At 40.4% G+C, this 72089-nt stretch overlaps 3 protein-coding genes across 11 annotated transcripts in view; all 3 read left to right on the forward strand.

Annotated features, from left to right (window-relative positions):
* The first annotated feature begins 5166 nt into the window (after positions 1-5166).
* LOC104610166 (two-component response regulator ORR21-like) lies at positions 5167-20363 on the forward strand. The gene is made up of 7 exons (XM_010276760.3): positions 5167-5373; positions 5609-6068; positions 14272-14424; positions 14784-15185; positions 15489-15565; positions 17566-18786; positions 19891-20363. Exons 2-6 carry the CDS (start codon positions 5885-5887, stop codon positions 18784-18786), a joined length of 2037 nt encoding a protein of 678 aa, XP_010275062.1. The 5' UTR covers positions 5167-5373; positions 5609-5884; the 3' UTR covers positions 19891-20363.
* A 9937-nt stretch (positions 20364-30300) lies between these two features.
* Positions 30301-51391, forward strand: LOC104610282 (sec14 cytosolic factor-like). Of its 3 annotated transcripts, XR_016084148.1 has the most exons (7): positions 30301-30517; positions 30605-30860; positions 32052-32088; positions 48821-48938; positions 49947-50057; positions 50791-50877; positions 51014-51252. XR_016084148.1 is itself a non-coding variant. In XM_010276867.3 (6 exons), exons 1-6 carry the CDS (start codon positions 30446-30448, stop codon positions 51155-51157), a joined length of 738 nt encoding a protein of 245 aa, XP_010275169.1. In that variant the 5' UTR covers positions 30301-30445; the 3' UTR covers positions 51158-51391. The 3 variants fall into 3 exon arrangements, 2 of the variants coding, with proteins under 2 accessions (XP_010275169.1, XP_010275237.1); XM_010276867.3 differs by lacking the exon at positions 50791-50877 and having other exon boundaries at positions 51014-51391; XM_010276935.3 differs by lacking the exons at positions 49947-50057; positions 50791-50877 and having other exon boundaries at positions 51014-51391.
* Positions 51392-70058: 18667 nt separating this feature from the next.
* LOC104610409 (putative RNA-dependent RNA polymerase 1) overlaps positions 70059-72089 on the forward strand; it is a 19228-nt gene continuing 17197 nt past the window's right edge. For 3 of the 7 annotated variants that reach the window (XM_088901179.1, XM_010277281.3, XM_010277341.3), the window contains exon 1: positions 70060-70237. The gene's annotated coding sequence lies outside the window, so the exon portion shown is untranslated. Of the gene's footprint in view, positions 70279-72089 lie in introns of all 7 variants that reach the window. The other 4 variants (XM_010277198.3, XM_010277122.3, XM_010277408.3 and 1 more) reach the window with 3 other exon arrangements.

The following is a 72089-nucleotide window of genomic DNA, read 5'->3' on the forward strand; positions in this document are numbered from 1 at the left end:
TGTAATTTGATAAAGGGCAGAGACCCGAGTTCAGCTTTAGTCGGGGCAAAGCCCATTCTTTATTGCCTTGCATTGAGAGTATTTCCGTACTTGTGTGTTTTATTTCATAGAGAGATATTCCCAATGTAAGGTTGCAAAAAGCTGTTAGAATGGTGTGGGCACAGATTTGTCCTGATAGAAGCTGATCTCTAGAGACTGGGGCTTCCGTCCACAGGGGATGTCCGGTGGCCTTCTCAATCACCATACACCGAAGAACTCAGACATCAACAGAGAATCCTTGTTCATCCCCACGAGTGACTTCAGGTGCCATGAAAACTGGTGTCCCAGTAATGGATGCCCGGTTTACAAAAGAGGGATGAAGGGTAATTTTGGGTTTTAAAAAATTATACATCATGTAATGTCACGTTTGTATGAATTTTAACAGAACATTAAGAGACACTAACAACAAGGGTAAAGTTAGTCAATTGTCAGAAACAACATGGACGGTTTAAGACAATAATTAAACAGTAAGAATACAGTTTATCAATTAGCTAAACAATAAGAATAATTTAAGAAATTTGCCCTATCCAAAACTCCACAGCCTGACCTCATATTCAATTTGATTATCTTGGATCCGGTCCTTCCGAATTCGAATGAATCATATACAATTTCAAATTGGATTTGGATGGGACTTGTAGAACTCAATTGAAAAATGAATTGGATTCAATGTACCTCTTGATCCAATAAAAATCAGACTCCGACATAATTATATATTAATATATTATATAATATAATATATTAACGCCTTTGTTCATTTTTATTGAACTTTTAAGTATTGTTGTGAATAAAAAATATAAATCCTTGTTTGGAATAAAAATTTAATCCTTTTGTAGCTTTGTATATTTAATACATAATTAGGCTTTAGAACAAGACAATTTTTGTATTGGGTTTGCAATAAATCCATCAAAGCCGGATGAAATTTGAAATCCAAAAAATCCGATCGAAGTCAAACTCAAATGCATTGTTCATACATTCAGATGTCATTATTTTCTTATTGGATTGAACCCGGATTTAACTGGATCCAATCCTAATTCGATTCAATTACAAACCTACAAACATGCAAAGAAATAAAAATAATAATGTTGACAACATCCTAATTAAACACTACATTACCACCAAAAGTAAAAATGATAATAATACTGAGGTCCCGTTTGGTTCATAGGAATGGGGTCTGGAATTAGAATTAGAATGGACTATTCTAATTCTAACTGTTCAATTGGATAGAATGGGAATTCCATTCTCATTCGTCCTGGAATGGCATTCCTCGTTTGAGGAAATGGTCAGTTCCTGTCTCTCCATTGAGAATGAAATCTCATTCGTACTGATTCTAATTTTCATTCTCATCCTTGTCTGAACCAAACAAACTATAAAAATAAACCATTCCGATTCTAATTCTAAAGGATTTCAATTCAAATTCTGACTGCAAACCAACCAGGCCTTAAAGACCTATCAACAACACACAATGTTGAAACAAAAAGAAAACTAACAAAATAATCAATCAAGCCAAATCAATTCCATGACATATAATAACATTCGAGGAGGCCAAACTAAAACACGAGTACATCAACCTAAAAACATTAGGCCAATTCCGTGACACAACCCCGAATTAAACCCATCACCAGTACAAATCTATGTGAACAACATTTTTGAAAAAAAGAAAAAAAAAAGAACAGATGGGATCATGGGAACAAAAAAAGAAAAAAAAAACAATAATAAAAGAGATAAACCTTCATCGAAGAATTGATAAAGCACACAAGCCACTGATCTCCGTCGCCAAATACGGTGCATCAATATTAACTAAAATTTTAAAAATAAAAGAAGCTTATTCCTCCATCAGCAAACAAAGGATCCAATTAATCCATGATCACCGAGTATACACCTGAAACGATTCTCAAACATGAGTTTTGGTAAACCAAAACATAGGAAAAAAGAAGAAAATCGCATGAAAAAAACTGGTTTTAAAGAAGAAAATTAGACACATAAAGTTGTTACAAAGTAAAAAAATGTAAAATACACCATTAAAGAAACAAATAGGACACAGAAAGTTCTGATAATCCTGTATAATTGTCGAATGGGGAATCCGATCCTTCATTGCCAAAGTGACTAAACTACCGCCAAAAGAACACCGCAACTCAGAGACAACATGCCTGAAACCAACAAACCAACTCTTCCCATACCATGTCTTTTCTGCATCATAGATTTTCCTTACAGATAAAAAAACTATATTATTGGAGAAACCTTGGTTGTTTTTCATACCTTGAGTGTATTTGGTTGAATACAAAAGCGATGGTTGTCCTTCTGCAAAAAACCCAAAGCAGTGGTTATAATTTTAGAGATTTTTAGACTGCACTCCACCCCAGAATTCAGATTTGAACTGCAGATCTACAACAGAATTCAAATCTGCGCCCCACCCGGTTTCGCCCCACAAATGCCCGACACACTCAATGTGCGCCACCTGTCCCTTCACACGGTTCCGCTAGTAGCGCATGTAGGGATAATGGGATGTCCGTTAGCCCCTTCCATTGCCCCCCAAAAGTCTCAAACCATTTCATTCGAAAGACTAGGGTATCTCAAAGTTCCCTTCTCACTTGTCAGAGTTCCCTTCTCCTTCTCCGGCACCAACGACCTACAACGACAACCGACGATACTCTTCAGTTCACCTTTTCACACATTTTTTATTTTTTTTTCTGATAGTTTTGTTTTCCAGAAATCAGAGAAACCGGCGGCAGAGTTCTCTTCTCCTTCTCCGGTTATCCACAGGTTATACCTCATTCATTGGCAATTTTTTGAGTGATATCAATCCTTCAGACCATGTTGCCAAGTGGAAATTCAAGGTCATTTGGGGTTAATTTGGCTCATTCCATGAAAGAAGCAAGCACCGTTTCGATCTCCCAGGGATGGACACAAGACTAGGCTTGAACATCAGACCCGAAAGAGAGTGTTTAGGCCTCAAGGAAATCCTGATTTTATGTCCATTTCCTCCAAAGGATGCTTGCACCCATGGAATGACCAACCAAAAGTAAACTCTTTGGGATCCTTCTCAAGAGCCCCATGGAGAGAGAGAGAGAGAGAGACCTGAAAGTCATTGTTGACCAGCATTCCAACGATGCAGAAAAACATTGGAGAAGATGGATGTTACAATCTGAATCTCCATTACCAGAGAATAGGTTAGGCCCTACTTCAATTTCTTGTACATGAGTTCAATCAGAGGAGACGTCAATCCATTAATCAGAGCTGCGCTGACTGTCATAGCGAAACCCACGTAATACTGTGTATTGGATTCAATAGCAGGGCGGTCAGAGCTTGCATGGAGGGCAAGAACTATTGCACCCATAGTCAACAAAACAACTGAGTTTATGGAGTAAAACATGAACTTTTGCCCAACCTGGAGAAATGCAAACACTATTGTGAAGATCAACTAAGTGGAACCTATCAAACCATCGGTTGAGATGGGTAGATGGGACAAACCAAAGCCATATAAGTAGTTGGTGAAGCTATTGACAAGGCCGAGAATTGTGTAGGCAGCAAATAGATAGGTATTCATGAATAAGAGCTTGGCATCTTTATTGCTTTTAACTCTGTCGTGAATTTCTTTGATTTCTAGAAAACGAAAAATATTAGAAAAAAAAATGTGTGAAAAGGTGAGCTAGAGAGTATCGCCAGTTGTCGTTGTAGGTTGCCGGTGCTGGAGAAGGAGAAGGGAACTTTGAGATACCCTAGTCTTTCGAATGAAATGGTTTGAGACTTTTGTGGGGTAACGGAAGGGCCTAACGGACTACTAGCAGAATCGTGTGAAGGGACAGGTGTCACACATAGAGTGTGTGGGGCATTTGTGGGGCGAAACCGGGTGGGGCGCAGATTTGAACTCCCCACAACAATTCAAAATTTATAAATACCTCCACTTATAACACCCATACCCGCCCATGAATTGGCATTAATTCCGAGCCGGCACCTACCCCCAACTATACGATGGAGCTAGGATTTCAAAGGTGGACTGAATGGTAAAAACCCCTATATTTTACTATAGAGCCTTCCTGGGTCTATTAGCTTGAGACGTTTTTGGATTTGTTAGCATTAATTGTTGCACAGTTGCTCTACTCCTTTAGGCAGCATTGGTTAAAGTGCAATTTTATTTGTATTAGTACAAATGCATAGGAGTGCAAATGAAAAGAATGGAAATTTTGGTTTAATTTTAAATAATAAATAATATATTATATATTATAAATGTATATATATATATTTATATAATGCATATTTATTAATTTATAATGTATAAAAAATATAATATATATAATACACATAAATATACATAAAATATATATAAAATATATGTATACTAGTCGGTTTTGTTAACCGTCAATTTTCTATTTTAATTAACCAAAATCTAACCGACCAATTTGGTTAATCAAAATTCCAGTTTGATTTCGGTCATTTTTTTCTGATCGATTTCAGTTTTTTTTTTGGTTTTTCTTGCTCGACTCTAACCAAAATACTCTTTTCCCTCATAATTTCCACCCCCATTCCTCTAGCCATTTTTTCTCTTTATATGAAAGTGTAGGGAGTTTCGTTACTCAATTCCACCATATTGGTTTATCAAAAGGATAATAAATCATCAACAAACATCGTATGGATGATACTAATGAAAGCATTATGAATTTTAATGCCTTCTGTAACACCCTCCAAATGAAACTTATCGAGAATGCGAGATAAAAGACAACCTAAGAGTCTATTTTGTTCATAATTGGGATCAAAATTGGAATCGACTTTGGAATAGTCTATTTCTGTAGTTTTATTTGATTCAAGCATGAATTGAAATAAACTGAAATGAAATTTCATTTTCAAGGAAGGAGAGCAAATGAATAATGACTATTTCCTCAAATGGAACAATGTTGGAATGGGAAGGAAATTCAATTTCCACCGAACCAAATAGTTAGAATAAACTCTTATTCCTATAAACTATAACAGACTGTAAGTTTTTAAGTTTTTTAAAGAGATTCTGAGTTCTCTTCGCTTTAAATGACTAAAATTGAAACCGGATAAATCTTAATTAAAATAATTTTATTATTTAATCATGTTATTCATTAAAAAACAAAATAATAAGTTATTCAGTTCAGCCACTCCAGCCCTTATCAAACCTCCATTTCCAGAAAATTCATGAAAATCGAACCCAAAATGTAAATGGTTTTGCTTCTCCACGTGGTATTTTGACAGAGTTCCATAAGATTCCCAAGAACATTCCATACAAAGCTCCCAGATTTCAAGCCGAGCCAAGGCCATTCATTGGCCGGCCGCGGCTCCATTTGTGGAAGAACGCACGCGAAAGGAGAAAGCACTGTAGGCCACTGAAGCTCACACCTCTCTGCATTATAATAATTAGAAAAATATTATATAAATATGTGCAGTGTTAATGGCGCTTTCTCTTCTCGACCTATCTTCTTTCTTTCTCTTCTTTTTCTGCTTATTTCTTAATTAATTAAACTTTTTTTTATTATTTTCTTCTTCTCTTCTTATCTCGTTCGCCATTTCCGGATCGAGGGTCTGAAAATAAGCGGAAATCCATTTGAAACAGGTGGAAGTGGAACAGTGGTTTTGTTGCAGATCTGGTGGAGTTGGACCAGAGAAGAGCCTGATTAGATTAGAGGAGTGTTTTTGAGCGAATCTTTTGAGGTGGGGTGTTGATAATCTGTTTGGAAATGGAGATTATGCTGATCCCGCGGTTTGGGTATCGAGTTCGAAGGAAAGATCCACCGTGGCCGAGGATCTGGTGGGTTTGAGCTTGGTGTGGTGAAGAAGTGGGAGGTTTTTGTAGGTTGGGAGGAGTTGCTTGGTTTTGTGGAGTTTGGTCATGGCTACTGTACAGAAATTGTCTGTATCGAGTGGAAGCACGAACGGGGGCAGTTATGGGTCGTTCAAGACTGATGCTGTTGTGTCGGATCAGTTTCCGGCCGGGCTGAGAGTTCTTGTGGTTGATGATGATACGACTTGCTTGAAGATTTTGGAGCAGATGCTTCGAAAATGCTTGTACCATGGTGAGTTCATCTTGTGTCTCTTTATCTATCTCTATATTTCTGTCAGTTAGTGGAGTTCGTGATTAAAATCAATTATTTGTTTATTTATTTCTTTGCTTGTTCTTAGTTATTTGGACAATAAATGTTGAAATTTAAGTTTTAGAACTGAAGAGCTGAGGATTGGTAGCGTTTGAATTCCAATTATGGAAAAAAACTAAGAACTTCAGATGGTAGTTACTAAAGTATAGGTTGTGAGTTGCTCTTCGTAGTTGCTTATCTGCTGTTTGCCTGGTTTTCACTTTTCAGTTGGTGCAAGTTAATCAGAAAACTGTGTACGGGTTTCCTTCTACGTCTCATGCTGGATGTTAGGGGATTTGACAGTTGAGCATATTTGTCAAGGCGTGGCAATTCTGAGCGACAGTGGGGCACCTAGTCGACTGCTAGGCACGAAGAATTTAAAAAAATGAAAAAAAAACTAAAATTTACTTAATTCCCTAGTTTTGTCTACCATTCAGCATGAATATTAACCCGAAAGAATAGCAATTCTGGAGACCTTACCAACTAACCAGTTGGCACCTTGCGGCAATTATCTTTGTTAAGATTTAATAACATTATAAGTCCTCTCAAAACATGGCAAATCATTGTATCTAGGACAATATTATTACAAATACATTAATAATACATTAAAAAACAATACTTATACAATGAACATTTAATAGAGCAATTTCATATCAAACAAGACTCATAAAAAAAATTCATATAAAAAAAGCAACTAAAGAAGGCTATAATTTTATATGAGGGAGGGAGGGACCTCTTATACTTTTGTTCTCTGTTTCCTTTTTTCTTCTTACTCTTAGATCTTTTAAATTTGAACAGTAGAACTTTAAAACAACATATACATGATATATATAGTATATTAGTATATAATAGAATTTACTAGGCTATTAACATATTAGTAATGTATAGAAATATGAATGATATTATAATAAGGTACCCATCTTGTCATTTTTGTCACCTAAGTGAGGGTTTTAAGTACAACTATGCAGTTGGTTCGGTTTTAAATACAACATTCATGTAGGCAATGTGTCCTGTGATTTCTTCTGGGCCTACGGTAATTCTGCAGTCTCATCGTACAATATGTTTTTTCTTTGTTATGCCTCTTTCTGAAGTTTCTGAGCCATAGAAGGTGGCCCAACAACTGAAGAGGATCCCATGACAGGTTTTTGAGTCCAGATTTGCTGATCACAACACATTGCTGGCCACATCCATCCAGCTGCACATTGGGAATACCGATGATATAAAGTACAAGAGATGTTCCCAATGTGCGGCTGGGTGAACATGGTCAGCAGATCTGAACTCCAGGTTTTTCTGTAGTTCCTTGAGGATGCTTACTGAATAGAGTTGAAATCATACCCATTAGCTGCACTTTCAACTGGTTGTATGGAAATTCTTATAAGCATTCAATATGGTTAGGTGATATTAACTTCTGTGCCCTCAGTTTGCTTCTCATGGAGGTTTCATTGATTTAAGTCAAAGCCACTTGACTATTTGGGATGTTAATTTGATTGGTCAATTTGGCCCCTGGGGTGGCAGTTGGAATTTCTGCACTTCAACTTGTTCACTTGTTGGGCTATAACTTTAGGGGATTCCTTTTATTTTGTTTTGTTTTGTTTTCAGTGGGGAGTAGTGGACAGTGGAACTAACATGGAAGATTTCTCATGACCCCTTTACTGCGTTGAATACTTGGTAGTTGGTATTTGTAATCCCAGTTAAGTTATTTGGTTGATTCAGCACAAATGAAGTTCAAAAAATCTGTAATAAAGATGAAGGATAATGGAGAAAAAAAGCTGAAACCAAGAGGAGAAGAAGAGCAACCAAAATTTTGGGGTTCTAATAAGTCCTCACTATCTTTTATATTGAGAATAAAAAGCTCAGAAATTACAACTCTACCCTTAATGAGGTGGCAGGAATTAAAAACAATAAAAATAGTGGCCCATGAGCCCAATAACAAATACACTAACATGCCACAAATAAAACATAAAAAGAATAGCACAACAGGCTTGATAAATAAAGGAAATGCATATCTGGCCCGTCAACTGAGTTGATGTCTTTATGGAGGCAAATTCCTTGCATTTGGAAGTTGTGACATTTTAGCTTTCACCTTAGAACAAAAGTTTTTTTTTTGGTTATTTTTGTTGGATAAGTAAGAAAGATATTGTATTAATTTCAAAAGAAAAGTATAGAATCCATCTTTTGGGAAACGGAAAAAAGTTCTCCTTAATCATTCTTTAATGCATTTCATTTTATCATAATTCTTGATTGCCTCCCAAGGATAACCAGATTTCCTTGATTCTTATGATGGGTTCCATGTTTATGAGTTTACATATGAATAACATAGGAAATTACATTGGCTAGAAGAAAGCATGACGTGTGATACTAACATCTTACATCTGAATTGTGGGTCAGCTTTCACGAAACTGAGTTAAGGATAGTCTTAGGTCTTTTATTTCATTTCTGGTATCAGTTATTGAAACATCTTGATTTTTCAGCATTAGGGAATAGCGAGTTTATTTGATGCTATATCAACTTATCAAATGAAAATCAAGCAAGTTAGATATGATTGCTATTGGATAGGCTTATGGCTAAAATATGATCATTTTAGTGGTCCTTGACTGAAATCATTATTCTTTTTTGATATTTTAGTTTCCTTAATTCAATTCTAATTTGTTTAGATTCATTTCTAGTTGGTTTTTTAAGTCCTTCAGTTGTTTGAGATTTTAGAATGGTTTTATATTGTTATGGAATTGTTATAATGAGGTTGTCTTCATCATAGGAATATCATGTTTTCTCTTTAGATTTCAAATTTTCTACATACAAGGGATTGGGACCAACATTAAATCAGATCCTTCTATGGGATTGGCCAATGTTATTATGTGGCCTCAACTGTATAGTTATTTGACAAATCATTTTGATGGTGAGTGATATTCTATTAGAGCTTGAGTGCATATAATCCAATTGCTGACTTTTGGTGTAGGTTTTCCCTGAGATGAACCTATTAAATGGTGAGTCTATTTCTCTAATCCATGGTAAACATAACAATTGAAGGGAGGGCACTTTATAGCTGTTGCAATCAGGGCACACTTGTAGCAAATCTTTTTTTTTTTTTGGGGGGGGGGAATAGGTAATGGGCACCTTTATAAATTGTTACAAAGAGTGTGTGGTGTTTACAGGAATAAGAGCCAAGCATCTCAAAAGTCCCTAGGTAGCCATATCTACCTTCCCCATTACACCCTTTCTTTTTATTTATAGTTTTATACATACAAACTAAATAACAGATTCCCCTTGGCCATCCCCAATACAGTAGTGTACTATTAATCCTTTGTTTGGCTAAAGCATCAGCCAAACAGTTTGCCTCTCTTGGTGACCATTAAAAGTGTGCTCCCAGTTTATACACCAGCTTCCTTACTAAGATGTGTCTGAACTGTTATGGACTGTGGTTGTTTTTTAGCAGATAGCCTACAATTACATGTGAATCACCTTGTCAGGATATCTTTGAAACTTAGGGGCTTTTCCAGCTTTAAACCTTGGTGCAATGCCAATAGTTCTGCCTTTGGTGTGTTTCTTTGAGCTCTATACCCCGAAAGCAATGCTAAAATCATTCTGTTATAATCCCTAAACACCCCTCAAATGCATGATTTTCCTGGATTCCCTACATTATTCCGAGTAGATTTTGAAACCTTCATTTTATTCCAATTTTGTTTTCAAAATAGGGGCTAATTCCCGAGTGCACAATGATAAATGCCTGACAAGACCCCCTTTCAGCTGGTGTTATGCATCTTCATTCTTCTTAATGCAAAAGATATTTATTAAAAAAAAAAGAAAGATGGGATCCTCCTTGCTCTTCTGCTCCCCCTCCTCCTTTTTTCTCATGCCACTCCTCTTAAGGAGGTTTATGCCTCTTACGTTTTGAACTACGCCTCATGCAACCGAGTAGTGGAATGCCTCGCGTCATGCCTCCACATTTTAAAACATTGGTCTCCTCCGATTGGATGGACCACTAACTTTCTTTCCAACCAAACCCTTGGACTTTTGGAGACTGACTGGAATCGCCTTGTACATGGTCTTATGTTGGGGTAAACTAATGGCGATCCAATTGACCATAATGTATGGATAAAGGGTGTAAGTGGGCTGGTAGAGAGGCTACCGGGGATTGTAAAGTCCTGGCACGTTTTGCATAGTTATATGTAGTTCAGAACCACCGGTTTCAAAGAACGAGTGCAAAGTAGAGAGACCATGGTCAACAATGATTCCAACACAAGAACAACCTTTGGAGTGATCTTTAAATGCAAAGTTTAAGCCTGGATGGGAAAGTAAAGGGTGATATTAATAGTTCTCCCCTTCCACAACGACATGACCACTTCATCTATGATTGTTCTTTTGAAACAATTTGTAATACCCTTGTGGGGTTGAGAAAGTTGGCCATCCTTGATTAACTCATCCTAGTTTTGGATCAAAAGCTTCACAAGCTCAAGGATGACATTGGCAGTTCTCCCCTTCCATAATGAAGCAACCCCTTCATCCTTGATTGTTCTTTTGAAATATTTGGTAATACTTGATGAGGGGTAATTTGGCTGACCAATCACAAGGAGACATGTGGTGAGCCTGAACCATTTGACGATACCTCGACACCACATGAGACAGGTTGGGTGAAGCCGAGACGACCCAAACCGACCAGCCTAGCTTACATCCTGACTTGAGAAAGGCTAGCAGGTCGCTCCTCGATAGGGTGGTGCATATCACTTCGGGGGGGATAAGCCAATGACCTTGGAGGTTGGCATGGTCCCTCCAACCTGGGCAGACTTGAGTAATAAATAGACTTCTGGGGTACCGATCCTCTGACCTATGTGGCAGGACGTCCTTATTCGGAATGGCACGGTTATCGGTGCCGAGTCAAGTGGTGGCACGATGCCTACCTGATATGCATGTCCCTAGTTCCCACACGATTTGGAGAGTTTGAATGTGGATCACCGCCAACGTGGAAGGAGCGCACTCTGAAGATAACGGACCGATAAGGCCGATCGTTTTCGGATATCTCAGACACGGAACACAGACCTCGACACCTATAAAAGGACCTCACTATTCCTTTAGAAGGTATAGGCAATCTATGCAACTTACTCTTTGTTCTGTCAAGCTCTTTACTCTCAACACCCTCATTGCTAACTTAAGCATTGGAGTGCCTAGCATGGGTTTAGCACCCCGGGTACTCTGATCCTGTGTCTTTTTGCAGTTCAATGGATCGACCTTATCAGCCCGTCCGTTCGAGCTGTCCTCCAATAGGGAGATCGGCAAATTCCTGCAACATCAATACCCTTGTAGGGTTTAGAGAGTGGCCAGCCTTGATCATCTCATCTTGGTTCTTGATCAAAGGCTTCGCATGCTCAATGAGAGCAACAGTTGTTTTGGATACGGCAAAAAATTTCACTCAAAAGGAAATCAATGGCAAAGTTAGTAAATCCTTTCTCTTTGAGGGCTTGGAAGAAGGTAAGCAGATGAGGTAAGTCAGGTAACAATGGATGGGTCATGCCACCATCATTGCTGCTGCTGCATAGATGCACCAACAATTATAGAAATCCTACATTTCTATAATTCCCATCTCATATGCATAGCACCTTGATTCAAGGCATTGCATTTGTAGAGTAGTGCTGATTCAAGAGATGGCATACGACTGGTTGCTCTGGGCAATACAAACAATGAGAAAAAACCAAAAAAAAGGGAGATTTTGGCCTCTGTTTGTAATCCCGCCTGCACTGGGTTGGGTGATGGGCTACCCCCTGTTGTGTAGCCCTTCAGAAGATATCAAAAAATGATTGAACAACAAAGAAAGATAATAACGGAGATTCGGAGAGTTAGTAAATTAATATTCAACTATGAAATAAATTACCTACTATGAATGAATGGTAGGTCCTAATGGAGTCAGTGCCACTGGGTTTCTCTAGGAGTTGGCACCTTCTTAAGTTTGGAGTCAACACCATAAATACCTTTGGGATCCAGTTATAGAAAGAATGGAGAATAAGCTCTCATCTTGGAAGGCTAAATACCTTTCATTTGGGGGGAGAGTTACTCTTTTGAAAAGCACACTTGCCAATCTTCCCACATATTTCTTGTCCCTCTTTCCAATCCCAACTAAGGTGGCCAAGAAGCTGGAAACTTTGCAGAAGAAATTTCTTTGGAAGGGCTGGGAAGAAGAAAAAAAATCGTCTTGTTAGGTGGGATCAAATCTGTCTCCTTATGGAGGAAGGTGGTTTGGGGTTAAGGAAAATTAAGGTCTTCAACTCGGCTCTCCTTAGTAAATGGTTGTGGGGATTTGCTCAAGAAAGAAGTGCTTGGTGGAGGACTCTTATTGCAGTTAAATTTGGGGTGACTAGGGGCAGTTGGGGTTCTCTGGATCCTTTCCCAAACTGGGGCTGCTCCATTTGGAAAGGTGTAATGGAAAATTTCCCCTCGTTTGTGGAAGGTCTAAGCCTTAAAGTTGGAAGAGGTGATAGAATCTGTTTCTTGAAAGACCCCTGGTGCATGGAGAACCCTCTGGCTGATACTTTCTCTCTGATATCAATGTGCTGCAAATCAAGATGCCCTGATTGCTGATTGTTATTCCACCTTAGATAATGTGGTGACTTGGATTCCCCAGTTCAGAAAGAATCTGTTTGATTGGGAGCTGGAAGAGGTTGTGGATCTTCTGGCAACTCTTCAAAGTCAGAGCGTTGACATCAATTTGGAAGATGAGTGGATTTGGAAGTGGAGTAAGGATGGATGCTTCTCAGTCAAATAACTGGCTCTTAAGCTAAGCAGTTCAGGTGTTGTGAATTTTCCAAATATGCAGATTTGGAATTCTTGCAGTCCTTCTAAAGTTAACCTAGTATGGACTATGGCCCTCAACAAATGTCTGTCCAAAGTTAACCTGGAGAGGAGAGGAATTCAGCTCCCAGATGTGTCCTGTGGTCTGTGTGGACTGCAGCCAGAATCTTCTGATCATCTGTGCCTGCATTGTCCTGTTGCAGCCCAGGTGTGGGCTCACTTCATCAATGTTGTGGGGATCAACTAGGTCATGCCGAACTCTGTCAAAGACCTATTATGCTGTTGGAAAGTCAGTGGTTTGAAGGAAAGAGGAAAAGTGGTTTGGAAGGCAATCCCTGCAGCTGTTCTTTGGTCCATTTGGACTGAGAGAAATAGCAGAGTTTTCTGCAACAAAAAGAAGAATCCAGAAGAGATTGTGCAGAGTGCAGTCAGAAAATTAGCTTCCTTGATTGCTGTTACTCCAGCTTTCAATCATTTGAATGTATTTCAGTATCTGAGAACACAGTTGTTCTGGTGTCTTGTTGAGTGCTGGCCAGTCCTTTTTGGGTTGACTCCTGTTGTATCTTCTTTCATTTATTAATAAATTTACCTTACCTTTTCAAAAGGAGAAAAACACCATAAATATTAGTAGAGAAAACTCTTTCATTCATTCATTTATTCATTCTTTTTTTATCAGTATTCATTCATTTATTCATTCATTAAATGTGTTTATGTAGAGGATACGAAATAATTTCTTTTGAGATTTACAATATATTTATTTCCCTACTCATATATTCTTTTAAACCAATTCATGAGGATCCTCCATTAGTAAAATATCATACACGTATGCTGCACTATACCTATTCATTAACCTCTTGTATGAACCTATTAAGTTCATTGGGTCTTACAAACTAGGAGCAGGACTAAACCCTGTATATTGTAGGCTCTTTATATGTTACAAAGCCCTCATGGGCTGGCAATATGGCTCAAGTGTGGCTGGTGGACACATGCTCTCATACTTCTCTTGCTACTTAGTGATTTACTTTATCACCAAGGAAAAAAAATAATAATACATCTCAAGTGTGGATGATGGTGAAAGGCACTTGGTTGCCCTCAGGCTGCCTGACCCTGTGTTTTCTTCTAGTTCGATATTAAGCAATTTTGCAAATATTTGTTCTTTATATTTTAAATTTCTATGTAAGTGTTACTTTTTTCAAGCTTGTTTTAGTTCACTGCACTAATATTTTTGGGTGTTTCCCTTATCCTTCCTTTTACCTTCCTTTTTTGACTTTGTATTGAAAGTATCCATTGCTATATTTCTTTATCTTATTGATGTTCTGAAAATTCTACAACTAGAAAATAACAACTTACACAATTTTTACTTTTTCAGTTACAACATGCTGCCAGGCTACAGTTGCTTTAAATCTTCTCCGGGAAAAAAAGGGTTGTTTTGATGTGGTAATAAGTGATGTTCATATGCCTGATATGGATGGATATAAGCTTCTTGAACATGTTGGGCTGGAAATGGATCTGCCTGTTATCAGTGAGTAATCTTTGGTTTCTTCTTAATGCTTTAGTAGGTGCATTTTGATAAGCTTTTGCTTTAAAGCTAAAAGTATCTTTTCTCTTCATACTTCCAAAAGTAGATACTTGTTCTGTTTGTAGGCTTTCTTTGTCTCTTCCTTGCTTAGGTCACTTTACTACTTTCGAAAACCCAAAAAGTAAGATATTTGTATGTATTAGCAAACATGCTTTATGATTTCTTTTTGGTTCTCAGAGTCAAAACTGAGATTGCTTCTGAAGTTTTTTTTTTGGATCAATGCTTCTGAAGGTTTATCCAGATAGGCCTTTAGATTTATTGGTTTCCTGTTTCCTGAGCTAACTTGATATTCTCTTCTTTAGTGATGTCTGCTGATGGAAGAACAAGTGCAGTGATGAGGGGGATCAAACATGGCGCTTGTGATTATTTGATTAAGCCTGTACGTGTAGAAGAGCTAAAGAATATTTGGCAGCATGTTGTTCGGAAAAGGTGGAATGAAAATAAAGAACATGAACAATCAGGTAGCATGGAAGATAATGATCGCCATAAACGGGGATCAGATGATGCTGAATATACTTCCTCTGTTAATGAAGGAACAGATGGTAATTCAAAATCTCAGAAAAAAAGGAAGGATACTAAAGAAGATGAAGATGATGGAGAAATGGAAAATGAAGATCCATCAACATCAAAAAAACCACGTGTAGTGTGGTCAGTGGAGCTCCATCAACAGTTTGTTAGTGCTGTCAACCAGCTTGGAATTGACAGTATGGCTGCTATCTCCTTGCATTTTGTTTTCATTCACATGTATTTTCCTCCTTAAAGAAGTAAATTTTGTTATCAACAACAAAAGTCAAAATTTTATTGCATTATAGAGAGAAATATAACCAAAAGGCACACTGCCACTGTAATGCCCCACAAAATGAAAGGTTCATGTTGTTGACGAAATACTAACTCTCTTGATCTAATTTATTTTTGCTTCTGATTGTAACCATTTCTTGAACATGGTAGATTTAAATTTCTTTTTCTTCTTGATTGTTAGTGATGCAATTTTCCTGCTTTCATTGCAGAGGCTGTTCCAAAGAGAATACTTGAACTAATGAATGTTCCGGGTCTAACCAGAGAAAATGTTGCCAGCCATTTGCAGGTTTGGTCTTAACCTACTTATGGATTTTTCTTGTTGCATGTGTTGACAAACAAATTTTCTTTCTTTCCCTTTTTCTCTGACAAGTTAATCAATCAGTGGAGATCTTGTTAGAGCAGATAGATTCTTCAAAAATATCACATTTCTTTCCTCCCATTACCCCCAACATGGAGCAAAAGGAACCATGACCCAAAGAATATGGAGTTCTGAACCAAGTTTATAAAATAAAAGCAGAGATACTACAATGATACGATGTCCTTTGAAATGGACGTGCCGTACTTCACAACTCCTTTTTTTTGTTCAATTTCACAACTCTTTATATTGAATTTTATATACTTGAGGGAGAAAGGGACTGTTTTGGAATGATATACAGGGTGCTACAAAAAAAAATGCTTGTATTCATATTGAGACTTCAGGAGTCATATTTGTAGTCCCATAATGTGATCCATATATAATCTTACACACTTGCATTTGGATTCATGAACTGGAGTCATACAAGCCTTATCCTAACTATTAAGTCCTCAGGTATTTATTTAATCTTGGTTTTCAAGGCAATGCCCATGTGGAGCCCCTAAATGATGCCTAGCAAATAAGGTGTTTTTTGTGGGATTGCCTTTACCTTGGTATTCTTGTATGGAAGCTGTAGAAATTTTAGGTTTTAGTATTTCTAAACTGTATCATAGTTTATAAATAAGGTAAAAGGGTGTAAAATGGCATCAGAAGGACCAATAGTCATTTTATAGAGCCATGAAATGGGTTTAGGGGAGGGAAACTACAACAGTGTTGAGAAAGTATTATGTTCACTGTAGTAGGACTGTAGGGTTTGAACTAGTACCTCATCATGTATTTTTCACAAGAGGCCTCTACTTCTTCTAATTTCCTTGACCAAAACAAAACGTTGATTCTCTTTATAGAAGATCAAGGGTCTTTTCTCTTTCATCTGTTGTTTATCTATAATCCTTCATAATCACGACACTACATCTTTCTATCTGTATCCAGAGCAAAATCTCTTCCCCTTTCATTTCCTTTTCTTTGTACTTAACACACTCAGACATTTGATGTTCTCTCTCTCTCTCTCTCTGTCACATTCAACATATTAAGTTCTCTATCCCTTCATTGGTTTGTTTTATTTTATTTTTTGATTTAATTTTCACATAATCTTTCTGTATCTGCCTCTTGTATTAACAGAATAACATTTCATCCCCTAGTTATTTTTCATAGGCCATGTGATGTTGTTTAAGCCCTACTTTTAATGTTTGATTCTTTTATGTTTTTTGATTGGTAACTGTTAAGTTATATTATTTCAGTTGTTAAACATGGGGAGGAAGATTTTATGTATTGGCCCAGGTAAGAAGAGTTTCACCTTGTCGGTTAGGATTAATTTTTTGCTGCCCTTGGGATGGGTATTCAGTAGGAGATAAGGAAGGCTGTACCGCCCTACCAGTATGATGATTATTCACTTAGGAGGTACATTTTATAGAGAGGAGAATTATTGCCTCCATGCATGAGACTAGAAACTGAAACTGGGATAGGAATAAAGGTATTCATTGACTTTCTAACTTATTTGGTGGTGAATAGAGGTGGCTTGGTATTAAACTTTATGTAGGTAGGGTATCGAAGAAACAAAATGATTGGGAAGTTGTTTGTTTACTTTTTACTTTCACAATTGTAGATCCTCTAATATTTATTTACCAATTGCAGTTCCTCTTACAAGATACTACTTGTTGCTAAGTCTTCATAAGTATTAGATATAAATGAATCCCAAGTAAAATATGATAGGAGATCTAGCTGTGCAAGAAGTATTTATTCAATCTGCCAAATTCTTATAACCCTCATAGTATTGTTTCTCTGTATCAAAATATTTAGTGATGGGACTATGATCCCATTGCCCCTTCTACATGGAGAGTACTGAAGGGAAATATTTCTCTTTTCTTTATCATCTATAAATATCCATTAATGTTTTGATGATAAAAATACCTTAAAGCTGTTCTTTTAATCTGCAGAAATTTAGACTATATTTGAAGAGACTAAGTGGAGTAGCTCAACAACAGGGTGGGATTCCTAGTTCATTTTGTGGGCCTGTAGAATCCAATGCAAAAATGGGTTCACTAGGTAGGCTTGATATTCAAGCATTGGCTGCTTCTGGCCAAATTCCTCCACAAACATTAGCTGCTTTGCATGCTGAACTTTTAGGTCGACCGACAAGTAACTTGGTGTTGCCAGCAATTGACCAACCAGTTCTTCTACAAGCATCACTGCATGTATCCAAGTGCCTTCCTGTTGAGCGTGGTGTATCATTTGGTCAACCTTTAATAAAATGTCCATCTAACATATCCAAACCATTTCCTCAGTCCAACATATCTATTGAGGATATTCCTTCAGGCCTAGGAACATGGCCAGCTAATAGCCTTGCAGGAACAGTGGGCCCAGCAAGAAATCTTGGGGGCTTGAATACCCATAACAGTAGCATGTTAATGCAAATGTTACAGCAACAGCAACAGCAACAGCAACAGCAACAGCAACAGCATCCGCATCAACAACAACATCAGAAACAACAACAGTGTATTCTACCAGAAACTAGCCACACGATTAATGTGCAGCCTTCCTGTGTTGTTGTACCATCTCAATCGTCAACCAATTTTCCAGCAGGAAATACTACTGTTTCCCTCAATCGAAATTCCAGCTTCAGTACTGGTACTGTCATTGATTACAGCCTGCATTCGGGGCAAACAAATAATGGCTCCTCGAGTATCGGACAGGTCCCAGATGGGGACTTGAAAAACATTGGTGTGCTTAATGGGTATGCTGTTCCAAGTTCCATTTCCCCAACAGTCTCATCTTGCTCAATCCAGCCTGACAATAGTAGTTGGCATGTTCAGAATTCAGCAATAAATTTTAGTGTTGCCAATCGATTGCCCGAGCTTGTTTCCAATTCTTGTGAGATTCAAGGTTCTTATGTTACAAGGCCTGCTGCATTACCAGATCAAGGGCCTGGCAGGAATCTTGGATTTGTTGGTAAAGGAACTTCCATTCCTAGCCGGTTTGCAGTAGATGATCTTGAACCACCAATGTGCAACATGAACCAAGTGAAGACATTTGGTGATAGTAATGGTGGCATAGTGAAGCAAGAGGCCGATTTAGACTATATGGAGAATGCTAAAGTGGGTGCCCCTGTATTTCAACAATATTCTTCAAATGATCTCATGAGTGTTCTCTCCAAATAGGTAATAGAAACTTCTCGTTCATAGAAATGAGGATGTTCATTCCCTTCTTGTTATTTTGCATTTCATTCCTAATATCTAATGAGACAAGGAAATATGCAGCATTGTTTTTATGGTGTTTGAACTTTTGTGATGTTTCATGATTTCACCTGGAATCAAATTCCATAGATGCGATAATTTTTCTTCTCTTTTCTTTAAGAGCTGGGGTTAGATACTGGAACTGACCAGAATTTGATGGTTATGTAGGATGTCAAACAATTTAAAAACAGTAATGATCTTAAACTTCCATCAGATCAATTCCTATTGATAGTCAAAATGAAGCCAAGATTGAAATCAGTTTATGGGAACTAAAATGTTTTCGGAGTTAAATGGCAGTAATTTTTGTGGTGTGGATCATGTTGTGTGCTGTGGGTAGCCTACCCAAACTAGTATGCTTCTTGTTTGACTTTCCAGATAAGCACAAGACAAAGTGGAGATGCCTTGAAACTATTTGCTCTGTTCAGAAAAGAAAATTAATTGTTGTATCAATGTAGGCTTTTACGTCAATCTTGTAAACAAAAGACAAATATCAGTTCTGACTTTCTTTCACTTTGCTAGATTTAATTTTGTCACTGCTGATCAAGAAAAGGTACTTTATTGCTTTCATCACCTGAGCCTTTTATTATGACAGTATGCTGTTCAAGTCAATCAAAAGAATTAATTGTATTTTCACTTTTCTTAATGAAACATGACTGTGGTAGATCTTTTTAATCATGGACTTTAATCAAAATATGATTGATCAATATGATAAAAAAAATCAGATTCACACATGTTGGAATTTCCATGTGAATAGTATGGTGTGACTGAAATTTGCCTAATATCATAATATTGTCTTATCTATTTATTCAGTTATTTACATAAATTATCATATTTACTACTACTCTCTCAAAAAGTAAATGCTGTCATAATACATAATCTCACGAAACACATCTCATATGATGTTTGCATTGTTTGAAAAAACTCAATTATTTGGTGATTCGTAATAGTATAATTCCCATGACATCTAAGTTTGTAAACAGGCATTTTTCTGTATTTCTGCTGGATCTCTCATAGTCTTACTACTTGCAGTAAACTGAACTTACAATACATGGTGATCATGTGGAACGTGGATTGGTGGAGAGATTTAAACAATTGGATTCTGGTAAAAGATTCCATATAATGTTTATAATTCTTGCCATAGATTCCTTGGGTTAACATCCTGTTTCCCTGAAGAAAACTGCTGTCTGCTCCAATATACATGGAGGTAAGGACTCCTAGGATTTCTCTGTATTTGGGCTCTGATTAATGAAAGTGAAAGAGAGAAATTTTATTGTACAATAGTTGCTTACAGTGTTTGGAGCATGTTTTATATGCAGTCATGAAGTGTTATTCCCTCTAACTAGTTATTAGGGAAATAATTTGTGTTCAATGTCTCCCTTTTAACTATGTATCAGGGAAACAAGTTGTGTCCAGAGTCTGAATCTGGTTTGAGTTGGCATCTTTTCCTAAACTTAGTGGCATTTCTCCTATTTTTAATGGGAAAGAAAATGAAGATTTTGCAATTAACTGTAACATAATACCTGTTACTTTCTTTCATGAAGGTGGAAACTTGAAAGATTAGTATCCATGTTTAGGGCCATTTTACTAGTTGAAGGCTTGCCTGAAGTGCACTGAATGGTTGCCATGAGATGATATGGGCAATTAAACAATTTACCAATAGTGTATATGCCACACACATTAGCTGATGTCTGCTACCTTTGTTTGTTTTGAGCATCTAATGTTTTAGGAATGCAGAATTTTAGACCATTCTAAAGAACCAGCAAGAACTGATCTGTTGAAGGTTAGAAGAACTAGGGGCAGACCAAAAAGGATATGGGTTGTAGTGACAAATGATCTAAGGGCCCATAGTTTAGGAAATAACACTAAATAGTACTCAGTGGCAAAACAGGATTGATGTAGCTGACCTCATATAGTTGGGACAAGGCTTAGATGGTGATGATGAGATTTTCAGTCCATCAAAGGTTGTTAATTTGTGATCATCTGTGGTAGATGTGAGAAATAGAAATAACTAAACTATGAATGTATGCTCTGCACTTGCGGTGGTTCATTGGCTGCATATGGCATTTGGCTAGAGCAAAGCAAAGTCAGTCATTGCTGCGGCTAACCATTGTTCTGGAATCATCTAACCAGGCTAAACCTTTGTTCAAGAGGATTCTGGAGATGGGTTACCAAATTGAGGACTTATATGTTATGTATGAGAGACTCTTAAATTTGCAGCATCACAAAAAATACAATCTCACTGCATAAAGAACTTAATTGCTAAGCTTTGAATGTGTGCATTGGATAGAAAGAGGTTGCTGTGATATCTATAGATTATGTTGGCAAGCATCAATAGCATGGAAGGATATCTAGATAGGATAAGTGTGTTGACCACCACAGATGTAAACTGTTGTGTTTGGCTATCTATATGATTCAATTAGTGCAGGAGATCAAGATATATCATGGTGGAACCAATCTTTCCTTCAGCTAGCATCTTCTTGACAGCTACTTTCTGCCTGAAGTCAGAGTATGTTAGTTGGAGATTCAAATAACCAGAAAGGTAGAATCTGCTTAATGCTTATCATGCTTGGCTGTTCTAGGTTGTAGTATGAAGATAAAATTCATCAAAACAACAGTGTCCTTCAAGGTGGTGGTAACAAACAAAGTTCTGTAACCCGCCTTAAAGACGCTTTGTTGTACTAGCATTGGTTTTGCGCTCGGCATACGGCATAGCCCTTCAAAAGTCAAGTTGTTGATTTCTGTGGTGGCCATCTAACCTGAAGTCCTTAACTTTTCCAAGAGGTTTAAGATTTCAGGCCCGTTTGATAAGGGCTTAAGTGATAACTGAATGACTTATTGCGTTGTCTTTTAGTTGATAAAATAATTAAACATAAAATATTGGGGGGTTGGCTCAACCCAATTTCAATTTCAGCCATCAAAGAGCTCTTAAACTAAACTCTTCAAAATCTTGTTCACTAAAAGACAAAGCAATTAGTCATTCAGATCAATCACTTTAGCTGCAAGCTGACGGGTTTCCAATTCCAAAAATTGTGCTAACTGCTAAGGTGCCAAGAGGAGGAAAAAACACAGTTCACATCTGCTTGACCACGGTCGCAGCAATCAAACCAAAATCAGATTTGTCGGGTATTCATTCAAATTTAGTGGTTTCTAATTGGTTAAAGTTATTCAGGCAATATTACCTTTCTGATTTCATAGATAAGATATTGCCTTGTATAGAAGGTTTTCCGATGATATCATGATTCATGCATTCATTTCAGTATCTGTTATGCTTCCCCTTGTTCCATGTAAAAAAAAAAAAGGTGAAAAGCAAACTAACAAGGTGTTGCTGGGCAAGAGGTAAGAGCTTTTAGCAATGGCAACAGTGCAACATGATTGGTTTTGTTTTGAAAAACAAAATTCTGCATGTTTGGCGAATACCCCCTAATTGGTGGTTTAGTGGGTCGGACTCTAATAGATTCTGCTAAAATAAAGTAGTGGTTTTAGACTTTTAGTGTTTGGGCAATTATGGGGGCTATTTTGAAATCAAACGAATTCCCTTCTACATGATTTGGACGGTTTGGCTTATCGCCATGCCCCATGTTTGAGAACCCACGTTTCTCCTACATCATCATCACCCTAAAGCTTTCAGAGTTTCAGTCAATTAATCTCAAAACGGACCCCTTTGCTTATCAGCTTTTTTTTTTTAATTATTAATATACTTGGCTTACTAGCAATTGGTAGATCATCTTCCTCGGGTTGGGTCCACAGGGAGTGCGGATCTGCTCCTCACGGAGCATGCTTCACACCAACCTCACAGCACGTATCATCTGTGTATTTAATTCATGGAGAGATGATTAGGATGCACGGCTGAAAAGTGTTATGAGGTCAGTGTGAGGCATGCTGAGGAGCAGATCCAATCTCGTCCACATGATGCATTGAGCAGTCTGAAATCCCTGGATAATCATCATCACCATCAACGTCTAAGATTTTATCGTACGAATTTTATTTCAACATTCCGTTCTATGTATGAAAAGACAATTCAGGATCTATGAGCTTTGAGAGTTAAGAAAAAGTTTTGTTTGTGCTGGCAACAAATATAATGCAACTCTCCTTTATCCCAGCCTGGGACTGGCAGCGCAAGGCAAGTTCACAATGGTATGGCCTAGGATGCATTCCATGTTTTTATCCTTGGCACTTAATGCATTAGAGACTAAGGCTGTGTTTGAAATTGGTGTAAATCAAGAACTGATGTAAAAGTTTGTGCTGGTTTGATTTTGTTAGTATTTGGAAGAGTGTAATTATTATCGATGTAAACTCTACATCGGTTCAGTTTTGCTTGCGTTTGGATGGAGTGGAGTTTTATGTCGTGAATTAGTGTAAAACCTCATCAAATGTAAAGTTTTACTTTGATTAGAATTAGTGTAAAACCTCATCAAATGTAAAGTTTTACTTCGATTACTGATGTAAATACTACATGATAAAATCTATGTAAATTTTACACTGATCACATTACATTTTTCAAAAGTGCAATAGTCATTGAATCACGGTTCAGTATAAAATGTCATCGCTATACTTTTACACCGATGACGTTTTACACCAATTCCAAACACAGCCTAAGGTTGTGTTTGATTGTGGTGTAAATGTAAATCGGTGTAAAACTCCACTATCGATTCATATTTACATACGTTTGTTTCAAGTGTAAAAGCGGACCGATGTAAAACTCCACACCTGGTCTATTTTTTCAGACGTTTGTTTGGGATGTAAAGTTTACATTAAAAATTGATGTAAAACACTTTTTTCAATTGACTTTTTCATCATAAATTAATGTAAATAATACATCAATTTTGTCGATGTATCATTTACATCAATTCTCACATAAAAAATTTCGCAATGGTGCATTCAATTTTTAAACCGATGGACTGGACTTTTGCATGGAGAATTTTCCACTGCAATCAAATGCGGCTTAATGTTCAAAGCATTTGAAATGCAAAGAGTATTGAAAAGGCAATTGTAAATATGGTGAATTGTAAAGGCAATTGTATATGCTATGGTTTGGTGACACATGAATATGGTGAAAAAATTAAAATATGAAATGCATTGACTCCACTAGTTTGAGCCTCAGATTATTATAAATAAGATTCATAAACTTAGTTTATGCGAGCATGAACTATCAGAACACACTTGGGAAATGTAGAAAAATGATAGAACTAATATTCAGGAAAGTCCTATAATTCTTATTAATATTTATCAAAATATAAAATTTAATTGTTAGCTTTATTTTTTCAAGTTTTTTTTTATAAGCATGCTTTAAGAAAAGAAAATGTCTAAAGGTTCAAATTTAAAGAGCGACAACTAGCTGAAGCATGGTGTAGTGGTGGGCTTGTTGTCTTGCAACCTAAAATTTGGTTTAAATCATTCTAGTTGCAAATTTTATACCGCAAAAAATATGGCTTGATTATAAGTCAACGAGAGAGAATAATGGTTTAAATATAGGAGCTAATGATGTGCGAGAGAATTAGAAGAGTTAATGACGTGATTTGAATGGAGGGAATTTAACGAGAGAGAGAAAATGGATTGTAACAGTAGGTATCAAGTATGTATTAGCTGATAGGACTGGTACGGTCAGTGTATCAATTGATGTTTTGGATACGGATGGAATGGAGTTTCGGCCATTCCACCAATTTTGTGTGCCATTAAATTGTAAAATCAGTATGTATCGGCCCATATTGACCGCTATATATCAATGCTTTAAACTTTGAATGGAGTCTAAGGTTGTCTTTGGTATCATTGCCACTAGGGGTGGATATGAACTGAGCCGAGCCAAATATTTGGCTATTCGAGCTCGATTTGTTGAAATAGTCTTAGGCTCAAAAGCTTGATTTGAGCTAGAGACTTGAGTTCGAGTTCGGTTCAGTTCAAAGCTTGTAAGTTCGAATTCAGCTCAGCATGAGCTCAATTACAAGCCAAGTTTTTTCTAAAAAATAAAAATATATTTATTATTTTATATACAATAAAACAAGAATTATAAAAACTATTTATTATTATTATATATATATATATAAATTGTTTTTATATTACATACAAAAAAATAAGAATGATAAAAATTAATATACATAAAAATAAAAATAGTATTATATATAATAAAAATTTTTTATTTATATATTTATATGTATATGTATGTATGTATATAATAAAAATTATTTATTTATTATATTAGGCTTGTGAACCTCACAAACTGAGCTTCATTGGGCTCGAGCTCAGCTCGATTAACAAACAAGCCTATGTATCAAGCTTGAGATTGGCTAGAAGCTCGGTTTAAACTGAGCCGAGTCGAGCTCGAATAACTCGTGAAAAGCTCGGCTCGTGGGCACCCCTAATTGCCACTTCTACTTGCAAGGTTTTTAGGTTGGCCAGTGCAATTTTAGAAGAATATATACCACAAATTTTAGGAGAATATAACATTTGGTACCATTGTTACTTTAGGAAACATTAAATTTGTAAATGACGGCACTCGATTCAACTCGATGCCTTTATTTTTATTTTTTTAATGAAAGTGGTTATCTGATGTGAAGTAATGTGACAAGACCATTTCTCAAAAATTTGTATTGATCAACCTAAAATGTTACAAGTTGAACGGGCAATGGTACTAAACACAACTTAATTAATTATATTACTTTTATCATAGCCCTTTCAGAACTCTTAACATACATCAAATTCACTCAATATTTTAATAGTACTAAGTGGTTGATACTTGGTAAGCTCCCTACTAACTTAGTTGTAGCAGAGATTTGGTATCACTTCTGCCTTCACTGGGGTTGGGGGGCTATGGATTTACAGCAAAGACTTGGTAAGATGGCTCTTGTATCAACCACTTTTTTTTAATGCCATCATATCTATGCTAGAAAATTTAAATAAATCATAATAAAGTATATCAATAGTATCTTAACTTTTCTACCAATATACATATTTATCCAAAACATATCACAATCTTAAAATTGTCTTTCTAATATTCTTTGCATTTTTTTTTTTTTTACTTTGAACCTTGACACTCTCCAATGCAAGTTCGACTTCCATTAGGGCAACACCCATTCGAGCAGCCTTTACAGTCTTGCATTGGGAATATCTCTACATTCATTGCTTTATTTCATGGGGAAATATTCCTGGTACAAGGGTGCAAGAGGCTGTTGGGATGGTGTGAGCATGGGCTTGCTTTGATGAAAGCCAATCTCCCCCAATGCACAAAAAATTCGCTAATGGTGAGAAGCGATGAAAACATAGTTCTCAAACAAGTGAGAAACTTTTATCGAGGGAGGCAAGTTGAGCGTCGTCTTCTTCTCAGCCGCCATCCAACCTGTACTCACCGGTGTCATCTCCGATGACCTTTTCTAAAGGTAAGCTCATATTTGGGTTCTTCTCAAGACTTTCATTCGTTTCTGTACTATTTTTACCTATTTTCATTGAATGAGCTTCCCACAAAATTTTCCCAACACCTAGAGCCATCTGTGGTCATCTAAATTCGAAAAAACATTTGATCTACCATTCTCAGTGCTTATTTTAATGCTGAAGCTCTAGATCTAGCTTCTAGTATCTGCCTTTTTCCAGATCTGGGGTTCTTTCTAGATTTGCTCTATTTGTTTCAGGCTTGCCATTAGATCTGGTGGTGTTTGTTATTAAAGCCTTCTCCGTTTTGGCTCTCTATTTTTGTCAGAAGTACCTGGCAGATTAAAATGGTTTATGAAGCTTACATTGAGAATGTTTGAATCATGGTTTTTAAAACCAAACCGGTGACCGAATCAGTCAAGGGTCCGGTTACTGGTTTGAACAGTCCTACCGTTTGACCCGAATGGTTGACCCATTCTGACAAAAAAAAAGAAAAGAAAAAGAAAAGCGGTCAAAACTGTTCAAATGGTTAACTGGCCGATTCAGCGGTTTGCTGACCAAAATCAACAGTTTTGGGGGGGGGGGGAACGGAACCGATCAAGTGACCGGTTTCCGGTTTTTCCGGTCTGGCTGTCCAGTCCGGTACAGTTTTGAAAACCATGGTTTGAGTTTTCAAGAGAATTACGGTCTTCAAATTGCACGTAATGTGTACTTGTTTCTCTATCGTGTTGTTTGTATATGGGATGAATTACTGTTAATATTGCCATGCCATTTATTACCTCTATTTTCTTGTTAACTCAACCCAGTCCTCTTAATTTGCTTAGCCGATAGTAGTAATTCTTGTTTCTTTTTAATATTGTTTTGTTCTTTTTTACAATTGTTGCGATACACTTTTTCCATTGCGAAGAGTGATTGAATATGGTAGTCTCAGTCAGCGATTTGGATGCTTCGGTGGAAGTTTTGGTTCATCTTTTGGGTTATATTATTCTGGTTTTCTTCGCATGTAACTTTTATGTATGAGCATTAATCTTGCTTTTTCCCCTTGCTGAATTAGTTGTTCCCATTGTTCTTTTGGATTGTATTTATTTTTCTTTCTGAACTAGGATTTGGACATTTAGACGTGGCTCCCCTTTTGAAGTATGGAAAGACCTCGGGTTGTAGGCTCAGATTGTGGTGGTTGAGTTCTAGTTGATTTCGACCTTTCATACAAATAATAAAGAAAATAAAGAGTGACCTGATGATATAGGAAAATGGAGTGCAATAAAGATGAGGCCACCAGGGCAAAAGAAATTGGTGAGAGGAAGTTTACAGCAAAGGACATTGCTGGTGCGAAAAGAATTGCTTTGAAGGCCCAAAATTTGTATCCAGGCCCAAAACTCTTGATGTTTATATCTCTGCAGAGAACAAGATAAGCGGGGAGGCAGATTGGTATGGGATACTTGGTGTTGATCCTTAGCTGATGATGAACAGTACAGGAAACTGACTCTCATGCTTCACCCTGACAAGAACAAATCTGTCGGGGCAGATGGGGCTTTTAAGCTTATTTCAGAGGCCTGGAGTTCGTTATCTGACAAAGCTAAGACAGCAGCATATGACCAAAAGAGGAATTCCAACAGAAAGTTCCACCTGCACCACCTGGTGCAAATGGTTTTTATAATTTCACCAACAATCCAACCTCAAATGCAAAGCCTCCAAAGAGTGGCAATCGGGTAGGTACTGCATCTGCTCCTGCTTCATCCCATCCATCAAAACCTAATACATTTTGGACTGCATGTCATCGTTGTAAGATGCAATACGAGTATCTCAGGGTTTATCTGAATCACAATCTCCTTTGCCCCGATTGTCATCCCAAAAACAAGTAAGATAACTGGTCTCAGCAACCAAACACAATTGACAGAATTGAAAAAATAAAATTTCCCTTCTCATCCCAACCCATCCCATTTCATCTCATCCTTTCTCGGCAACCAAACTCACCATAACTGAACAAGGCAAAAGATAAGGTTTGAAGATATTAACTTTGATTAGTAAAGCAAATGAGAGAAGCCAGCTGAGCCCTTTCATTATGTCGGCTTGTGTTGAATGAATCCTGTGAGGCAAGCCTGAGACCTATTTTGGTGGTTTGAGTGAGTCCGGATCTACTCTTCACAACGGGGCGCCTCACACCATCCTCACATCGGCTGATTGCGCCACGTGTCCCGCGTTCGTGTGAAAGCAAAACACGAGCGGAGGGTTGCATTTGGCGCCCAAAACATTCGTACCCTTCTTCGTCTCTCCCTTTTCTAAACCTTCGATCTTCAAATAGTACTTGATCCCTGTCTGCTTTCATAATCTCTAAGAACACTGATAGACATTGTCCCTGATTCCTTCTTCTTCTTTTTTTGCTCTGACTTCTATTAAATTCCTTCACATCTTATATTTCAATTCTTCTTCGAACCTTTCTTCCAAACCCAACAACTACCGTCAAAAACAACACAAACCCACAAACAACAACGCCTACAACAGATAGAGAGATAAAGCAATACCGATAACTGAGAGAAATAGCTCGATAATACAGAGATAAAGAAATACCGAAGAGAAGGACACTGTATTGGGTTAAGTGGGTTGTCTGAAATCTCAATTCTTATATGAATGTGTGTTTTGGTGTCGCCACATAGAAGTGCAGCAGGATAGGCGCCGCGTGTTGCGTCCTTGAAAGGTGATGGGTAATAAAGTGTCTACTTCTTTATATCAGGACTAAAGTCCTCCCTCCCTTCTCCACTGGTTGTAATCATATTTACCGCGGTCATCTGCGAGATGAGAATCTGGAAATAGTCCGTCAATGGGAGTACTCTGTAGTTTAAAAAGAGAAAAACAAAAAACCCCCATCATGAGAGAGATTTCTCAACAGCCTTTTATTCTTAGGATTTTGGGAGAGATTGATTTGATTCGTCGGAATCACTACCTTGGTGTCTACTCTCGCCGGTGAGACTAATTCCTGCCGGAGAGATGAGAGGTTTGGGTCCTGACCTGAAGAAAAAAGGTTTCGTGAAGAGAAAATAACAGGGGTGAGAGATTTGGACAGGTAAAAAAGAAAACAAAAAACAGAATCGCAGGAGTCTCGTCTCATTGGTGACCGCCGGAGATGTGATTGCAACCGATGGAGGGAGGGAGGGCTTTCAGTCTTTACCTGAACAGAGCAGATGCGGGGGTGAATGTGATTACTACAGTTAATGACGCATGCTCCCCCTCCGCTCGTGTTTTGCTCCCACACGAACCCGGAGATGCGTGGCGCAACCAGCTCTTGTGAGGAGCAGATCCGGATTCCGTTTGAGTCGTTATCAGCTACTCGTCGGATGTTATTATACATGTAATAATTTTCTTCTCTTTTATTGAAAGTTTTTTCTGGTCTGTTGAGCACAAGGCTATCAAGAAAATTATTACTTGAATTTTGAAGAATGAGTTTTGAGTAAAAAATAATTCATTTTTTAAGCTATTCTTATGAGCATTTTTGAGCCCCCCAAAAAAGAATTAAATCTAACAACTCTCATACTTAAAAAATGATTCTTAAAATAAAAAAAATTCATCATCGGAATTAATTATTTGAAAGAATTAATTGTTTGTGCGTTATTCTCCAGGCCTACTGGTCCAGCGATATTAAAACGAGTGAACCACCCAAAGAAGCAACGATAGGTCCAATGCAGATTTTTAATTTTCACAGTAAAACTATAAATATTCAAAATATCAAAAATTTTCACTCGTAAATTAGTATCAATTTCGAGCTGGCACCCATCCTACTTAAAAATTCTAATTTTGGGCTGAAAGAAGCATACTGCGAAATTACAGCCCCTATAGTCTTCTAGCACCCTCCTAAAACTGTATATTATTCATAGATTTGATATCAATCTACGGTCAAAATTCATCTTCTGAGATGGGCTAAACAGTCCTCCCAAAAACATAATGGAAAGGGAAATGCTAGCCATACAGTAATGTCCTTGACGTACCTGCTACCGACTCCTAACCACGGCCACGATAACAAACTTCTATGGCTAACAGTCATCTTTCCCCATTTAGAAGAAGAAAAACTTCTTTTCAAACCAGTCGCTGTTAAATCACTCTTTATTTCTGTTGTACCTTCTATTTTCTGCCTTGAACAGTCAAAAGGAGCCCTCATCCCCTCTCTCTCTCTCTCTCCCCCTCTTTCTCTGGTCCCGTTCCGAGTTGATTCATAACCTTCTCTCTAATCCAGATGGAGAAGCATCAAGAAACTGCAGTCTCCCAGATGAGGAAATCAGTGGAGAAGCTTGGATCATCAACCCAGGTCTCTTACCTCCACCTCTCTCATCTCTGCTTCTTCTACAAGCAGTAAAGTCACACCTTCTGATCATTTTCAATTATTTCTTCACAGAACTATGGAGCTCCAACACTCTTGAGGTTCTTGATTGCAAGGAGAATGGACCCAGAAAAAGCAGCCAAGATGTTCGTCCAGTGGCAGAATTGGAGAGCCGAATTCGTTCCTCTGGGCTTCATCCCTGAATCTGAAATACCAGATGAGTTGAATGCTCGAAAGATTTATTTGCAGGGTCTCTCTAAAGATGGACACCCGGTCTTGATCATCAAAGCAAGCAAGCATTTACCTTCCAAAGATCATCTCCAGCTCAAGAGTGAGTATTAACCAGTTAATTCCCTCGTCGTCGTCCTCTTAATTTAATTTATTCTGTGTTGTTTTTAGTTTTTACATGAGTTTTGATCCAGACCGTCCACCAGCAGGTGACTTGTTGGACGGTTTGGATTGGGTCACATAGCATTCCATGGTGGGACCAAGTAGTTTTTTTTTTGGGTTTTTAGCAGATAAAGGCAATTTTTTGTAATTTTATAAAATATCAAAAAAGGGCATTCGAACTGTTCATCGTCTGGCTCTTTCTCTGCCTGTATTCATGCCCGTCATTTCAACGGGTAAACGGCAGCCCGCGCTGGCTTCATCGTCTTCCTCTTCTTCTGCCTGTATTCATGCCAGTCATGAGGGATACCGTCTCAAACATTGCCGATTCAGCCATGGCCGGGGTGGACAAGACCAAAGAGCAGGTTCGTTTGTTCCTTTTTCTATCTACGCCGTCTGATCGATAGGAAAGCAAGATGATCGGTATCGGCGATAATCAGCACCAGCTGGGTGATAGTAACAGAGGAGGCAGTGGTAGAAGCGCAGGCAACACCGGTCTGGCGTCTTGAGACGACAACAGAGGAGGTAGTAGTAGAAATGCAGGCAACACCAGTCTGGCGTCTGGAGACGACGGTATAGATGCTGGGTTTGCAGGGAATGAAGCCAATACGGACTGTCGTTTACCCGTTGAAATGGCTAGAAAGAGGAGGACGATGGACAGTACGAATGCCCTTTTTTTCTCCAAAAGTTATCTTATTTTAGTTACTTTATAAAATTATTACTTTTTATTGATATGCAAGGCAAAAAGTTGCCCTTCTATTAGAAACCTTTTTTTTTTTTTAATTTTTTTCCTTTCTTCCCTGATTTCATGCACGCTCACATGTCTACTCTTTCATGGCCATTAGATTTTTAGACTTCTTTAATAATCCTCACACAGGGGAGCCGGGGTCTGCTCCTCACATATGGGCACCTCACAGACACATCCCATCGTACGGTGGAATGTGTCTGTGAGGTCGTTGTGAGGCGCTATATGTGAGGAGGAGATCCGCTCTCTAATAAATGACCCGACTTTTTTAATAAAAGCGATTTGCTAGAGAAAACAGAATACTCGTAAAGGAAACTACTTTGGCAGCTTTGCCATAGAAGAAGCTAGTAATCAAATATTACACTAATTATATTCTCTACTATCGTGCAGGATTCGTGGTACACTTGCTTGACAAAACTATTGCAAGGTATGAAACATTGAAACTATATCTACTAGATACAAACTTGTAAAAGGTTTAGTTTTTTTGCGGTGGAAATTTCTTTTGCATTGGTATAAGTGCAATGGAGTGTAAATTGTAGTTTACTTTTGCTTCAGATTTGACTTCCTTTTCGTTTGTGAGTAGTAAAATGGTGCAGTCCTATCAGAGAATGGAGGTGGGAGGAGGGTTGGTTATTTGTTTGGGAGTGAGGTAGGATGCAAGATGATGCATTCCCATTGAGATGGATCATGGGAGGAAGGTGGTGCAATTTTTGCATCAGTTTTTGAGATGCAAAATTTGTACTACTAATGAGTACAAATGAAGCAAAAGGTATAAATTTTGTTTCAGATAGGAGAGAAAAAACATAGGCTCAGTTTGGAAGTAGTAGTACAAATACAAATATGTACATTGTACAGTGCAAATACATACAAAATACAAGGTTTTTCACTGTACATATTTGTATTTGTATTCTTTCCAAATCGAGCCATAATTACAAACAAATAGATGCAAAACTGAACCTGGTGCAAAATTTTTATCAAGTTCTGATTTGCACTGTGAATAGAGCCTAAACACCTATTACATATGCAATTGTTTCCAAATGTAGGTTTGCTACTAACTCACTAGACAAGTAGACCAAACACAGATTATGTGGAAATATATAATCAACATTGGGCCAATATATATGCTGATTATGTTGGAATATGAAGTTTGTGATTGTGCCACGTTTCCTTCTGGGATGGTTTTAATTTTTCCCTTCTATTGTTTCAAGTTTCTAACTAGAGTTATTGTTCATAGAAAATATAGATGAGATACATAAATCTTGTATTGTTGTGTCATAGGATATATGGATGAGATATAGAAACCTAATACCTTTGCTTCTTAATTATGTTTTAGTTAAATTTCAAGGAAATTAGGAGCTACCATTCTAGCCAATTGAGAAGTTATTAGCATATCAGTAGAATTGGAGAGTTGTGGATCAATAGTTCATTGGACTAGCAGGGCTATCAATGTTTCATGTTGTACTAACAGACCTGAAATAATCGACCCTATTACACAAGCAGTGGCAGAGCCAACAATTTTATCTTGGAGGGGCAAGTTATATATTTTTCTGGTTTATGGTAATAAAAAAATTATGTTAAGTATATCTGTTGGTTATAGGCTTTGTGGCAACTCCCAAATCCCATAAGTACCACTTAATTCTCAATGTAATTGACTTATTTTTCCTATGATAGGGCTTGGAGAGAAATAGGGTAGGAGGTTTTGGTTCTATTATGGGGTTTTTATAAAAGAAAAATAAACAATGTCTTTTTTTTTTATAATTTTGAGAGTTAAGTGGAGGGCCATTAGAGAGTTAGAGAACACTCCTTTAACATTTTAATGGGACCTTTTTGTTTTGTTTTATTTGTTTTATTGTTTTTTTTTTTTTTGGGGGGGGGGGGTGGCGGCTAGCTAGGACCCACTTTATTATTGTATTACCATACAAAGGTCTGGTTTTAAGAAAATGTTTGGGGGGACCAAGGATCCCCAACTTTATACTTGGTTTCACCCTTGTACACAAGGTCTAGGCCAAAACATGGGAGTTAGTAGATCTACCAAAGGGGAAGAGTATGGTATGGTGTAAAAAGGTATATATAGTAAAACATTAGGTTATGGGTCAATCTTTGTATATAACTCCCTTGTATCCTTCATTTCTTTCCAATGTGGGACTCTCTCTTTATATGCTCACATGTGCATCCCAACAATCTCCCCTCACATGTGAGCCTCTTCCACAGTAGGTACTCCATACTTTCCCTTGAAAGAGGTCATTACCATATCACCAAGTTTGACACACATCAACTAAGAACCCTTTGCTCACAACCATAGGGAGCCTTCACTTAGCTGCTAGGTGCCAAAGGTAGAGTCATCCATGGGTGGGTCAAGCCATGGGAATCACCAACTGCTCAACTATGGAAGCATGTCCACCATGGGCGGAGTCACCATGGTGAGATCAACCGCTCCTGCCAATTACTTGACGATGGAGAACAAGGCAAAGCCATGGCAGTCATCGTGTGCATCTGTCAATACTTGCATCCAACTGAACCTTCGGCTTTGACCACTTGTTGCACTAAGGGGAGTAGACAAAATTGGAGAGCTCATGTACATGTACATAGGAGGTAGGACTTACACACAAGAGTTGGACACCACCTTTAACCCAAAAGATTAAGCTATTTGGTTGTAGGCCAATCCTTGTATACAAGTCCCTTGTATCTTTCTTTCATTTCCAATGTGGGACTCTTTTTATACAATCACACGTGCATCCCAACACCTCATATGAAAGTTGTTATGAGAATTCTCAGATACTTGAAGACCTGTTTAGAAAAAGGTCTATTTTTAAGAAGCATGGTAAGCTTGAAATTGAGGCATACTTAGATATAGATTGGGAAGATTTTATGGGAGACAGGAAATCTATGAGCAGTTATTGTACTTTTGTTGGCGGGAATCTTGTCACTTAGAAAAGTAAGAAAAAGTTAGTTGTGGCTAGGCCAAGTGTTGACTGTTGAGATAGAATACAGAGCCATGGCTCATGGATTGGTTGAGTTATTATGGCTTTATATTTAACTAAGGAGTTGGGAATGGAGTTTACAAGCTCTCTTAGGTTGTACTATGATAACCTAGATGCTATTAACATAGCAAAGAATCTAGTACATATCAAAACCAAACATATTAAGATAAAACGACACTTTGTGAGGGAAAGAATAGTTTCTACTGATTTTTTTTGTGTCTTGCACACCCTCAAGAAGACAGCTGGTTGATGTATATACAAAAGGGATATCTAAGGCTAAATTTCTTGAGTTGTTAGGCAAGTTGGGCTGATTGACATCTATGCTCAGCTTGAGAGGAAGTGATGTAATGGGATGGGTTGTCTATGTGTTTATCTTTTTATTTTTCTTTTCTTTATTGGGTGTGTGAGCTTAAGTTATTGGGCCTTATTTTCTTTTGTCTTGCTGCCTCCTAATGAGAGGCAGATTTGTCTTTTATCTCATCATTATGATTTAATATAAATACTTAGGAGGGGTTGGACAGGGATAGAGAGTGCATAACTCCCAAGTTTCATGTTTTAATTGTAAAGGTATCCTAACTACAAGTCTCATAAAGATGAGAAAAAAGGCCAAGAAGACACTCAAAGCTGTCATTTCTCATTGGTAACTGATGAGGGCAGATTTGGCTCTCCATTGACATCATGACACATGGCATCTCTGTAAAGAGACTGGGCTGAATGGGCCCTAGTATCTTTTCTTGTAGTATGTTTTATTTATTTGTTAGATAATGGGCCTATCTTAATGGGCTTGTTATTTCTTTTGCTAGTTCTCTTTATGTTACTGCCTACCTAGCTGCCCACTTAAGGGTATACTTGTAATTATGTTAAGATTGAAGTTTAGTAAAAGGATTAGAGAAGGGAGGGAAGAGATATTCGAACTCTTCTTCTTCTTCCTCCTCTTTTCTCCATCTTCCTTCTCTTGTACTGCTGTTCTCTTCTTTTCTTCCTCTTTTCTCTCTAATTTTTCCCAAGTTTACATCGGATTTAGAGGACTGATTTACATCTTGGAATTAGAGCAGGTTTTGTTTCTTCCTTCTTTTCTTCTTTCTCTTTTCCCATACACCCTTCGATTAAGAGAGTGTATGGAGAGATAGGTTCTCTATAGTTCAGATGATCTTTGGCCTAATTGGTAGTGGGTTTGGAGAGTGTAAATCTGGTTGGATATTGCCAAGAAGTGGTGTTGTACTGTTTCTGCCCAAAACCCTAGCCGACTAGAGATTTTCGAAGTTACAAGTAAAAGTGAAGCTTTGGGGTGGCGCTCTATTCTTGGGAGGTGTCTTTTGACTTCTAAAAGAGGGCAGTTCAGGTTTGGAAGAGATCGAGAAGCTCTGGTAGGAGTGGCTGCATCTTCTCTCTTTCTCTCCAACAGCTAGATGCAGTGAAACCCTAGTTTTCAAGCATCTGGGTACTGGTTTGACTTCAAATAAGTTTATAAGGACCAAAATTCTGATTTTTTGATTTTCGTTTGATTAATGGAGCAATATGGAAGTGAGTTCAAGCAGGTGCCGGTTTCTGGGCTTGGCTCGGTAGATTCCGTTTTGACTAGTGTGACCACAATCAAGCTAGATGGGACAAATTATCTTGCTTGGGCACAGTCTATAAGGATTTATGTCTATAGTAGAGGAAAATTAGGGTACCTCACAGGAAGTAAAGTGAAACCCAAAGAGACAGACCCTGAATATGAGAAATGGATGTAGGAGAACTATACTGTTATAAGATGGTTAGTCAATTCTATGCAGCTTCATATAAGTCAGCACTATCTCTGGATGTCCTCTACCAAGGAGATCTGGGGCAGTGTTACTGAAACTTATTCACATAAGTTGAATGTGGCTAGAGTTTACAAGCTGAAAAGTGATGTGAAGAACCTAAGACAGGGGGAGAAGAGTGTAGCAATCTACTATTCTATATTGAAACCCTTATGGTAGGAAATTGATGTTATGGAGAAAGTTGCATGGGAGACTAAGAATGATTCAGAAATGTTTAGGAAGTTGGTGGAAAGAAACAGGGTGTTTGAATTTCTTACTGGACTCAACCCTGAGTTTGACATCATTAGGCATAATATTCTGGCCAAAGATGATGTTACTTTGCCTAGGCATATGCTATGGTGAGCAGTGAGGAGAGTAGGCGGCGGGTTAAGTTACAGAGTCCACCTATGGAACACTTTGCAGATGCGGGAATAAAGCCGAAGGGTCCAACTGAGAATAAGGAGCAGGTATGTGAATATTGCAAGAAACCGAGGCATACGAAGGACACTTGCTGGAAGCTTCATCCTGATCTTCTTCCTGACCGGTTTAAGAATAACAACAATTTTAAGAAGGGCAGTCAGATAGGAAAGCCGAAGACAGCTAATGTTGCCACAATACCGGAAGGAAGAAGTAAGGAGAGTGAAGAGAAGTCCACCATTGAATAGTTGGCGGCAATGAAGGCAGATTTTGAAAAGTATGGTAGGCAGTTAAGTCACTTGGAGGCTACTGTTTCTACATCTCACTTAGGTATTCGTGCTTCTGCAAACCATGCTTCAATTTCAGGTAATCACGAAATCCCTTGGATCATTGATTTGGTGCATCAGACCATATGACCAGCTTGTCTAACCTTTTCTGTTCATACCACCTTCTCTCTGGTAAAGAGAAAATATCCCTTGCTGATGGGTCCCTTGCTCCCATTTCTGGCAAAGGGGATATAAAAACCTCTGACACCCTTTATTTATCCTTTGTCCTTCATGTCCCTAAACTTAATACAAATCTTTTATCTGTTAGTAGCTTGACTAAATCCATGAACTGTAGCATAACCTTTTTTCCCACTCATTGTGTTTTTCAGGACCTATAGTCTCAGAGGATGATTGGGAGTGGCCATGAGGCGAACGGAATATATTTGTTGGACACACCTGATAGTGCTCTTGGACCACCTCATGGAGTTGCCTTGGAGTCAGTCTTGTTAGAGTCTGTTGACAAAGCCATGTTATGTCACTTTCGGTTTGGTCATTTGTCTTTTTCTGCTTTGAGTCATTTATTTTCAGATATGTTTAAGGGAGTGTCTTTATCAAGTCTTCATTGTGAGTCGTGTGAACTGGCAAAGCATTGTAGACAATCTTATTCAATAAACAATAAAAGATCTATTTCTCCTTTTCATATTTTTCACTTTGATGTGTGGGGGCCATATCATTTGCCTACTATGGGGGGTTACAGGTACTTTATCCTTTTTATTGATGATCACTCTCGTTAAAATTGGATTTATCTCATTGTTAGAATGCTAGAGTGTGTTCGGCTGATAGGGTCTCCTATTAGCCCATTCTTATGTTAATTTTATCTTGTAACTGGGCCTTTGCTAATGGGCCTAATCCTGTTTATGTTTTAAGTATTCTGGTTGTCCCATTACTAATCAGGGGTATACCAGTAATTTTATTGTACTTTGTACTTCACTTATATTTAAATAAAGGCCTAGTCGACTGCTAACACAGTTCGACATTCTCTGCGTCTAAGAAGTTCATCCTCTTCTTTACTACTTCGAGTTCAGCTTCTTAGTTTACATGGTATCAGAGCATTAGCTCCTTCCTAGTTTCAACCGGTGCACTATCTTCTCTTGCTGCCTTCTTTTATCTTCTCCTTTCTTTCTGGGTTGCTGCAGTGAAGACCTAGGAGTGTAAGGGAACTCAGCAAGTTCGAACCTAGGGTGTTTCTCTTGGTTGTAGGACTCAAGGGAAGTAAGACCCAGAAGTAGATGTCCTACTAGTTTTTTTTTTAGCAAGTAGTAGCTATTTGGCTACTAAGAGAGGTCTGTACAAGACAGACCTAGTTGAGGACTGATTCCAGCAGTCCTAGCACTAGCCGAAAGGGGGAGGGCTTCCTCTACGGTTGCAGCTTTGGTGCTCCAGCCAGATTTGTGCAGAACAGTGGTAAAGGCATAGCCTCCTCTACAGTTGCAGCTTCGGTGCATCAGCAAGACCTTTACAGAACTGTGGCGACTTCAGTTACAGATCATTTCCAGGTCAGTTATCAGCCCTTCTTCTGGTATCAGCACTACTTCAGCTCTGTGAACTGGTTCAGTTACAAACCTTCATTTGCTACTGTACCCGAACTGGTTTAGTCAAAGTGAAACCTATCCGGTGTGCTACCAGCACTGTGAACTCTGTGACCACTTCGGCCAACCCTAACCAGAACCACCTACCGCACTGTGAACAAACTCTTTGACTGAAGTTAGGATGTCATCACTATCTGGTGAAGTTTCTTCTAGAGATAACAGATCTGTTACAAGGTCCTCAAACCTGGAGAACCCTAATCTGCATAGCTTGCAGATTACAAGTGTGCTATTGGATGAGTATAACTTTAGAGAGTGGTCAGTCTCAGCAAGACTGTTCATTACCTCTTGTGACCTCACAGGCTATTTGGATGGAGACAAAAAGGAACCAGAAATCAGCAGCCCTGAATACACTGTGTGGCGCAAGGAAAATGCCACAGTCATGTCTTGGTTGCTGGCCTCCATGACTCCTCGAGTGGCCAGAACTGTTCTTCACTTCCCTACAGCCGCAAAAATCAGGGAGAAAGTATCTAAGACATATGGCCAAAAGAAGAACAATGCCAGAATCTACAGGCTGAACAAAGACATTGCAGCCCTAAGGCAAGGAGACATGTCTGTGGCAACATACTTTGCAACACTGGAAGGCCTCTGGGAAGAGCTTGACCATCACTTGATTTTGGATTGGGAAAATGCAAGGGATAAGGAGAGGCATGACAAGCAGATTGAGGAGGGCAGAGCCTTTAAGTTCCTGGTAGGCTTAGACCCTATATATGAAGGTGTAAGGTCACAGATTCTAGGGAGAGACAAATTACTTGAAATTCATCATGTTTACTACTTGGTGAGGAATGAAGAGGTAAGGAGAAAGGAGATGCAACTTGATTCCCAGACACAAGCAACAGAACTATCTGGAGAACATTCAGCCTTAATCTCCACTAAGGGAAACAGATTTTCAGACAAGAAGACCCTCAAGTGTACCCATTGTGGTGGTGAGAAACACACAAAGGAGAAATGTTGGGTATTGTACCCTCATCTGAAGCCAGCTGCTCTGGGAAAGGACAAAAGGCAATATAAGGGCCATACGGCAAGTGGGAATCTTGCCACCAACAGCAGTAGTGATATCTCACAGAGTACTCAGCCAGTGTCTTCCTCCACCACAAAGCAGGTTGCTGATTCTGCTGGACCAAGTACCTTGGGATTTATAGCTAGTGAGGTAGAGGTTCTCAGCCGAGCATTAGCCCGTCTGAAGAACAATCCTTTAGCTTCCACCTCTCTTGTCAAATCAGGTACAGCCTCTGCATTTAGTGCAACTAGTTCCATTAATTCTAGCTCTTGGGTGATTGACTCAGGGGCCACTGACCATATGACACACATGTCCTCAATATTCTCCTCATATCATTTGTTGTCGGGCCAGGATAAGATGAGAGTAGCTGATGGGTCACTCTCCACCATCTCAGGAAAGGGAGTGGTTGACCTAAGCAAGGATCTCTCTCTTAAATCAATCTTACATGTTCCTAGTCTTACATCAAATCTGATGTCTGTTTCAAAGCTTACAAGAAATTTGAACTGCAGTATAACTTTTTTTCCCTCTCACTGTGTCTTCCAGGACAGATTGACGAGGAGAACGATTGGGAGTGGTCGTGAGTATGAGGGCCTCTACTATTTTGATGCTAATGTCAGCTTAGCACTGCAAACTTCTGCTACTACTAGTCCAGAAAGTGTGGAGTCAAGAGCTAGGATGCACTTGTGGCATGCTAGGCTAGGTCACTTGTCCTTTTCTTCTTTAGCTATGTTGTTTCCCGATTTATGTAAGGGAATTCCGAGTCAAAGTTTAGTTTGTGATGTGTGTCAAATGTCAAAACAATGCAGATCAATGTATCCAATTTCTAGTAATGAAATACAAGCCTCTTTTGATTTGGTCCATTCTGATGTTTGGGGTCCTTCACCCATTGTTTCCATTGATGGCTTCACCCATTGTTTCCATTGATGGCTTCCGTTATTTTATCAGTTTTATTGACCATTATTCTCGGTGCACTTGGATTTATCTGCTAAAAGGACGTGAAGAAGTTCCACGGATAACTATGATGTTTTGCAAGATGATTGAAACACAATTTGGGAAGAAGATAAAACAATTCTGTTCAGACAATGCAGCTGAATACTTTGAAAGATCCCTAAACTCATTCATGGAAGACGAAGGCATGTTACATCAGTCATCATGTGCTTACACCCCTCAGCAAAATAGAGTTGCTGAGCGCAAGAACAGGCACCTAATGGAGACAGCTTGAGCTTTACTTTTCCAGCACAATGTGCCCAAGCAATATTGGTCTCAAGCTGTCCTCACTACATCATACCTGATAAATCGGATGCCATCTAAGGTACTAGGTATGAAGACCCCCTTCTCTGTGTTGTGTCCCACTCTTCCAGAATTTCCTCTTCCCCCACAGGTTTTTGGATGTACATGCTTCATATATGTGAAGGATCCAAAGAAAACCAACTTGGATCCTAAGGCTACAAAGGGAATATTTTTGGGGTATTCTCCTACACAAAAGGGGTATAAGTGTTATGATCCTGTCTCCAAGAAAAAATATGTCACCAGAGATGTAGTCTTTTTTGAGTCTTAACCCTATTTCCAGTCTTCCCAGAATCCTCTTCAGGGGGAGACTAGTGGAATGGAAGAGGATTCTCAGTCTCCCTTCTTTTTTGTTCCCCTTTCATCACCTTCCACTACTCCTAGCTGTAACATTCCGTGTCAACCTAGTGAGACTCTAGCTCCAGCTGATGCTTCTGATGACTCCAGCAGACAAGAGAAAGAGATACTCACATACAGTAGAAGGAAAAAGGGCCCTCAGCCTCATGATTGCAACCAGTTGAACTCAGATCAATCTGTCTCGACAATCCAAGGTATTTCTGACTCTCTCAATTCAGATTTGGATCTTCCTATTGCTCTCCGTAAGCCTGTTCATTCTTGTACCACTCGGCATTCCATAGCTGATTATGTCTCTTACTCACATTTATCACCTACCTATCATTCCTTTGTGTCTGCTCTTTCCTTTGTATGTGTCCCTTCCAAATATTCAGAGGCAGTATCTGATCCAAGATGGAAAGAAGCCATGAATGAAGAAATGAAAGCCCTAATGAAAGCAAGAACGTGGGAATTGGTGGACCTGCCAGAAGGGAAAGGCACTGTTGGGTGCAAGTGGGTATTCACAGTAAAGCACAGGGAAGACGGGTCAATTGAAAGATACAAGGCCAGACTTGTGGCAAAGGGATTTACACAAAAGGAAGGAATTGACTACAAGGAAACCTTTGCCTCGGTAGCAAAACTCAACACAATCAGGGTTCTTTTGCCATTAGCTACAAAATTCTCTTGGGAACTCCATCAGATGGATGTGAAGAATGCTTTCCTAAATGGTGATCTACATGAAGAGGTATTCATGGAACCCCCACCTGGATATAATGTTGGAAAGAAGGTGTGTAAATTAAGGAAAGCTTTGTATGGCTTGAAGCAATCTCCCCGGGCATGGTTTGAGAGACTCTGTACGGCCATGGAAAAAGTGGGGTACACTTAGAGCAATGCGGATCATACATTGTTTACAAGGAGGCAGGATGGAAAACTTACAGCTCTCATTGTTTATGTGGATGATATGGTGATTACTGGAAATGATGTGAAAGAGATGAAAAGGCTGAAGGAGTTCTTAGCTTCAGAATTTGAGATCAAGGACCTGGGAAATCTAAGATATTTTCTCGGGATTGAAGTTGCTAGATCAAGAGAAGGAATCTACATATGTCAACGAAAATATGTGTTAGATCTCCTAGAAGAAACAGGCATGATGGGGTGCAGGCCAGCAGACACACCAATAGAACCGAACCATGGATTACAAGAATCAATGGGTGAGGAATACTGTGATAAGGAAAGGTACCAAAAATTGGTAGGAAAACTGATATACTTATCCCTCACTAGGCCAGGCATTGCCTATGCAGTGCATGTTGTCAGTCAATTCATGCACTCACCAAAGACTCCTCATATGAGAGCAGTGGAAAGAATTCTCAGATACTTGAAAACTTGCCCAGGGAAAGGAATTCTATTCAAGAAGAACAGTAGACTTGAAATTGAAGCCTACACTGATGCTGATTGGGATGGGTCTGTTGGAGACAGAAAATCAACCTCAGGTTACTGTACATTATTGGGAGGAAACCTAGTTACATGGCGCAGTAAGAAGCAGAATGTTGTGGCTAGATCAAGTGCAGAAGCAGAATACCGAGCTATGGCACATGGGGTTGCTGAACTCTTATGGCTTAGAACTCTCCTTAATGAGCTTGGTATCAAGACTGAAGGTCCTCTCAAGTTGTATTGTGATAATAAAGCAGCTATCAACATTGCCAACAATCCCGTGCAACATGATAGGACAAAACATATTGAAATTGATCGACACTTTGTCAGAGAGAGAATTGTTTCAGGGGAACTCTGTGTGCCTTATACTCCATCAGAAATGCAGATTGCAGATGTATTAACAAAAGGGCTGGCAACTACAAAGTTCAAGGACATACTTGGCAACCTGAACATGATTGATATCCATGTTTAGCTTGAGGGGGAGTGTTAGAATGCTAGAGTGTGTTCGGCTAATAGGGTCTCCTATTAGCCCATTCTTATGTTAATTTTATCTTGTAACTGGGCCTTTGCTAATGGGCCTAATCCTGTTTATGTTTTAAGTATTCTGGTTGTCCCATTACTAATCAGGGGTATACCAGTAATTTTATTGTACTTTGTACTTCACTTATATTTAAATAAAGGCCTAGTCGACTGCTAACACAGTTCAACATTCTCTGCATCTAAGAAGTTCATCCTCTTCTTTACTACTTCGAGTTCAGCTTCTTAGTTTACACTCATGAAATCCAGGGATGAAGTACCAACTATTGTGCAAAAATTTCATAAACTCATTCTTACCCAATTTAACACTCGGATCAAAATATTCCGTTCTGATAATGCTAAGGAGTATTTTGAAAAAACTCTCTCAGCCTATCTTGAAACTTTTGGGGTTATTCATCAAAGTTCTTGTTTCTACACTTAACAACAGAATAGAGTGGCGGAAAGGAAGAACCGACATGTGGTTGAAGTTGCCAGATCCCTCCTTTTTGCATCCCATGTTCCTATAAAATTTTGGGGAGATGTTGTCCTTACTGCTACCTTTTTGATTAGCCGTATGCCTTCCCAGGTTCTTGGCTTCAAAACCCCCTTTAGCCTTCTCTTCCGGATGAGGATCTCTTATCTCTTTCTCTCCGTGTTTTTGGGTGCACTTGCTATGTGCATGTTCACAACCATCAAAGGCACAAATTTGAACCTAAGGCTCGTAAATGTGTTTTTCTGGGATATGCCCCCACACAGAAGGGATATTGCTATTTTGATGCAGTTAATGGCACTTGTTTTGTATTTCGTGATGTCACATTTGCTGAGTCTACTCCTTTCTTTAGTATTCCTCCTGAGGGGGAGAAATCTGAGGAACCCTTTGCTATGTCTCCAACAATTCCTCTTCTTGTTCCTTTTGAGTCATCTCATGAGGTGTCTACTTCTCCCGCTAAGCCTACCTTCAATATTCCTGTTCCTCCTCCTCCTCCATCTCATCCTCTTGTAATTCCTCCTCATCCTGTTCTTCAAAGGTGGTACCAAAGGCACATATTCAAACATGGACAAGTTTCCACTCCTATAGAAGAGGCTCTTGCTCCTCCCATCATTATCGAGGTAATAGGTCAGCCTTCCTCTAACCCATCTACATCTTTCCTAGACCTTGATCTTCCTATTGCTCTTCGCAAGGGCAAGCGGAAGTGTACAACTCATTGTATCTCCAAACACCTATCTTATAGCCTTCTATCTCCTACGTACACTCTTTTCTTGCTTCTGTTTCTTCCCATGTGATACCCAGGTCTGTACCAGAAGCCTTATCTACACCTGAATGGAAGGATGCTATGATGGCTGAACTGGATGCTTTGCATAAGAACCATACCTGGGATATTGTTGACTTAGGAACCAGTGGGTTGTAAATGGGTATTTGACATTAAATATCACTCTGATGGCTCTGTTGAGAGGTTTAAGGCCAGGTTGGTTGCTAAATGCTACACTTAGATGTATGGTATTGACTATCTTGAGACATTTGCTTATGTGGTTAAGATGACCTCAGTCCAGGTTTTGTTATCTCTGGCTGCTACTTTTGATTGGCCTCTCCACCAGTTTGATGTTAAAAATGCCTTCTTGAATGACGATCTATATGTTTTTTCCACCGGGGGTGTATGGAAAGGAAATGTAGGGGAAGGTGTGTAAACTGCAGAAATCTATTTACAGTCTCAAACAGTCTCCTCGGGCTTGGTTTGAGAGGTTCAGAGCTACTCGTCTCATTTGGTTACACACAAACTCAATCGAATCATACCTTGTTCTTGAAAAGAAGTGGCTCTCTGGTGACCTTTTTGATAGTCTATGTTGATGATATTGTAGTCACGGGTAATGACACCCAAGATGCCAGTAAACTCAAAAGATTTCTTAACTCTGAATTTGAGATCAAGGAGTGTTATCAGTCAATTTATGCATTCTCCTAGAGATACTCATTTAGCTGTTGCAGAAAGAGTTCTGTGTTACTTGAAAGGTACTCTAGGGAAAGGTATTCTATTTGCCAAACATGGACACATGAAGCTGGAACATTACACTGATGCTGATCAGGCAGGATGTATTGATGATAGGAGATCCACCTCAGGTTATTGTGCTTTGGTGGTAGGGAATATTGTTTCATAGAGGAGTAAGAAACAGTCTGTAGTTGCTAGATCCTCTACTGAAGCCGAATATAGGGCTATGGCACATGGTGCGTCAGAATTACTGTGGCTATGATCCCTTTTAAAAGAATTGGGAGTTGACTATGAGAAGCCAATGATGCTCTACTGTGACAACCAAGCAGCTATCAATATTGCACATAATCCTGTTCAACATGGTAGAACTAAGCACATTGAGGTTGATAGACATTTTATACGGGAAAGAGTTTCCTCAAGAAAAGTTTGTTTGCCATTCATCACCTCAAAATAGCAATTGGTTGATATTTTGACCAAGGGAGTTCTGAGAGGGAAGTTGACACACTATATAAGCAAGTTGGGCATGATTGACATCTATCCTCAGCTTGAGGGGGAGTGTAAAGAGACTAGGCTGAATGGGCCCTAGTATCTTTTCTTGTAGTATGTTTTATTTATTTGTTAGCTAATGGACCTGTTATTTCTTTTTCTCGTTCTCTTTATGTTACTGCCTAGTTGGCCGCCCACTTAAGGGTATACTTGTAATTATGTTAAGATTGAAGTTTAGTAAAAGGATTAGAGAAGGGAGGGAAGAAATATTTGAACTCTTCTTCTTCCTCCTCTTTCTCCATCTTCCTTCTCTTGTATTGTTGTTCGCTTCTTTTCCTCCTCTTTTCTCTCTAATTTTCCCAAGTTTACATCAGATTTAGAGGACTGATTTACATCTATCTCAGAACGGTTGGATGACACCTCGGCACCACCTAGGCGATGACTTGCCTTAGCCAAAATGGAGTCCCAGCTGGCGACCTACCTCCACTAACATGGCGACCATCCGCTGCCGACCTGGCGACCTGCCTCCGCCGACCTGGTGGAAACCTAGCAGGTGACCTCGTCCACAATTCAGGGCGGCTAGCAGCACCTCGTCCAGGGTTGACCTATGGTACGTCGTCAGTACCGGCCGAAGTGACCTCGACGTGAGGAGCGACCTCCCTCGAGGGCTTGCCGACTTGATTAAGGTCTAGGTGGCAACCTACGGGATGTGCTCGCCGACCAATTCTGCATGCATCCCATCACTCCCGGGTCTCTCGGAAGTTGGCTCCCACACCGAATGTTCCAGAGGAAACCAAATAAGGCGCAAAGACTGGCCTATGTGCACGACTACCTTTGAGGACTTCGGACCGGTTAGGCACATCACCCAGAGATCTCGGACGTGGTGCGTGAAGCCCACGCCAAACAGTGCCTATATAAGGGCCTTACCCCCAACCTCAGGAGGTATGCTCAATTTTGCTCTCACAGCTCTCCAACTCTCTAGCATTTTAGCGCTCTAAAAATCTCTGCATTCGTTGACTTAAGCATCGGAGTGCCCACCCCGGGTAAAGAAACCCGGGCACTCTGGCACTGTTTCCTTGCAAGTCGCCCCAGTTAACTATACAGCTCGTCACTGTTCAGCTAGGCATCAGGGCCACCTTCCAGGTAGGAACCATTCAGCTAGGCATCCGTGCCACCTTCAGCTAGGAACTGTTCAGCCAGGCATCAGGGCCACCTTCTAGGTAGGAACCGTTCAGCTAGGCATCCGAGCCATCTTCTAGCTAGGAACTGTTCAGCTAGGCATCCGAGCCACCTTCTGGCTAGGAACCGTTCAGCTAGGCATCCGAGCCACCTTCTAGCTAGGAACTGTTCAGCTAGGCATCCGAGCCACCTTCCAGCTAGGAATTGTCTAGTGCGGTGTCTGAGTTGCCATCCAGTAGGGAGCTGCCAAAACCCGCATCATCAGTAACTATTACTAGCATAAAAAAGGAAAATGAGACTAACATGATCACAAGCTTTTATTGGGAACTAGGACTATAGACTCTTCAGTATATAAATAAAAATCATAGTTTTCAAGGTGCCAAGGCGAGGCTAGGCGCCAAGGGGGCACCTTGTCGCCTAGTCGCCTAGGTGCCCGCCTAGGCGATGAATTTTTTCAAGTAAAAATATGTATCCTAGGGTAGTTTCCTAGGTTCCATAGTCATATTTCCTTAATAATTATCCATAATTTTCATGAGAAAAGTATAAAATTCATGTTGAAGTACAGAAAATCAATATATTCCAACATATTCATGAGAAAAAAAGAAGAAAGAAAAAAAAATTCAAAAAAATATAAGGGCTGAACCCCTATTTCTGTTATAGGAAAAGAAGAAAAGAAAAGGTGGAAGAAGAAAATTGGTATATAGTATAGACACAAAATTAGTAAAGAAAAAGAAGTAAATTTGTTGGTTAGGCAACATTTTAAATTCTTCCTGACTTATTGGTTCAGGTTTTGAAGTCTTTCAGGGTTCAATACAGCATTTAGGAATGTTTGTGTTGATTAAACCCTAACAAATAAGAAAATAATAAAATGAAAGTAGTATATAAACACACAAAATGAATATTTTAGTTTAAAAATGTCTATTTTAAAATTATAACCTCAAGAAATTAAGAATATAAAAGTTTTGTCTAACACACTATAGAAAACTGTTTGGCAATTAGGCGAGGCAAGCCTCCAAGGGTGCCTTGCCACCTAGGTGTTGCCTTGACAACTATGATAAAAATAGTGTTATAGAATTTGAAAAACACCACATCTTTTATTAAACGCCCTTGGCAGCTTGTTGTTGGTGCACTTACATCTTGAAATATACAGGTCTCTCTGTCTTTAAGGCCCCTAATTTTTTAATATTACATAAATAAATTAACATTTATGCTGTGATACTTAAAGTGTATGTCTTTAGATTTCAACAACATTGAAATCTTGATGATGCTTACTACTGTGAGTATATTATCCAACCTATGAACTCTAGAAACAATAGAAAGCTACAGAAAACAACTCTAAAATATTGGGGTTTTTACTTCCTACCATTTTGAACTTAATACCGTTTTGACTTAATGAAATGTAGCCTTGAAAGATATGAAATCCCTAATAAGAAAGCCCAAATTACCATTTTTTTCTCAAATTAAAAAAAAATAAGGCTGTGTTTGTTTCCATCTAAGAAGGGCAGAAAACAAAGTTTTGTCCATAAAAGAAGTGGAAGCATAAACAGTTTGAAAAAATTTCTGTCTAATTACTATGAAACAAGTGGAGCCTAATGGGGAAACTCATGAAAACCTTGAACAGAAGAGCCAGATAATATGGCCTAGTTATTGGAGAGCATATTTGAATTTTGACATGTCAATCCGCCATGGTGCTAAAAAGAATTTATGGTGGAAAATATCCATTGTTGTGTCTCAACAGAATACATTTTGCCTGTCTATATTATATACTTCCATTCATTCCTTGTATAAACGTGGTTATCTTTTTCTTCCTTTAGGAAAAAGTGGTTTTCTTGATGTTGGTTTGTCTTCCATTTTCAGTTCTATCAGAGGAAGAGAAATAGGGAATGAGAAATTAATCGGGATTCTTGATTTGCAACAAATTACAGTTAAAAACATTGATGCTCGTGCTTTAATTACTGGATTTCAGTTTTTGCAGGTAAGTTCATATTTTCTAATAATTTAATGGAAATAGTAGTTATTGTAAATTATCGAGTAGAATTTTTTAGTTTTTTTTCAACAGGTTGAAAGGAATCATTTCAAATTATCCATAGGGTTTTGATGCATATGTTCTTTATATAACATAATCTCTAGTCAAATCCTGTTTCAAAATCTTGAAGGACTCCATTTGCTTTTCATTAACATCTCTTCAGTGAATTTGTTTTACATCATGAGTTTTTATTTTCAAGCATTAAGAACATTTGGAGAGAAATGATTGCCGCTAAGTTTTCCAAATTTCCAGAGAAGAAAATAAGTAGTATAGAGTTCTGGTCTGGACAATTAATACTCTCCTGTCCAATTAATACAAAATCCAACTATAATGGGTGCCGATTTCAATTTCTATGTTTTGGGATCTCTCGCTGGGTGACATGACCATGTTTTGATTGGCTGATTCAGTGGGATTTGTGATTTAAAATTTAGATTGTATAGAGCAAGTTCCCCCTCTCCCTGTACAGCTATGATTACTGGATTTGTGCCAATATTCAAATCCAAATAGACCTTGGAAACTATGAACTGTTCACACCACTGGGTTAAAGTAACTACTGAACTATATCAGATAAGATGGTGATTTAGGGATACTCTACTTTTGATGAATGGGATTGTTCATCATTAGTTGAAAATATTCTTTGAAAAAGGCAAGTTCATTCTTGTTAATATAATATTAGGTTATCTTTTGTCTTTCCACCAAGAGTTTTCCCCACTTTCAATAGGAGGATGTTCACAAATCACTACCCATTAAATATCCCTTTTTTTTTTTATTTTGCTTTATATCAATGGACTAACCCTGTTGACCTACTGAAATTATGGGAGAAAGTCATCTTGCTGTTTTGGTTAAACTCCAGTCCAGGTATAAAGACATTGTTCTTAACCAATTCCATAGAGTGGGGAAGTTATAGGACTAACAGGCAATTATAATAATATTGTTATGTGTTCTTACTTCATGCAGTCTTACTATCCAGAACGGTTGGCAAAGTTGTTCCTTTTAAGTATGCCCTGGTTCTTTGTCAGTATTTGGAGGATGGTTTCTTGCTTCCTAGAGAAGGCAACACTTGAAAAGGTATGTTTTCTTTTGAAAAACAAATAAATTAGATATATAGGGTACCATAAAAAACTTCCATCAACATGCAAAAAGGCTCTTCCCAACTAACCCACTATTCTTGGGCAAAGTTCAGCCTAAAAGAATTTTTTTTTCATATTCCATACAAGAAGTTGCTGATCGAAAAAACATGACTCATGTGGAACACCAAAGCTCCTTTCTTTAGGTATTTTTAGATTAAAATTTTCAAACTTGATCGACTTTTATTATTAGAGATGTTTGATGCATAGTGGGGCATAAAATTGAGAGACTTAGAATAAGCTAAATGCTACTTCAAAGCATCACCTATCTGATGATCTGTTTGAGTTGGCTGCATCACCCAATCACCTGACTGAAATTGTAGAGGTTATTTACAGAATTCCTAGTGGTGACCTGTTCAGGAAATCTCATAGCATTGTGAGTTTAATAGTGTCAACTGGGACATCTTTTTTTTTTCTAAATTTTCTTGTAGTCTTGGTTCACTTCAAAATTGAAGGTGATCATAGAAATTGATGTGTGGAATTTATTCTGTCAATCCAGTATCTCACATTTTCATGATTTCATTTCTATTTTCCTTCCCATTCTTAATCACAGATTCATCAAAAATGGATTATTTGTGGAATGTTAATAACAGTGAAATGAATCCATTTTGGAGACTACAGTGTGAGCTTAAATACCATGCAGAATTGTAGTGAAATGGTTCTATTGTGCGTAGTGTTGGAACAGGACCTAAGTCCATGATAAAGGATTAATTGGAAGATATGGCAGTGATGATTCCAAAAATTCAAGCTCAACAGACAATGTGGGTCTCTCCCTTAAGGGAAATTTCTGCTGAAGGATCTAGTTAAAAAGAGGCCTAAATCTAGCTATTTAATAGGTTTTGCATTTATCAGAAAATTATATTGCTAGAACTAATGTCTTTTTTGCTGTTGAGGCAGATTGTCATTGTCACCAATGAAAAGGAGCGGAAAGCTTTTATAATGGAAATTGGGGAGGATACCTTGCCAGAAGAGTATGGTGGGAAAGCAAAACTTGTAGCTCTCCAGGATGTTAAATTGAGCCATTCTCCATCCCAGAATTAAATATACATATTTTAGAATTTCCTCCGTTTCTAATTGCATTATAATAATGACACAATGGTAAGGGCAAATTAAATAAATTTCAACAATTTCCATAACCCTTAAATTTCTTCTAGTTATGTAACACTTGTACTTGAGAAAGGTTAATATGCTTCAGATGTATTAGATTTCATGCGGAATTTGACAGCTTCTTGGTAAGATCCACTTGGATCCAACAGATGTAAACATTTTGGGGCATCTCTTTTTTCATTTTGATTGCATGCAGAAGTAAAATAAATAATTTCCTCAGAATGATGCTGTGGGAAAACAAATAATTTTCCTAGTGTTTGGCTTAACTTGGAAAATGAACCTCAAGTGTTTTGTAATATATATGGCTATTGGTGAGATTTGAATCAAGGGGAGCTATCCTATATGAAAAGTGGGTTGCGGAAATTGCCCATTTTCCTTCATTTTATGTGCAACCAAATGGATTTGAAGATAAAGAAATGGATGATTAGTAATAGAAATCCCTACTGGAACTTGTAAATCCTTTCACCAATACTTCCTTTTTATGGTGATGGTTCATCAAGTCTCACCTAAATTTCTAGGGCTTGGGGGATGATGTTAGTAATGGGATGTGATGACACTGAATTCAAGCTTCTTAGTCCTTGTTCATATCTGAACCGACCTAACCTGGCGGGGTCATATGCAGGAAGAATGAAACTAATCCATTATAGAAAGTAATATAAAAGTTGTAAAACCTTGAAGAAAGGCCTAGTATTTCACTCATTAAATGTTGCAAATCAATAAATTGATTGGCCTCACAACTTGGGTTGAATTCATCTGGTTTATATTGATTGCCTTGGTCTCCGAAGGGTAGCCGAAGGCTTTGAGGATTCGGAGAGATCGTTGTTGAGGCCGAGGCGGGGTGGACTCCGAGTACGGTAGAAGCCGAGGGTAGGTGGCTGAAGTGTTGCAAGGCAGTAACTCGTCAGAGGTCCTGGGTGAGAATTCGAGGCAGAGTATCCGACAGTCAAGTTAGTACAGGGTACGAAGGAAGAGTACCAGGACAGGATCCTGGTAGGTAATTCTAAAATAAAATCACAGCGACAGTTATTGCAATAGCGCTTATGATAGTAGCTGTTGGTCTTGAGTTTTTGTAACCCCCTTACCTGGAGGGAGGTACCCCTATTTATACTTGAGCTGCCTGGAGGTTGGTGGAGATGAGCGCCTGAGATGGGAGACGTATGAGGGCCTGCAGCGGGTTTGGTAGGGTCATATGAGCGCATTGTGGTTGGCTCCGTACGATGGGGGCAGGGTAACCCCTGCTATAGCGGATCTCGTTCCCTGATCTGGCGCTCGTGGGCTAGGCCTCCCAACCTCAAATGGGCTGGGTTGGGTCACCCCACATCAAATTCCAATTCTGATTCGTAAGTGATGATGCGCAATCCGGCCGGTCTTAGCTGTCAATGACCTTGCCTCTGAATCGAGTAGTGGGGGACTTGAAACGGGGGAGATGAAGAAGCTCCGGGGAGAACCCGGTGTAGAAGCTCCGAAGCTTAAGTTAGAATCCTTCAAAGGCAAGATAAACCAGATAGCGCAAAGTTTGCATACCTCATCTTTGGGGTGGAGAGCCTTTTATAACCACCTCGCGCACTCACTCCTAGACTCCTGTCAGATCGAGAATGAGTATTTTCGTGCTTCTGCCAGTTCGGGCATCATCACCTCTGCTGGGACAGAACCGTCACTGCTCCTTTTGTCGGAGCCGTCTTTGTAACTGGAGGCAGTGGTGATAGGTGACGGTGGCAGGTGGCCGTTGGAAATGCGGCCGTCAAGCATCAGATCCCAAGTCAGTCAGGTGCGCCGCCCCTGGATACGGACTCCTTCGGTGTCAGGTACGGCGTGGTTCGTCCAGTTCAATGCTCCGGGAGCGAAGTGCCTGGAGCGGTGCGTGAGGCAAAGTCTCGAGTTCGGATAAGGGGAGGCCCCGAACTGTCATAAGGCGGGCCAGTTCGGGTCCCTGCTTTGTGCGACTCGGGGTCAAAAGGGGAGAGTTCGGGCTCCTCGCAGGGAGTCCGATCACTAAGTAGGGAGCTCGGGCCTCTTGCTAGGGAGTTCGAGCTCTAAGTAGGGAGCTCGGGCCTTTTGCTTGGGAGTTCGAGCTCTAAGTAGGGAGCTTGGGCCTGCTGGTCCCTTCCCTTTGGTGTTTGTACCCTCGGTATGCTGTCTTGAGTGCCGAGCTGCTTGCCTTTTTTGCCATGTGCCCTGATTTGCGAGGTCGGGCCAAATCTTCCTTCATCAATTGCCCCCCACTCCTCGTGCTAAGGTCTTGCCCTGGCGCGGGGAGTTCGCAAGGTGTCAGGTAGATTTGTCCTGCACTTTGAACCTTGGTTCTGCTGGCGCGAGGTGCGTTGTCAGGGTTTCTTGGGTTTCTTCGAGCGTCCATTTATGCGGAAAGCGTGTTGGCCTGTCTAAATGTTGCTAGATGTGGCGGTGCGTGCGCTTTGCTTCGAAATTTCAAAAAAAAAAAGGGCGCGCCACTTGGGGGCGCGAAAGCGGGCGTTTTTTCAAATTTGAAAAAGACGTGCCGCTGTCGTTTTTCTGAGACGTGCGCTGACGTTCCGTCAGTTTCGAAAAGATGCGCGCCGTCGCTGTTAGTTTCAGAAAGACGTGCGCCAATCACGTCTCGGTTTCAGGCGACGTGCGGTCAGGGCGGTCGTAGGCCGTCGGAATGGCTTTGATCTGAGCCGTTGCCTTTTGGTCACTGTGAGCATAAATAGCGGGGGGGACTTTGGTTTGTTGTCGCTTTTGTATCTCTCGAGCTCGCGTCTGAGTTTCAGCTCGCATCCAGTTTGCGTCCAAGTTTTTTCAGTTCGCGCTCAAGGTCTTCCGTTCGTCCGAGCTCCTGTGATCTACAGCTTTCGTCCGGGTGAGTACTTTCCTGGGTCTCGTCACTCCCAATGTCTAACTCGGATGGCTTAGATAGTCATTTCAGTGGGTCTGATGCAGGTTCTACGAACCAAGTTGCATCCCCCGATAGCCTTAGTGAGCCAGAGGTAGAGCTCGAGGAAGAGTTCGAGCCTGTAGGCCGTGGCGCTTCGGGTAGTTTGGCGTCCACCTCTCGCCGGGGTCGGATGTTAGACAAGATCGGCCCTTCGACCATGACGCCCGAGGGGCTCCAATCCCTCATTACTTACTATAACTTGCCCGAGGAGTATGCTTATTTCATACCTTCGGGTAGCTTTCCTTGGGAACACGGTCCTGATGAGATCATAATATTCCAGGAGCAGCTCGTTGCGGGGCTGCGATTGCCTTTCCACCCCCTCTTCGTCGAAGTCTTGAACCACTTCGGCGTGACAGTCGGCCAGTTTCACCCGAACTCCATTCGGAACTTGGTGGGGACAATCTCCCTTTTCTGTGACGAGAGCTTTCCGTTGGACTTGGAGATTTTTTCTTCAATCTTGATGCTCAAGAAGCAAGCAGGTCCTCTCCCCAAGCGCAGGCGGGCTTACTACTTGTCTCCTCGCCCGGGTTTTAAGCTTTTACACGAGCTCCCCAACAAGGTCCCAGCATGAAAGCGGGACTATTTCGGGGTGCGAAGTGTGCTGGGGTGGCCTTTTCAGACCGGGTGGGGAATGGCCGCTCCCGACTCCGGGGTTACGCTTGACAAGGAGACGGCGAAGGGCCTCCGGCAATGGACGCGGCTTGGGCTGAAGTGTGAACAGTATCTGACGGAGGCCAAGCTCATTGCGGCCGGCCTGAACTCGGGTAGGTCCTTCACTTAGAGACTCTTATCTTGCTGTCTTTCTTGCTTTTTACTGATGGCGAACTTCTTTTCGCAGGTGTGATGGATTCGCGAGGGACCCGAGGTGAACACTTGTTTCAAGGTATGAAGAGGAGAAAGCGGGTTGCCAAGCGAACTCGCGCCGAGGTGCCGGGCTACCATCCAGAAGATCCGCCCAGGGGGCCCGAGATGGTCCCTCCGATGCAGGAGCCAGCGGGGGGCCCTTATGCTGAGACTACATACACAGGGGCTCCTACATACTCTGGTGCTCCTGCTTACTCCGGGTCTGCTCATACGCGAGCTGGTCCTTCAGGCTCGGGGGCCCCGGGGGATTTCAGGAGCGTGTTGACGCCGACTCATGCTCTTCAAAAGAGTAAAGAGGCCATCTTCCCCGAGGAGGTCGCAACGTGGACTGATCTCCCTCTGCATCAAGTGGCCTACCGTGCCGTTACCCACACTATGGTGGTAAGTGTTCTCCTTTTTTAGCTCTTTGGCTTTTGTTTTGTTGGTTCTTTTGATCATTCGGTCTCTTTTGGCTGGTAAATTCTTCCATTCATGCCTTGGCGGCTCAGGTGGAGAGGAGCTCGAGGCAGGCGCGAGCTGCCGAAGAGGCTCGTCGTGCGGCCGAGGAAGCCGCTCGTGCTGCTGAAGAGACTGCTCGTGCTGTTGAAGAGACTGCTCGTGCTGCCGAAGAGACTGCTCGTTTTTCCCGGATCAGGCAGGCATGGTCTCAGAGAGATGCCGAGGCCATGGGAGTGGTGGTGAAGCACATGGCGGACTTGAGGCTGGATCTGCAGCATCAGGTCAAGTATCTTCAGGAGGACATCAGGGAGAGGACGCAGATCTTTTCCCAAGGTATCGAAGATGCCAAGAAGAAGGCCGTCGAAGAGTACATCGCTTCGCCGGGTTGTGATGATCTGATGGTGGATTCATATAGGAGGGGTTTTAAACTAAGCCGGTGGATGATCCGGAATACGTACCCCGAGCTTGATGTTAGTGCCATATCCACTTCGCGCATAACTCAGGAGATGGCTAATGCTGTTGACGCCGAGCCAGACTCCGAGGGCGAGGCGGGGCCTTCGGGTTTTGTCGAAGTGCCTTCTGATGATGATGAAATAGCTCCTGGCTTGTAAACTTTTTTTTTTGTACTACTCTACCTTTTGGAATGGAAGGATTTGTTTAAGTGTTGAGCATATTTGCTGAACTGGGCATTCTCTCCCGAACTGAGCATATTTGCCGAACTTCATGTATTTGCCAAACTGACCATTCGTTCGATCTGTTTTCTGCCTGAGTTAACCGCACTCGCGCGGACTGTTTTCTTTGCTTGCTTGTGCCGAGATTCCTTCGTTAGCTCAGCATCCTAGCCCGTAGGCTTTGGTGGTGATTTTACTCATTTCGCTTGGCTGTCTATAGATAGTATCGCCTTAGGTTGACAATGTTCCATGCTCGGGGTACTTGTTTTCCCTCTAGGGTTTCGAGCTCGTATGCCCCCCCGAGTGCTTTCTTTACTCTGTAGGGTCCTTCCCAATTTGGTCCAAGTTTCCCTACGCTGGGTTCGGGCACCATGACCTTACAGAGAACCAGGTCGTCGACGCGGAAGTTCCTCTTCTTTACTCTGGCGTTATAGTACCGAGCTACCTTTTGCTGGTAGGCCGCAGTTCGGATGTGCGCGAGGTCTCTCACCTCGTTCAGTAGGTCGAGGTTGGTGCGTAACTCGCCTTCGTTTGTCTGTTCGTCGTATGCTTCTAGTTGCAGCGTAGGTACTTCGATTTCCGTTGGGATTACCGCATCGGTGCCGTAGGTGAGGTTAAAGGGGGTCTCTCCTGTGGCGGTTTTTTCCATGGTTCGGTGAGTCCATAGAACACTTGGTAGCTTATCTGCCCACAACCCTTTAGCTTGGTCTAGTCGTGCTTTCAGTCCGCGGAGGATGGCTCTGTTCATTACTTCTGTTTGGCCATTTGCCTGCGGGTGTGCGACCGACGTGAAGTTTTGACTAATTCCCATACTTTGGCACCATTCTTGGAACTTGATATCCTCGAACTGTTTGCCGTTGTCGGAGATCAGTACCCGAGGTAGCCCGAAGCGACATACTATGTTCTTCCAAAAGAAGTTCTCTATGTTTCGGGCTGTAACTATTGCCAGAGGTTCAGCTTCTATCCACTTTGTGAAGTAATCTACTACCACCACTAGGAATTTTCTTCTGTCTGTCGCTGGTGGGAATGGTCCCAGAAGGTCGATGTCCCATTGGGCGAAGGGCCATGGACTGGTGAGGTATTTGAGGTCGGCAACGGGCTGATGGTGGATATTGGCATGCTTCTGACACTTGTCGCATCTTCTAACGAGCTCGATGGCCTCTGTCTTCATCATTGGCCAGTAGTATCCTTGTCGAAGTGCTTTTTGGGCGAGGGCTCTGCCCCCTAGGTGTCCGCCGCACAAGCCTTCATGGGTGTCGCGGAGTACCAGCTCGGCTTCGGCTGGGCGCAAGCATCGCAGGTAGGGGAGCGTGTAGGATCGTCGGTACAACCGTTCGTCTATCATGACGTATTTGGCTGCCTGGCGCTGCACCCTCTTGGCTGTGTTGCGGTCCGCGGGGAGGGTTCCGTCTAGCAGGAAGCTTGCGAGTGGGTCGATCCAGCTCGGCTCTGCTTCAGTGACGGGAGCAACCTCTTCTGCCCCACCGAGAATGCTGGGTCGAGGTAAGTCCTCTACGTACACGGTTCTCATGGCGTTGTGGCTCGTGCTGGCTAGTCGGGACAAGGCGTCGGCCTCAGTGTTCTCTGACCTCGGGATTTGCTTGATGAAGTGTGACTGGAAGTTGAGCAGAGCCTCCTTTACCTTTGGCAAGTATGCAATCATTGTGAGCTCGCGTGCTTCGTATTCTTCTGTAACTTGGTTGACCACGAGATGTGAATCACTGCAGATAACTACGTGCTTTGCTCCAACCTTGTGCGCTAGGTTCAGCCCGGCTATCAGTGCCTCGTACTCCGCCTCGTTGTTGGATGTCGCGAACTCAAAGCGTAGTGCGTATTCCAACTTTGTTCCGCTCGGGCCGCGTAGCACTATTCCAGCCCCGCTGCCTTGCTGGTTCGAGGAGCCATCTACGTGAAGGATCCAGGGCTCCTCATCCCAGTTCGCGATTGGTCTAACCAGGAGAGATGCTACACTGGCTGCTACTTCACGGGGTTCGGACTCGATTGGCTTGGGAGCTCCGAGCTCGCCCGAGCTGGGGATCTCGGGCTCGACTGGCTCAGGGGCTTCGAGGATAAATGCGCATTATGCGATAAAATCTGCCAAGGCTTGGGCCTTAATTGCAGTTCTTGGCTTGTACTGGAGATCGTACTCGCTGAGTTCGATGACCCATTTCGTCAGTCGACCGGAAACCTCGGGTTTGAGTAAAACTTGTCTCAGAGGTTTGTCGGTCAGGACGATGACGGTGTGAGCCTGGAAGTACGGGCGGAGTTTCCGAGCTGCTATCACCAGTGCATATGCCAGCTTTTCTATCTGCGGGTACCTAGTCTTTGCTCCCTGCAAAATTTTACTAACATAATATATGGGTCGCTGGACCCGGTCTGTTTCCTTTATTAGTACCGAACTGACCACCTTGTCGCTTGCCGAGAGGTACAGTTCTAAGACCTCGCCCTCCTCGGGCCGAGCTAAGGTTGGCACACTGGCAAGGTAACCTTTTAGCTCGTCAAACGCGAGCTGGCAGTCTTGGGTCCACTCGAACCCTTTGCCTTTGATTGCTTTGAAGAAAGGTAGGCAGCGGTCTGCTGACTTGGACATGAAGCGACTTAGAGTGGCTATGCGGCCATTTAGCCTCTGAACTTCTTTTACTTTCCGAGGTGGTCTCATATCTAGGATGGCTTTTATCTTGTCCGGATTGGTCTCAATACCGCACCGATTGACAATGTAGCCTAGGAATTTGCCCGAGGTGACGCCAAAGACACATTTGTTGGGGTTCAATTTCATGCTAAACTGACGCAGGATTTGGAAGACAGAATCTAAGTCTTGTGAAAATTGTGTCTTGACGACCATGTCGTCTACATAGCACTCTATCTTTGTGCCAATCAGGGGTCGAAACAACCTATTTACAAGTCTTTGGAAGGTCGCCCCGGCATTTTTTAATGCGAAGGGCATGACCTTGTAACAGTATAGACCGAACTCGGTTATGAAGCTGGTTTTTTCCTCATCGGACCGGTCCATCCGGATTTGGTTGTACCCTGAGTAAGCGTCCAGGAAGCTTAGCAACTCATGTCATGAGGTCGCGTCCACTAGGCGGTCAATTCTGGGGAGGGGGAAGCAATCTTTCGGGCAAGCTCGGTTCAGGTCGGTGTAGTCGACGCACATGCGCCACTTGCCGTTCGCCTTTTTTACCAGCACAGGGTTGGTCACCTAGCTCGGGTAATGGACCTCCCTTATGAAGTCTGCTGCGAGGAGCTTCTCGACCTCCTCGTCGACCGCCCTCCAGAGTTCTGGGGCTAAGTTGCGTTTCTTCTGTCTAACGGGTCTGACTATAGGGTCAGTGTTAAGTTTGTGAGTTATAAGGCCAGGGTCAATACCGAGCATATCGGCCGCGGACCAGGCAAAAATATCTAAATTTTGAAGTAAAAAATTCACCAGTTCGGTCCGTAGGGGTTTTTTGATGGAAGCACCGATCTAGAGTGTGCGAGCTGGGTCCGTAGGCGAAGTCGGAATTGCGACTGTTTCCTCTGTGGGCGAAGCTCGTTCCTCACCTTGCTCCGCAGGCCGCTCTAGATCGAGGTCGCCGGCTACCTTGGTTTTTCCCTTCAGGGCGGCAACATAACACTTGCGGGACTCGAGCTGGTCACCCCGCGCCACCCCCACACCGAAGTCCGTAGGGAACTTCATGGCCAAATATTAGGTGGAGACCACCGCCCGTAGGATATGCGTGATCAGCCACCCTATTATGGCATTGTATGGGGAGGGCGTCACGACCACCAGGAAGTCATGGTTGAATCTGACCGCACAAGGCCATGTGCCGACTTCCACAGGTACTGTTATTTTTTCGAGGGGCCTGACTTCCTCTCCGCTGAAACCCACCAAGGGAGTGTTCGCGGGCTTCAGTTCGCTCCTCCGTAGCTGTAGCTGGTCAAACGCTGATTTGAAGAGGATGTCTGCCGAGCTACCCGAATCTACGAGTACGCGTCTGACCTCGAAGTCGCTGATCCTTAGTTTAATGACAAGCGCATCATCGTGGGGGTAGCGGACTCCTCGCGCGTCGTCCTCTGTGAAGAAGATTGGTTCTTCGGTCTTTGGTCTCTTGGGAGGGTTCCGCTCCTCGAGGGCCGCTTCGCGAACTGAAGTCCGGGCTGCTACCGAGGTACACCCTGCTACCACCGAACCTCCCACAATTACATGGATGGTTCCCCGAACTGGCCTCTCCACCGGAGGCTGTCGCTGCAATGGTTCGACAGGCCTGCTGCTAGATTCGGGGGCATCCTTTTCGTGCTCCCCTGGCCGATCTGCCTTATTGTTATTATTGTTGTGCTGTACAAAGTTTCTCAAGTATCCGCAACGGATGAGCCCCTCTATCTCGTCCCGGAGATTATTGCACTGCTCGGTACTGTGACCATGGTCCCTATGGAAACTACAATACAAATTCTTATTTCTTTCGTTCAGATTTCCCTTTAGGCGAGGTGGCCACTTCACGTATGGGGTGTCCTTGATCGTCATTAAGATCTCGGTCTGCCTTGTGTTCAGTGGCGTGTAATCCGTCCAAACTGCTAGGGGAGCTCGGAACGGCTGGTTCGGCTTCGGCTCTCGGGCCGGGTTTTTCCGGTCGACTGGATTAGAGGGCTCGCCTTCCCTCTTTCTTTTCTCGTTTCCGCCCTCGGTTCGTTGGTTGATTTCTTCCTCTGTCCTCATGAACTTGTCTGCGAGCTTGAGGAATTCGGCCATGGTTGCGGGCTGGTTAGCTACCATGTGCCATTTGAATTCTTTGTGCGTTACCCCTCTTTTTGCCGCCGCGAGCTGCACCGCGGGGTCTAACCGCGGTATCCGTAAGCATGCTTCATTGAATCGCTTGATGTAGCCTCGTATGGATTCTCCTTCCCTTTGGACTACTCCAAAGATGCTTTCCTCTGCTCTGGGGCACCGTTTGCTGGTGACAAAATGTGCGGTGAAGACCTGCACGAACTGAGCCCAGCACTTTATCGACCTGGGGGCCAGGTTCCTATACCAAGTGCGGGCTACCCCCCTGAGGGTGGTGGTGAAGGCCACACACATGCATGATTCGCTGGCTCTGGCGAGGTGCATTTGGGACTGGAAGGCGTCAACGTGGTCGTTGGGGTCGAAGGACCTGCCATACTTGTCCAGAGGTGGGAGCTTGAAATCTCTGGGCAAGGGGACCGCCAAGAGTTCTGATGCGAGGGGGGAAGGAACTGAGAGAATCGGGGCAACTCCTACCTCGTCCGAGCTCGTCTCTTCTTTGCCTCTGAGCTCTGACAGGACACGGGTGGTGGTTCGGCGACTTCGTCGGCGCCTTCGCTGTTGAGTGGGCCTTGTATTGGCGCTGCTGGCCTCCGTGTTGCCGAGCTCGATGGGCCCGAAATGCTGGTAGTCTGCTGCTGCCAGTGCGCCAAATCGGTTTTCCATGAGGGGGAACTCGGGCTTGGAGCGCCGAGGTGCCGACCTCGCGGGCGAGGTTCCTGACCCGCCTGCGAGCTGCGAGGCAGGGATGTCTTTTTTCTCTCTTCGGCCTGGGGACGAGGCCTGACTGTTAGGGGGTTATGGGGCCTGGAGGCCTTTCCTTGGTGGGGGCGCCCATCCTGCAGGGAGGCCTTGACCGGCCTCGGAGCAGGGTGGCGAGGTGGAAGTAGTGATTGGTTCAGTGGCAGTTGGGGGAACTGCTGTTGATAGTGATACTGGGAGATGTTGTGCAACACTTGGTGCTGGTGAAGCTGGTGTTGCTGGAACTGTTGCATTTGGGCTTGCATTGCCCGCATGCACTGCATCAGGTCGTCCAACCGGTTTTGGCTGGCTGCCAGGGGGACGATAGTCGGTTCAGTAAAGGTTGTCTCAATAGGGGGAGGAAAGGGGATGCTTGTGGCAGGAAGGTTTACGGGCGCCACTGCTTATGGCGCATACAAACTGGGGATTCCATCCACCGAAAGGGGGATGGTGAACTGTCCAACGCACACCACGGGAACTTGAAGCTGTTCCCCGGTGGTGTTTGTCTCTGTGCCGCGTCTGGCATTGCTGGAAGAGGCCATGAGTGTTGGGTTTTTTGAAGAAGAAAAAGGGGGTATGAGAGTTTGGAGGGAGGCTTTTTGAAGCGTTCCCACAGACGGCGCCAATTGATGATGCGCAATCCGGCCGGTGTTAGTTGTCAATGACCTTGCCTCTGAATCGAGTAGCGGGGGACCTGAAACGGGGGAGATGAAGAAGCTCTGCGGAGAACTTGGTGTAGAGGCTCCAAAGCTTAAGTTAGAATCCTTCGAAGGCAAGATAAACCAGATAGCGCAAAGTTTGCCTACCTCCTCTTTGGGGGTGGAGAGCCTTTTATAACCACCTCGCGCACTCACTCCTAGACTCCTGTCAGATCGGGAATGAGTATTTCCATGCTTCTGCCAGTTTGGGCATCATCGCCTCTGCTATGACAGAACCGTCACTACTCCTTTTGTCGGAGCCGTCTTTGTAACTGGAGGCAGTGGTGACAGGTGACGGTGGCAGGTGGCCATTGGAAATGCGGCCGTCAAGCGTCAGATCCCAAGTCAGTCAGGTGCACCACCCCTGGATACGGACTCCTTCGGTGTCAGGTACGGCGTGGTTCGTCCAATTCAATGCTCCGGGAGCGAAGTGCCTGGAGCAGTGCGTGAGGCAAAGTCTCGAGTTCGGATAAGGGGAGGCCCCGAACTGTCATAAGGCGGGCCAGTCCGGGTCCCTGCTTTGTGCGACTCGGGGTCAAAAGGGGAGAGTTCGGGCTCCTCGCAGGGAGTCCGATCACTAAGTAGGGAGCTCGGGCCTCTTGCTAGGGAGTTCGAGCTCTAAGTAGGGAGCTCGGGCCTCTTGCTAGGGAGTTCGAGCTCTAAGTAGGGAGCTCGGGCCTACTGGTCCCTTCCCTTTGACGTTTGTACCCTCGGTATGCTGTCTTGAGTACCGAGCTGCTTGCCTTTTTTGCCACATGCCGTGATTTGCGAGGTCGGGCCAAATCTTCCTTCATCAGTAAGGATTTGTGATTTTGATCCTGGATGTAAACAAAACGGACCCTATATATAATATATAGATAATATAGTACACATATATTAAAAATATATAAATATATATACCAGTCCATTCGATTAACCGTCTATTTTTCTTTTAGGTTAACCAAAATCAAATTAGTACCGCCAATTTTTGAAAAACATCGAATCAAAACCAAACCAATTAATTTAGTTAATTAGATTTTTTTGGTTGATTTCCTAGATTTGGTTTGATTTTTTGGTTTTATTGAACACCCTTAGGTCTAACCATAATCAAAGTTGCACCTCTAATGTTGATGACAGAGTATCAAAGATGATCAATTAGTTATTTGGCATATCTCCCAACATGGAGGCATGGGATCAAACTTGTGTAAGTGTAGGCCCTTTGTTGAAAGGTTAGTAGAGCTTATGTGCACCCTACCTTCCCCACCCTTAATCCCCCTGAATCTATAATATGTAATACCAAAAAAGAGGAAAAAGTTGTAATCATTGGTGAGTGATCAAATATTAATTTTAAATGGAATTTAAATATATTTTAAACTAATATATTTATACAACTAATTTTTTCTAGTTTCTATTATTTTAAATGGATGCTAAAATAATTAAAAGACTAAAATTAATATTTTTATTAGAAATTTGATTGTTATTAAATAAAATTTTAATAATATTATTATTTTTAAATTGAATTTTAAATGAATAATAATTAATTTAAGATTAATAGAATTTATTGCTTTATTAGTCAAATTAATTTCATTAATAATTAATTTTAACTTAACTAGTATCTTAAAAGTTATTACAATCATATATTAATTCTACTTTATTTTTATCAATTAATTGAAGTATTCTTATTTTTTCAAAATTTTAAATTAATAATTGTAAAATTTATAATGTTATTATTGTTACTATGTAATTTGTACCTTTAGGGGGTTCACCCTCAACCCAATCAACACGCTTAAGTTCCACCCCTAATAATAAATAGTTATATATTTGTATTTGCACTCATCCCAAATTGAACCAAAGATGCATTTTTCTTCAATATAACAGTTCTCATCATGGATATGAATGCTCCCATTTAGCTGATTGCAAATGGGGTCTAGATAATGAGACCCGTTTACACTTATCATGTTTAGCTACTAATGACGCTAAGGTTGAGAACCTTGTAGGAATTGAATTTGGAAAACATTTGGTTCATTCATTCAAAAAAGAAGAAGAATAGTGACTAGTGTGAAAGCTTATTTCAATAAAAAGTGGGATTAGATTTGGAATTCAATGATACAATACAAATGTAGATGAATAGTGATTAGGCCTTGTTCATTTTTTGGGAAGTGGGGGTGGTTAAGTTGATGGGTCCCATGGAAAAGAAATAAGTCTGTTATTTCGGTATTAGTGGGTTGGAATGGCAACGGGGCGGGTTTGGGGCAGGGCACCCACTCCTCGTCCCTGCCCCGAAGTCATGATACCTCCCATACTCGCCTCATCCCTGGTGGCGGGGCAGGGCATCAATTCCCCATCGGCAACGGGGAATCCCAAAATTTTCCCCGTTCCAAGGAAATTACTTAAAAATCTCTATTATATGGGCAATTTATACAAAGGATTTAGGAATTTGGGGGTATTTTAGACTTGAATTATAATACTTTAGGGGTAATTCAAAAATAAAATTATGGGATCCTAGGATTTTAAAAATTTAGGAAAAACTTAGAGATATTTTAAATATCAATATTAAACCTAGAGATATTTTATTAATTTACCTTCGGGTTCGGGGAATTATATACAAAACCCGTCCCCGCCCCGTACCCGATTTAGGGGTTTCTTGTGTTTTCCCCCAACCTCCAAACACCCTTTGCATTTTGTTGGAAAATAATTTACCCTTTTCCCCCCAAATCCTATCCTTGCAGGTTTTTAATTTCCTGCAATAGTAGCTTTGGTGGGCATAAATTAAGGTCAAATCACGAACAATCTCATGTCTCTAGAAAATGTTCTTCCACTACTCTCTAGGAGAGAAAGAGGGGAGGAATGCTGCTGTTTTCAGGTTCGGCATCTCAAAGAAGATGATGAACGGTAACAAGAATGGAGTAAGAAGAAGAAGAGGAGATGAGAGAGAGAAAGGGGAGGGGGGAGAGGGGAGCCATTGTTTTCTAATTCGGCATATGAAGTAAGATGATCAGTTCTGCAGAGATTCTCCTATGACAAATCACCCTTGTGACTGTATGCTCCATGCGAGCAAAGTTTTGCTTTGAATTTTTTAACTATTTTTGTCATTTATTCATTTTAATATTTGTTGCTACCGATGGATCAACCCATTAGAATGACAATTTAATACCTTTTTTTTCACTTTTATGAACTCCATTAAGAATTGGATATATCTCTTCCCAATAAAACATGTTCCAACACCCTACCAGCTTGATCTAATACTGCACACGAGACAGGGATCCATCATAAAAGTGGGACCCACCATATATAAGATGAGACCGGATCTACTCCTCACACAGGGCGCCACACACCGACCTCACACTCACATCCTACCATGCATTGGGAATATCTCCCATACTTATATGTTATTATTCACGGGAGATCTTCTCAATGCACGTGGATGTGCCTGTGAGGCACCCCATGTGTGAGGAGCAGATCCGTTTTCATATAAGATGTGTTATGTGCGGTGTCATATCATGTTGGTAAATTGTTGAAATGTATTTTATTGGCAGGTGATCTAGACTCCATGGGGAAGGTGCTAAAATCTAAAACTTTAGGGCATTTATGTCACAAAAACAATTGGTTGGGCTAGGGGTAGGGGGTGAGCATAGTTCAGTTTTTAAATACGATTTTAGTATTATTGGTTTTCGGTTTAGGTTCTGATATTTAGAGGTTCAGTTAACTGAAATAACCGAATTTGTAAGGGCAAATTTGTAATTATATATGCCATTTGGCCAAAACACAAAACCCTTGAGGGCTCAAGCTCGACATGTCTCCACTCTCCAGTCTCCCTTCCGCCTTCCCAGTTCCCTCTGTGGCTCTGCGCCTCTCTCTGCCCAATGCGTCTTCTACTCTTCACTTCTTTAGAGTTAACTTGTTCAGTCTTCTCTCTTATCTTCGTTTTTGACTTAGTGACTTCTGAGCTTCTCTTCGTCTTCTCATCTCTTCAGTTTGAAACCGACGACAACCCACATCCGCACCACTCAGACACTCACTCACCAACGACAATGGCAAGTGATACTCCGACAACTGGCAAGGCGGTGACAATGCCCTCTTAGAGTTTGAAAAGTAAAGTATTTGAAAACAAATGAAAGTTTTTGGACTGCACCTAATCGGCATAATGTGTCTCATACTTGGGCTAGTATGAATAGGAGGCAACGCAAATTCATCTTCATTTCAGTATGATAGTATGTGTTGGGAGATACCTCCTAGAGTTTGTTTTGGAAAATCAAGCACTTGACCCCTAAGACTAAGATGTATTGTTGGTGCTATGCCTATGGCAAAGTATATCTCCCAACGATCCTAACATGTAAGACCCTTATGCAAACTGTAATCAAGAAGAGGAGACTTCTACTCACTTATTTTTTTCAATGTTTGATAGTTAGAAGAGTCTGACTTGCCTCAAACCTTTCTATTCGAGTTGACCATTTTCTAGATTTGATTGTTTGTGAATTGTGTGATTCAGGAGAGTATAGAATGCACAGTCCTATAGGGGTGAGCATTTGGTTTATTCGATTAAAAGCCGAATTTAATAAATTGAAATTTTAAAACCGAACTAAAAAAAAATAAAAATCGAAACCAAAACCGAATTTTACAAAAACTGAAAATTTCGGTTTGGTTTTTGGTTAAAACTTTATTTTAATAATATACTACTATCTTATATATTATAACATATAATATATATTATAAAATATATATTATGAAATCAAATTTCATTATATTAATATATAAATATTATATATATATATTATATGTTATATGTTGCATATTATATATTATATATTATATCTTACATATTATATATTATATATTAGATATTACATACTAAAGTTTGATTTATTCGGTTAACCGAATTTGTAATTCTAAAAACTGAGACTGAAACCAAAATTTTCAATTTGGTTTTTCGGTTTTAATCGAATAATGCTCACCCCTAGTAGGAAACAACAACGGGGTGGAGCGAGGCTGGGTTTTGTCTGCCTCGTACCCAACCCCGAATTAAAATTACCCACCCTGCCCTTGCCCTAAACCCCAACAGGGATAAAAATCTTAACCCCATCCTTGTCCCCACGAGGAACGGGATCCCCGACTTTGCCCCGCCCCACCCCAGTCATTCTTACTTGTATATTTATAAATTTATTTTTTTATTTCTTTGAAACCTACCTAGAACTATTTAATATTATGTAATATTATATAATATAATATAATATATAATAATATATTATGATATAATATACATTAGCATATATTAACAACTTTATATGTATTATGTTATATAATATAGTCAGGGCGGGGTGGACAAAAACTGTCCCCGCCTCGTCCCCGATCCCTAGAGTTTCGGGTTTTCCCTGAACTTGCCTTGAACCTCGACTAGTGGTCAAAAACCCTCCCCGACCGGGGTGGGGTAGGGTGGAGCCCCACGGGGATGAGTCAAATTGCCATCTCTTAACCCTTAAGTTGGGCCTTTTTTGGGCATTTCAAGAAACAACCCATAAAGTTACTTTACAACTCAACAAAAATAAACATTTCCTCATGGTTGGCTATTTGGTGGCGTGATTTGATGTGACACTTTTACTTGATATTTAGCTTCCATTGAGTTAATCCAACTTATCTTGGATGAAAACCACATCCAACTGTGCATAATATGAAAAAATTAATTAAACATCTTACAAACACAACATTTAAAGAAGGTTCCAGGTGTTGACAGAGGGATAGACGTCAAACGACGATAATTTTTTTTTTTTTTTTTCCAGTCGGGATGCCTTGTAGAGAAAACAACAGCTCCTCCCATTACTATGTGTGGGTAGTTGTTAGAGTTTAGTATATGTTTGGCACCGATGTTGCAGATACCATTATGTGTGGGTTGGAAGTATTGTTTTTTCCAACATGGTGCTGATGTGTCACCATTTTCTGGAGCAATAACATCGATGCCAAACAGACGCTTAGGTGACCCGTAATACACCGGATCACGCCAACTTTCAGCCAACTTAGCTAACACGTTGGCGTCAGGTAAGATTAATGCTATTGCCCTACCCATTCCTAAACCCATCTATGTATCCTTGATTCTAAGTCCGTCTCTAACCCGTCTAACTTTTCCTCTCAATTTCCCAAATTCGTCCACGTCCCAAAACCGTTAAACCTATCCCGACCCATCCCACCCGTTAAACCCCTTGACCAAAGGGTTTTTTCTAAAAAAAAGTTTCTTAATGCTTATAGTGTGGCTTAAACCCAAATCAATTATTAATGATGACACTAAATCTCTTAACATTAGTTTAAACCACTAAACCATCTTGTCTTTTATATTATTTAATGAAATAAAATAGATTTTATTAACTTTTATGTTCATCAAAACAATCAATCAATATATATGTATGATTAACAATTCCAACTAAAAATTAAAAGAAATAATATTTAAAATTAACATTTTATAACTAAATGAAATAACGATCTATCAAATCTAAATTTACATCAAAATACATTAACAATCGTAATTAATTGCTTGATGGCCAAGTTTTCCATTTCCACAATTATTCCTATGATAGTGGATTGGTCGTACCGTATCCCAAAGATCGAAGAAGTACTTGTTTGGCTCTCAGACATTTGACGGAGCACACATGTCACGGTCTGAGACAGGCTTAGCCTGCCAAGCGCGACCCTCGTGACACTCAGGCACTCAGCTGAGAGTTCTTAACAACGAAGAAAGACAAAGCCACAATTATTAGAGAATAGAGATAGATCAAGTAATAAATCTATCGACAAAGTTAGGTGGGACCCGGTTTTAAATCACTTTAGAAGCCAAATGGGATCATCAATGATTTAGGATGTGGGGCCACGTGTCCGACCACGAAAATGGTGGGTCCCAATTCAAACCTATGACAAACTACGCTTCCAGTGCCACCGGCGCATGTTAGACACATAAAAAGCCATATACCCGAACCGTGGGTCTTTTTTAGACCGAACCGGTAACCGGAACCGAACCGAAATCAGTCGGTTAATCGGTTGACCGATTCGGTTAATTGATGGTTCGGTTTTTTAACTTTATAATATTTATTATAAAAATATATATAAATATATAATAAAAAATTATAAAAATATATAAATATTATATTTTAAATAATATATAATATATTATAAATATATATTTATATATAATGCGTATTTATTAATTTATAATATATAAAATACATATATATATATAATATACATAAATATATACAAAAATATGTATACTGGTTGGTTTGGTTAATCACTGGTTTTATAAATTGGTTAACCAAAACCGAACCGATACTTTCGATTTTTTAAAATCACCGAACCGAAACCAAACCGACCGGTACGGTTTCGGTCGGTTCGGTTTTTCGGATTTTTTTGCTCACCCCATCATTTTCTGATTTTCGTGACTTGAGACGACTCGGAAGTTTGGCCCAGTTGACTAGAAAATCGGCTAAAACAAAAAAAAAACAAAAAAGGAGAAAAAAAAGCAGAAGGAAAGTTGAAAGTAACCGATCCAGGAAATTTTCTTGGTCCCGTATAATCAGCTTAAATCCTAAAATCGTGGGACATGGGGCCACGTTACAACGATCCCAATCCAACAGTTATCAAGCGATAGGTCTGTAGATTTGTCATAGACCACTGCTCAAATCTGTAATGTCTCAGACCAAAGCTTTCAATCCAGTGGTTATGAAGGAGTCTGTATAGTTTCATTGGAAGGCTTGCTTGTATTGCATTATTCGGTCTCTGAAGTGTGAATATCTTCATATCTTACTCGTACAGTCGTACGCATACTGGCAGTATTGTGCTATATATATATGGACTAAAAGTGACACTCAGTTTTGAAGCCCGATTTCTATCGAAGCTTGCAAGTTGCAACCATGGATTATGAACTTCCTCCCCTGTAGTTTTGAACTATTCAGATAGTGGGTGTTGGTGTGACGAGTAAGAGTCTGCTTGCTTGATAGAAATATTTGAACTTAAAGGTTAGATGTTTGTTTTTTATGTTCTTTTGATGAGTAACTTTCTTTCTTATGATGTGTTATAAGTGTGGTTTGTCGTTGAAGTGTTTAGTAAGATCGTCGGTGGGTGACGGCACTTTCTTGTTCTTTTCGTTCCTGTGAAATGAACCACTATGATTGGATAGAGTCTTGATTCTTCAAGTGGGTGATGAGTGGAGTCTTGATTCATGTAGTTTAGTTCCTTCAGAATATTAGGGGTTGTATGTTTAAGGGCATCTCGTTTTGATGGGAAAGAGTGGAAAGAAGATTTGATGTTTATAGCTTGAATTTAATTTGTGGTGTTGAATGGTTTGCTGAAATTATTCCATTTGTTTAACAGTACTTTTTTAGCCCATTTCTTTAACGATTCCTTATCACGCAATCCCTGTAGTATATGTTGATATATCATAGATCTAGACTTTTTATTTTCTTTATTTTATTATGTCTTTGTTCTGAATTATGTGATACAAGAGTTGATATCATCTAAATTTTCATGAATACTCAATGATCGTACTCCCTCTAATATCAAGCTTGTTACAGGGATTCTTCCCTGTTTTTCATTCACCTGCTGTGAGATGGACAAAGTATGTTGCAGTGATCTGATTTTGTTAGCTTCTTCTGCATGACATTATTGCTAAAATATAACAGGAGTTCATAAGAGTATCAAATAAAAGGCCATGGCATTTGTAGCATGGGCTGGCTTCAACACCCGTCTTCACCACTTTACACAATAAAACACTGATTTGCTTCTCTACCTGGGAGAAAAGGGGAGAGAACATTTTTGTCCACAAAAATTCTTAATTCTTTGTTAGGTTGGACTTCTAAATTTAAGGAAAATAAACTCATAAAATATCTACATAAGCACCAAATTAATGATTGACTTTGTAAGTTACTGTCATGGCTAGAAAATATCAAGGAGAACACTATTTCCTCTTGTATTCAGAAACCAGAACGAAGCAATCTTTAAGGCAGTTGCAGTATATATTTCTCACAGTTCTCCTGATTATTGATGGATTTTTTTTAATAAATTTTCTGTGCAGAACTGTTCCAAGATCAAAGAGAATTTTTTATTTCATGTTTCATATTCACTATTGGATTTAATCCACTGGAGCACAATATGCTAGGGGTGAGCAAAAAAAAAAAACCGAAAAACCGAACCGGTCAATTTGTTTTTGGTTCGGTGTTTTTAAAAAATGAAGGTACTGGTTCGGTTTCGGTTACCAATATAGAAAACCGGCAGTTAACCAAACCGACCGGTATACATATATTTCTATATATTATATATATTTATGTATATTGTATATTTTTTATATATTATAAATTAATAAATATGCATTATATTTATAATATATGATATATAATTTTTATTTAAAATATAATATTTTATATATATTTATATTTTTTTATTATATATTTATATATATTTTTATAATATGTATTATAAAAATTAAAAAACCAAAAAAACTGACAAATCGAACCGACGGTTAACCGAACCGGTCAACCGGTTAACTGATAGGCTTTGGTTCGGTTTCGGTTACCGGTTTTCCAAAAACCGGTAGTACCGGTTTGACTACAAAAGAAGGCCCACGGTTCGGTTAACATTTTTCTGTTTGCATCCTCTGATCATCACTTGATATATAATTTTGTGTGTGTGTGCTTACTAGAAGTTGGGATCCATTGATTAGATGTCATAAACATAACACAATTTTGAAGATTTTGCAATATCATTTTCCCAAATTACTTCTTATGTTAGGTGGCTTTTTTGACAGTGAATTTTGAGCAGAATGCAGTAGATT

Source organism: Nelumbo nucifera, chromosome 3 (genome assembly GCF_055504915.1).
Source record: "Nelumbo nucifera cultivar China Antique chromosome 3, China Antique-T2T, whole genome shotgun sequence".
NCBI classification, from domain to species: Eukaryota; Viridiplantae; Streptophyta; class Magnoliopsida; order Proteales; family Nelumbonaceae; genus Nelumbo; species Nelumbo nucifera.

What these genes read in the sequence shown, in the direction of transcription:
- LOC104610166 (XM_010276760.3), top strand. Translation starts at nt 5,885, where the DNA reads ATGGCTACTGTACAGAAATTGTCTGTATCGAGTGGAAGCACGAACGGG. An exon ending in TCGAAAATGCTTGTACCATG is followed by an intron (nt 6,069 to 14,271) that starts GTGAGTTCATCT and finishes TTACTTTTTCAG; the next exon opens with TTACAACATGCTGCCAGGCT. An exon ending in ATGTTGCCAGCCATTTGCAG is followed by an intron (nt 15,566 to 17,565) that starts GTTTGGTCTTAA and finishes TTTAATCTGCAG; the next exon opens with AAATTTAGACTATATTTGAA.
- LOC104610282 (XM_010276867.3), top strand. Translation starts at nt 30,446, where the DNA reads ATGGAGAAGCATCAAGAAACTGCAGTCTCCCAGATGAGGAAATCAGTG. An exon ending in AGATCATCTCCAGCTCAAGA is followed by an intron (nt 30,861 to 32,051) that starts GTGAGTATTAAC and finishes ACTATCGTGCAG; the next exon opens with GATTCGTGGTACACTTGCTT. An exon ending in CTGGATTTCAGTTTTTGCAG is followed by an intron (nt 48,939 to 49,946) that starts GTAAGTTCATAT and finishes TACTTCATGCAG; the next exon opens with TCTTACTATCCAGAACGGTT.